Source organism: Alosa alosa, chromosome 10 (genome assembly GCF_017589495.1).
Source record: "Alosa alosa isolate M-15738 ecotype Scorff River chromosome 10, AALO_Geno_1.1, whole genome shotgun sequence".
NCBI lineage: Eukaryota > Metazoa > Chordata > Actinopteri > Clupeiformes > Clupeidae > Alosa > Alosa alosa.
The window spans coordinates 11,082,395-11,144,148 of record NC_063198.1 but is presented as its reverse complement, the minus strand read 5'-3'; the positions used below and the strand labels follow the sequence as shown (position 1 = coordinate 11,144,148).

The 61,754-nt window shown below is 46.7% G+C and overlaps 2 protein-coding genes across 2 annotated transcripts in view; one reads left to right on the top strand and one right to left on the bottom strand.

The window, feature by feature from the left end:
* slc25a26 (solute carrier family 25 member 26) overlaps window positions 1–456 on the top strand; it is a 47,874-nt gene extending 47,418 nt beyond the window's left edge. The window contains exon 10 of the mRNA XM_048253930.1: window positions 1–456. This exon is cut by the window's left edge and continues 32 nt beyond it. Within this exon, the coding sequence (XP_048109887.1) occupies window positions 1–68 (68 nt within the window). The 3' untranslated portion in view covers window positions 69–456.
* A 1,465-nt stretch (window positions 457–1,921) lies between these two features.
* lrig1 (leucine-rich repeats and immunoglobulin-like domains 1) lies at window positions 1,922–37,929 on the bottom strand. The gene is made up of 18 exons (XM_048253929.1): window positions 36,723–37,929; window positions 26,737–26,808; window positions 26,071–26,145; window positions 20,956–21,093; window positions 20,353–20,496; window positions 18,540–18,683; window positions 18,237–18,380; window positions 16,858–17,001; window positions 13,852–13,932; window positions 11,092–11,163; window positions 10,531–10,602; window positions 9,888–10,051; window positions 8,996–9,382; window positions 7,598–7,879; window positions 5,555–5,998; window positions 5,096–5,227; window positions 4,503–4,820; window positions 1,922–3,953 (listed from the first exon to the last, which is right to left on the bottom strand). The coding sequence occupies exons 1-18, from the start codon at window positions 36,923–36,925 to the stop codon at window positions 3,766–3,768; spliced, it is 3,204 nt and encodes a 1,067-aa protein (XP_048109886.1). The 5' UTR covers window positions 36,926–37,929; the 3' UTR covers window positions 1,922–3,765.
* Between the last annotated feature and the right edge of the window lie 23,825 nt (window positions 37,930–61,754).

The window sequence follows — 61,754 nt, the reverse complement described above, 5'->3', positions numbered from 1 at the left end:
CCATCAGTCTGGGCGGCTTCATCTTCCTGGGGGCGTACGAGAAGGTGCGACGAACCCTGCTGTCATGACTGGGCCCTGGGGATGATCACAGTTGAGCCCCCCCCCCCCTTCCATCCCAAAGCCATTCTCCTGTGAGGATCCCAGCCAGTCCCAGTTTAAGCTGGTCAGCCGTTTGGGTTTGGGGTGGTGTGGTGTGTGTGCGTGGGGGGGTGTATTACTCGGGGCCAGGGGATAGATGGACACCTGGTGCCTGGAGAAGCAGCCCTCCTATCACATTACCGAGCGTATTGCATTCTTGGTCATCAGTGCAAAGCATATTAGGTTTAACTGCTTGAATTCCAGTTATTTAACGGCACAGATCATTTTCACATGGATACCTCAAATGACAGTCCTGTTCTGAGTATGCTGATTTGTGTGTATGGTTCTAAATTCAGCAATAAAATGCTGTTTTTTTTACTTGGTCTCACTTCCATTAATTGCATAGAGGCATTTACACCAGCTTAATTAGTGTGTGTGTGTGTGTGTGTGTGTGTGTGTGTTGGGGCGTGTGTGTGTGTGTGTGTGTGTGTGTTTTGCGTGTATGCTGCGTGTGTGTGAAAGAGAAAATTTTGAATGTTGAATGAAAATGTTGAATAGCGTTACCACAATCAATCAAGGCCAATGGAAAGTGCCAGTGCAGTATTGGAGAACTTGACTGTACAAAGCACAAACATGACCCTAGATACAAAAAAGCTTGCTTCCACACAGAACAGTAGATAAAAAAAGATGATGGACCATCTGTTTACAAGATCTTGCGCTCGGCAGAGGCAATAGGGAACGGGAAAGCACTGGCGTGGCAAGACTATGAAGGATAAATGTCAAAGCAATAGCGAGATTGGAAATGCATGCTGGGAACTGGGCAGGCGGTCATAACTCTTCCTGATGGACGCAGCGGATCTAGTGATCCAGCACAATCCCCGTTCCCTTCAGGTCACCTGAAACTCAAAAGGTGTCACATGTACATGTGTACTGTGCATTGCCTCTATGGTCTGATATCTGTTTAAATCATTCTTCCATCTTGATATTCTTGATCTTTTATCTTTAAACTTTTACCTACTCTTTTGCTTTATGTAAAACATACAGCCATTTTTAATTTGGCAATTGCAAATGAGTTAAAATGGGTATAGTTTTATACTTCAAAATTTAAAATGGAGGTATTGGCTGGAGTGCATTTCTCAAACACGGGGAAGCAGTTGCCCCAAATAGAAGTATAAAACAGAACAGAAGCAGAAACACTTCTCACTTAATATTTTACATAGACTACACCCTGAAAGTCAGTTTTGACTATCAAACTTGTCAGTCCAGTGTTTGGGTAGAACAAATGTTGCATAAAAGTGTAGTTTAATTTTATGTATGTAGTGTGTACATGCAACACAAGGTGATATGGAGGAGGAAGTCACCAAGCCCAGTCCATATAAGGGCAGAAGACTGTCCAGGCCTCCCGCAGGTGTGTGTGTTTGTCAGAGGCCTGTCACCATCTCTGTGTGGGAACAATGGCCTGTGTCAGCAGCATGCTGGAATCCGGTATGCACCGTCGACCTGAACGGCGACTTCAGCTCAACCTCATACACACACACACACACACACACACGGTAGCCCACAGAGCTCCAAGAGCAATGGAAGGAAGTGTGTGAAGACATTGAGCTGGTTTAAAGTATTATTTTACTGCTCAGTTTATTCGAGCAGTTGTGTCAATATAACATTGTGGGTAAAAATGTATTTCAGCATCATCTATGAACCTTATATGCAGACACACTTTGTGAATTTGTCTCAGCCACTGAATGAGTAAACTGATTATACATTTATTGGTCTCGCATTGCCACCATTTCATAAACTGATGAACCTTTTAAAAAAAAAAAAATCAAGACGCACAGTCATTGTGTAAAATAGCAAAATGTGACTTTAATAGACACTTGCCATGTTAGACACCTCAACGTCTTAGCTTTGTCAATGTACAACAGTTTGAGTGTTCATTTCAATAAATTAATCTGAGCACATTGTTTAAAAAAAGCCCACAATCCCAACAATGTCCATTCAAACAAATTATAGGCTGTTCAGCTCTACTTGGTTTGGTAGAAAGAAATTTTTAAGGTAACGCAAGGTTTTCACAGAATGAAGTTTTGCACTTTGCTGGCCGTTCCTCTTCGATGGGTGTGGATGTGGATCATGACAAATCTGAACAGACTTTGATGTAGTGTTGCAACCAGGTGTTAAGAAAGCTGGAGTAAGGTTTAGAGTTTACTGGCCATTGCCTGTGTGTGTGTATGTGTTGTTTGGTTTGGTGTGTGTTGTTGAGTGTGTGTGTGTGTGTGTGTGTGTGTGTGTGTGTGAGAGTGACACGGGGTGCTGCTTGGAGACCCCGAGACAGCAGTTCATGCAGCACTCTGAGCAGCCTCCTGTTCAAGTGAGTTCAGAGATGGACATTATCCCTTTTGTAGTTTGGCAACATTAGGCTTCTGTGAGAACTAGGCATCTTTGTTATGATTTTTAAAACAAACAAACAAACAAACAAACAAAAAAAACACTACTGTTGTTTTTGGAGGAGGTCCACATTCATGTCACTTACTTTCCAGAAGAAAAGAAAAAACAAAAGTAAATACACATCTACTTAAGTACCACAGGTATTGGGGTGAGAAAAAGCAGCTTGGTGATGTGGTCAGGACCTTAGTCAATGGAAGAGTCTTGATTTTTTTTTTTCTACATGTTTTGTTTGTTTGAGACACAAAATGTGAGCTTTGTGATGTGTGCCTTGGCAAAGCTGTTAGAAATCCATACATTCCTATAAGAGTACAATCACAATCTGCAACTTTTAAAGAAAAAGTCCTATAAATCATAGGGCAAAGTGCTTAAATCAATGGAACATTATTTCCTTGTATAAAGCCAACCGGTGTCTCCTCTCCAATGCCAAATAAATCATATCAAAACTCTTCGCTCAATCCATAAGAGCTACATGACTTAAGGCCACAGACCGACAGGTTGTCAGGTCAAAGATTTCACTGCAATGCACGTTGTGATATATGGCATGACAACCACTAAATGTACTGATGTACATCGAGCAAACGTTCAAATCTCTATTGCAGCTATGGTGGAATCTTGGTTTCTTTGTTCATGCATTATTAAGGCACCACAGATAACAGTGAGGAAGAAAAGCTGGAAAGGCTTGTTAACAAGAAAAAAAAAATACCATCACTCAGTTCTTATCATGCACAGAATAAATCCAAATACTCTTTGTAAAAGTTAGATATAATATATAATATATATTTATATGAAACCTCTTATGTACAGTCCATTGTCCAATGTTATATCACTCTCTTTTTTATACTGTACAGTTCTCCCTACATTTGCATGCTTCAAATGCAAGTCACTTTTCTCTTTTTCACTTAATAAATGGAAGCTCCCTTGGGAAGATTTAAGACTATGTACAGCTAAAACGCTCGCGCGGGACACAGCCCACACAAGCAAGCTTCACCTTTCAACCCTGAAACGTCCGCCTCCATCCTCCTCCTCCTCCTCCTCCTCCTCTTTTCCTCTCAGTTTAGTGAAACTGAGCGAGCTCTGCCCCCACCTCCTCCTCCTCCTCCTCCTCCTCCACCTTCTCCTGGCTGAGGTAGCAGCTCTCAGTGCAAAAATAAAAAAGACAAACGTCAAAAAAAGAAGGCGATGGCGGCATCGAGAGTCCAAAGTGTTTTTTTCGTGGGGTGAGAGGATTCTGGGGGGTGGGGGGTGCTAGTCGCTCGCCCGCCTGAGGGAGGTGTTCTCACTGGCGACGACTCGGGGCACGTGTCCGTTGGACAGTAGAGTCTGTGTGACCTCCGAGTCGCCGCGCTCGATGTCCACCGAAGTCAAGGGGGACAGCTTGATTGGCCGGATGAAGTTCTCGGACCCCGGCGTACCTAGCCTGGTGATGGTGGGATCTGGACAGGGAAAGAAGAGGACAGGAGATTGATGCCATGTCAGCATGGAAAAAAATACATGGTGTACGTGCGCACACACACACACACACACACACACACACTAATTCAGGCCTTTGGGCTATGTGAGCGCTTGCGGATTGAAAGTCTCTGCATTCCTGCAGTGAGCCAACTCAAACCATTCCGCTGTTAGCCGTGGGCGAGATAGAACCTGCCCCTCCTCAGGTGCTGATGACGGAGCCACAGCATTAAAATCGTATAAATATCGAAAAGAATGCACACCCTCCTAGGTGCTGGCAAGGAAAAATAAACTAAGAAAAACTCTTAATTATTTTATTTAATTCCAACGTTTCGGCCTGTCAGCCTTTGTCAAGGTTCCTAAGGAGCCACAGCATTACCCATGATTTATGAGCGCAATAGTTGGATCCCACCTTAACCAGGTAATATGAGACCATGTGTCAATATAGCTTCAAAACTGTGTGTGTGTGTGTGTGTGTGTGTGTGTGTGTGTGTGCAAGCAAATGCAGGAGTCATCTCTCCTGGCTGACACACCTTTGCTTTCCCCGAGCTTCTTGGGCGAGGCCACCCTGTCGTGGTTGCTGGGGAAGGCTTGCGGGTCCCGTCGGATCCCATTGGGTGTGCCGTTGCAATGGGGGGCTGAATGGGGCGCGTTGATGGTGATGGCGGCGGTGGTGGTGTTGGTGTTGTTGTGAAGGGGCGTCGGCGGGCTGCCCACCGGGACGCTGATGTACCCCGAGGGGTGGTGGGTCTGCTGGTACTCCAGGCCGACTGGGCCCATGCTCTGCAGCAGGTAGTCGGGGGGCTTGGAGTAGTTCTCCAGGCAGTCGGAACACACAGGATGGTCAAAGCCTACAAGGAGGGAGAGAGGAAAGAAGAGAGAGAGAGAGAGAGAGAGAGAGAGAGAGAGAGAGAGAGAGAGAGAGAGAGGAGAGGGAGGATAGAGCAGGACAAAGAGGAAAAACCTGTTCATTACCATGCTTATGGGTTCATTAATTACATTGGTACTAATAACCTGCTGACATACAAATGCTGTGTGTGTTTTCAGTGCTGAAAGCAATCACAGGTGTGGAGGAGTAGAGAGAAAGTTAACTCCGCAGGAGTGTGACAGAGGTGTGACGTCTCACCGTTACTGTCTATGTGGCCATTCGGCTGGGAGCCACTGCTGCTGTCCACACGGATGGACCCGTCCTGCCTCTCTGACAGTGTCCCCTGGGAGGACAGGTAGCTAGGGACATCAGGAGGGACGATGGTCTCGTCTGGGAAATGCAAAACGTATTCGGTCAGATTTATACAGCACTGAAACTTCGGTCTGACATGATCAGATCCACACAGTATTCACCACTTGCCCCATTTGTTTGGTTGGTGAAAGAAATGCTTCTCAATAGTGTTGACTGAGGAAGAAAATGTGTTTGACGTGTCTCTGTAAATGTTATGACAAATTAATAGGTCGTCTAGATAAACAGCTGACAAATCTGGTGCAGACTCACAAACAGTAACCAGGGTTTCAAACCGCCTGTTTTCAGCGAGTTTTCACGCCACACTGACCAGACAAATGCTGCGTACATCCCGGCTCTGTCCCATACCTGTGTTGGTGACGCTGCACTCCTCGCTCCTCTTCCTCGTTTGGTAGATGATGCACACCCACACCAGTGAGGTGGCCACCACACTTGTCACCACGGCGATGACTATGATGCCAGCAGCAATGGTTCCCGCGGCAGGGCCTGGCGGTGGCGCGCATGGCCCGGGCGCCTGGGGCCGCACGCTCAGCTGGCAGTGGGCGCGCTCCGTGCCCAGCATGTTGGACATGCGGCAGGTGTAGCGGCCGGCGTCGTCGGGCACGGCCTGCCGGATGACGAGCAGCTGGTTGCCCGCCGTGAAGTGGTGGCGCTCGCTGGGGCGCAGCGGCTCGTCGCCGCGGAGCCAGGTGATGCTGGGAGGCGGACTGCCCAGGGCCTTGCACTGCAGCGCCACCGTGTCGCCCACCACCACGCTCCGGTCCTCCATGTCCTCGTCCAGCCGTGGAGTCTCTGCAGGACAGAGACGGACAGGAGAGGCTTAGGATCCCATGTTATTAGAGAGGGATGTGATCGGATTCTATGTTCTGATGTTCTCTACATTTCTGCACTGTAGGTGCTTCGGCAACACCGTTTCTTTTTGAACGGCCATGGCCAATTAAAGGAACCATATGTAAGATTGTGGCCAAAACTGGTACTGCAATCACTTTCAAAATACTGAAGAGCGATGTATCCCCTCCCCCTCCCCCCTGACTCGAGGTTGCCAACCCTGATGGCGAGACACTACTGACTTCGTGATTAGTAGATAGGTGGAGGGTGGCGCATCAGGCCAAAACACAACATGACATGACAAAACACAACATCAACATCAGTTGAGGGCTGCAACTTCACTTTTTAAATGACAATATCCTGGCCGGACTACTGTTATCAGTGATATAAGTATTTGAAATGAACATGATTTCTTAATGTCTAGTGACATATCAGGGCCATTTTATGATTAATTGAAATATTTTTCTTACATACGGTTCCTTTAAGCATATTGAATTGAACTGAACTGGATTGCAAGGGAAGGAGGGAGAAAGGGAGGTATGGTCATGATCAGTTCAATTCTGCTGTGTTTTTAGGTGTTGCTTTTACTTTTATTGATTTAAAAAGCACATAAATCAACTTTGAGAACTAAGTAAACTGTGTTATTATTAAAAAATGTTCCACTAAGTTTACAGCATACAACACGGTGCACTACTAAGAGAGCCCTTCACACCTAACACCACTGATTCCCTATTCATGTTAGCAGCACCCAACGGCCACTTGCACCATCTAATGACCCCCTACTTCAGCTACTCTCATTAGCTCAGCAGCACCTGGCACCAACACGGCCAACAAGCAGACCTCTATGCAGCACAGAGAGGGCCGGCCATTTAAGCCAGCACAGGAAACAAGTCCTGTTTGTGTATGTGTCAGTGTGTTCTCAGTGTTTCTCAGCACTCCTCTCTGCTTCCTCATACACACACAAACAAATACTCCTCTGTGAGGCCCGCTAAACCCCAGCCCCCGCGTGACCCAACCTTTGACCCTTGCCCTACGACCTGTGGAGCAGCAGGCCACAGCTGTGGAAGGCCACCCCACATTCCTGTGCTGGGGGGGCCCCCGAGGTTAGCCAAATCCCCACAGCTTGGAGAGGGCAGCGCAAACATTACTGCTCTCCCCACAGACACAGCACAGAGGAGTAGCCCTCCTGATCATGGGAAGAGAAGCAGGAGATCCTCTGTTTAATAATAACCAGCATCTGACCTTGGCCAACGAAAAGGGAAGCCCTGGCAAGTATGACTGCATGGTAACAAGATGGCATCAGCTTTGCCAGCGAGAGTCCAGAGGGAGGGAAGCTGGGCCGGACATTTTGCCAGGACCAAAGCCAGTTTAGGGTGACTACAATACGTCTAGAGAGCTGCCCTGGTATAGTGAGAGGGTGGTGGACTAGAGGGGTTTGAGATGAAGGGGACATGGCCAGGGTATGAACTCCCAATGCAAATGGGTAAGGGCAGACCGTGGGTGTAAGTGACGCTAATGTCCAGGCTGGTGCCCGGGTGACCAGACGGGGGTGGTTGTTCTTACCCAGCACGGTGAGGGTGGCGTTGGCCGAGGCGGTGCCAGCCGAGTTGCGGGCAGTGCAGCTGTAGACGCCGGCGTCCTCGGGCTTGACATCGGTGATGAAGAAGACGTCGTCGTCGGGCATCACGTGCATGCGACGCTCGCGGGCAGCCGGGAAGTCGGTGCCGCCATCCTTCTGCCAGGCCATCTGGGGGGCCGGGTGGCCCTCGGCCGCACACTCCAGCCTGGCCATGTTTCCGACCCGCACCGTCAGGTCCTCTGGAGTCTTGGCGAACGAGGGCAACACTAAAAAAAAAATTAAAAAAAAGAGAATGAGAAAGGAAAGAAGGAGAGAGGGATTGAGCATGAGAGGACAGAAAGAAAAAGCGTGGTGTTCCTTAGTGAAACGAGGCATGTCTGCTCGTGAGACTTGCTCAAACGCTTTCAGGTCTCTACCTTCACAATTGGGCACGCTCACAGATGCAGCATTCAACGTTTGAAGGCACTGCCTAACTCAATTACATTAGAGGAAATGGACTTGATTTGGGGACAAGCATGAAGCCAAACCAAATAAAGGCAAAGTCAAATAAAATAATAATAAAATAAATACACAAAATGCCTTCGGGTGAATCGCGGCCCATCTGCTAGACAAACCAATAGGATGTGTAATTCAGGAGCTCTGACGAGGGAGGGGGAGAGCAATGCCGAGAAATCAATTTGTTCCAAATTCCAGCTGAAAGACAGAGATCAGTGTGTGGTGGTGGTGGTGGGGGGTTGCTCACTTAATTCTACCCTCTAGCTGAAACTGTTCAGCTCCAAAAATGTCCTCCTCTAGAAATATGACCTCTATAATACCCCATTTCATTACTCTACTGTATCTCCCTGATTATGAGTGTGTATTATAATGATGGAATGCAGCGCAACCATAACATGACAGGCAATGTCAATCAGTGTAAAATGACTGCACACATTCAAAAATAACACCACTAACAAAGCTGTGTCAATCAGCAATCAATTTTCTGGAAGATGCCAGCACATACTATTTGCTGTCAGATTACAATGTCCATATTAACTGTTAAATAATAATCTAAAACTTCTAACCAAACAACAATATAAAGCCAAATATCTTGAAGTCTAAGCCTAATCTGAGGACTACACCATGGTGGACACCGGGCATACTACATCATTGTGGACACTGGACATACTACATCATTGTGGGCATACTACACCATGGTGGACACTGGGCATACTACATCATTGTGGGCATACTACACCATGGTGGACACTGGGCATACTACATCATTGTGGGCATACTACACCATGGTGGACACTGGGCATACTACATCATTGTGGGCATACTACACCATGGTGGACACTGGGCATACTACATCATTGTGGGCATATGAACGAGGCTGGCCTCACCATTCACTGTGAGCTGGGCCTTCTGGGAGTAGGACGAGCCAAAGTGGTTGGTGATGACGCACTGGTAGCGTCCCTCGTGGGCGAAGGTGACGTGGCGCAGGTGCAGCACGGTGGTGTACTCCATCACGTTGCTGTGGGACAGCGCTGGGGCCACAGAGGCTGAGGAGGAGGAGGAGGAGGCGGCGGCGGCGACATCGGTGGCGTGGGCGCGCACGTGGGCGAAGTTCTCCAGCTCGGCGTGGCGGAGCGGCTCCTGGTTCTTGCGCCAGGCGAAGGACATGGGCGAGCTGCTGCTGCTGGCCGCCGTGCAGCTCAGCCGCACGTCCTGGCCCAGCACCGACACCGTGCTGACCGGCTGCACCGTGATCTGGGGCTTCGGCAAGTCATCTGCACAGGTCACACACAAAAATATACTTTAAAGTCCATTCATGAACTACAACACCTTAGAAATGTTAACTAATGCAGAACCCAAACCCACAAATGTATAAATACTTGCATCAATATCCATCATGATCAATACTACATGAATACCTATCATAGTGACTTATCGCAGTCCATCCTTGAACTACAACATAACCCTAAACTTATGAGTGCTTACAAAAGCCACTGACTGAATATACGCAGCAAATATGCAGTGGCTTTCGTAATAGCACCCATGTAATGGTCACTACTTGTGATGAAAATAGCCTTCCCGATTGAAATGTGGGGTGTACACACACACACACACACACACAGCATGGGACTGACACTCAGCACCCCTGAGTTGCATAACTACTAAGATACATTAAAAGCTTTCTAATGCACTTGTGGTTTTCAGCGGGCAAATCCCTCTAATGCTGTGTGTGTGTGTGTGTGTGCGCGCGCTGGGACAGCTGGGGGGAGTGGTACTGACCGCACACAAAGCTCTCGGCGGGTGCCTCGAAGATGCTGGTGCCCTTCAAGCTCTCAGGGTGGGCACATGTGGCACTGATGCCTGCCTTGAGCCCTCGAGCCGTCAGCCAGACGGGCAGCCAGTGCAGCTGGCAGTCACAGAGGAAGCTGTCGCTCTCAAGACGCCTGCACAGAGACAGATAGAGGTAGATGGAGACAGAGACAGAGACAGAGACAGAGACAGAGACAGAGAGAGAGAGAGAGAGAGAGAGAGAGAGAGAGAGAGAGAAAGAGAGAGAGAGAGAAAGAAAGAGAGAAAAGAGAGAGAGAGAGAGAGAGGAGGGGAAAAGATGAGAATGACACGCCACTTCAATTTTTCATCCTGACTGTTTGCCCTGGTGGAAGTGGCTCATCAGGTTCTCCGAGTTCTCTATGTGAGCATGTTTGTGTGAGCATGTTCTGTGCGTATGAGGTATCTATGTGTGCAAGAGAGCATTCTATATGCATGACTGTGTGTGTATGAACGGTCAAGGAAAACACGTAGGTGTGCGTGGGTGTGCGTTCTGTACGCATGAGTGTATCTATGTGCGTGCAAGAGAGCATTCTATATGCATGACTGTGTGTGTATGAAACGGTCAAGGAAAACACGTAGGCATGACACTCACAGGCTCTGAAGGTTCCCCATCATGGCAAAGGCCTCCTTCTGGATGGAGCGGATGGCGTTCTCTCCCAGGTTCCTAGGGCAGATGACGGGACATTCAGCTGGCCTTTCTGCAGGACACACACTAACTTTCTCGGCCCAGCTGAGAGGGACTATTTACCAGGGGGTTACTGTCAATAGGCTGGAAAAAAACCTAAACTATGTTACACTTTATAACATACTCCCCAGTAATCTAATGGGGGTCCACTTAAGGGAGGGGGGGCTGCTTCAATCACGCCGCTGCTGGGAAAACTGACCATATGCTAAACAACTCCTGCTCCATCTGTACTGGGAAGTCGGAGATAGTGTGTGTGTGTGTGTGTGTGTGTGTGTGTGTGTGTGTGTGGGGTAAAAGGCCAAAGTTGAAGCTGGCTCTAACGAGAGCTTGGGAAGGCAGCTGGGCCCTGCTAAACTGCCTAGTCCTCTCCGCTTACAAAGACGCTATTAAATTGCTCGCAGCCCTCTCAGGCAGCCACTTTTGGCAGCGGCGGCGAGGGGCGGCCACGGTGCATGCGGGCATACTCACAGGTGCTGCAGAGCCTTGAGGCCGGAGAAGGCTTTCTCGGCCACCGACTTGATCTTGTTTCCAAACAGAGTTCTGCAATTTCCAAACAGAGGAGAGAGAGAAGATAAAAAAAAAAACAGAAATGAAGAGAGAAGTAGAAGTATGGGGGAAAACAGAGAGAGGGAGAGAGGGAGAGAAAATTAGTTGGGCAGAATCTGATAAGAGCATGGATTGGAGGTATTGGAAATCCGAACTGTGTAGAGATTAGGTGAGTGTAGGATCCAGGGTCCTACACACACACACACACACACACACACACACACACACACACTCTTCAAAGCCCACTTTTATCTTTATTAGAATTTAATAGCGATGACAGGGTGGAGTTGAGAGCCAGAGGTCACATGAAAAGGAGGTCCCTTGCGCTGGAAGACAACGCGCCTTGTAAAGTAATAAAAGTAGCCTTGTCAGGAGCGGGTTCAAACAGAGAACAACCAGTTTGCTCCATTCTGGGACTCTAATCCCATCTTCAAAAGACCCCCCCCCCCGCCCTTCCTTTCCTCTTGTCTGCTCTCCCCACTTTCCCTTTCTTTTGCACCCCCCCTTTCTCTCTCTCTCTCCCTCGTTCTCTCCTTCATGCCTGTGCATGAAAGGTAGAAACAGGCGTGTGATTCACAGGGGTGACCCCTGCATCGCTAAACTCCACATGGAGGAGGCGGGAGGCTGAATGGGAAGGTGGGAGGGAGCCGTAGACCCCCATTCCCTCCGTCCCTTAGGAAGCTCCTGATTCCGCTCCCTTCCTGTTCAAAAAGGATTATGGGGGGGGGGACTTGAGAACAATCTCTCAAGTCCCAGTTCAAACATCAAGCAACACAAGTGCCTCTACTCAGTGCTTAGAAAAACATTGCCATTGACCAATTGCAAAAGAAATCATGCGATAGTTTTAACTGGCAATGAAAAGTGCTAAACAGGATAAAAAAGTGCTAAATGCGATGAAAACTGCTAGGTGACAGCATCTCAAGCCTGTCAACTGTAGCAGGGAAACACAAACTTATAGAAGTCAGCCTCAGGTGTCTGGCACGCTTGTCAAAGCCTGGGCCCTCGTTTCCTCCACCCTGACTGACTCAGTGGTACGTGTCAGTGCCTGGGACGGTGACACACTTCCTCTCAGATGCTCCTTTTGATAAGCCAAACACCAAAGCTGCTAGAAATTTCCACAGAAATGCACTGACTTTCATATCAGTCAATAACCAGCTTACTCATAGTGGCGGTGGTGTGTGTGTGTGTGGTGGGGGGTGGCTGTCAAGTCAATCTTTAGTGATTTTTTGATGTGTGAGTGTGTGTGTAATTGATTCATGTGTGCGTGTCAGTGTGTGTGGGAAGAGGGGGTAAAAGACAAGCCTTCAGAGACAGAGAATGGACCCATCAACCCACAACAGAGACATCACCTCTGCCCATCTCTCAGTGTGACACACTCCAGCCATCACCACAGCAACCCCCAGCCCCCCCCCAAACACACACACACTCACCCCCCGCTTAGCCATTCATGGAGCACATCGTTTGATCTCATTTCGCCTATTTCTCACATCTGCATCCAACTTGAGTGTGTATCAGTGAGTGTGTTTGTGTTTATGTGTGTGTGTGTTTATGTGTATTGCATTTAGGAGCGTGCCTATGTGCATTTGTGTTGGGGGAGGTTGTCTGAAACCTACAGGCCAGAACCTGTGTGTACATCCGTCTCGGAGATGACGCAGAGGGAAGCTGGTAAAGGATGTGGTTGCCAATCTGCATCCATGCCGCCTTCTCAGGCACACTCGCCTCCATGGGAAATGGCTCTGCAACCATTTTACATAGGCAGACACACACACACACACAAAGCAAGCGGCAACTCCGCTTTGATGTCTGTGCCCTTTTCTCTGGCGTTCCCAGGAGTGGTTGAATGGGCTTTCCGGAGTGCGGGTCGGTGGGATTCCGGCCGGGCCGGGCATTCCTGGACCGCCCTGCACCTTCTCCCACTGCCCCCTCTCCTCCCCCTGCTCTTCACAACCCCCAAACACACACACACACACACACACACACACACACACACACACACACACACACACACACACACACTGGACAAAAGGGGTAAGGTGGGGGGCCTCGCGGGGCGTTTGATGTGGTTGGCCAACACTGCCTCCCAATTTCACACTCTCTTGGTGTTAAAGCAGAGAGCTTGAGCCAACACCCCCGGCCATTAAAAAAAATCTCATTGCTGATCTACTGATCCTGGGACAAGCGCTGATTCTACAGGAAGTGCACACAAGCAGGCTTAACCTGCAACAACAAGAGCCTATGACCATCACTGCAATCACAGCGCAGTTATAGGCTAGAAACTAGAGTGATCCATGTGTTGAACTATGCATTATAAGTGTGATGTGCATAGCATCAAAAGTCAAAGACATAAAGAAAATATCAAAAATAAACTTAGAAACTTGATAAACTTATATATATATAAAAAAAATGGTTTCTTTGCTTGCTCTGATAGGGGGAACTAAAGGTGAATTTGTCTGCAGCCAAGACAGGCACTCCTCTATTAGCAGAGCAGTGAGTTGAAAGGGAACAATGCTACACAGGGGGACCGGCACAATAGCACAGCAATGGCCAGCCAAGGAGTTCAAAGGGACACTGATGGAGGGAAGAGGAGGAGGAGAAGAAGAGGGAGGGAGGGAGGGAGAGAGTGAGAGAGAGAGAAAAAAAGAGATTTGGGGGAGGGGGGGGAAGATGAAGTAAGACACTCACAGCTTGTGGAGGCTGTCCAATCCAGTGAAGGCCCCATTGGTGTCCTCTATAGTGCCCGAGATGTCGTTGTGGTCCAGCTCCCTGTGGAGACGGAGACAAAAGAGGAGAGAGGAGTCAGGGGTGAGGCGGAGGGGAACATGGCAGGGTTGGGCTGGGCTGGGCTGGAGCTGGGCACTCTGAGGCCCTGGCAGATGAAGCCGGGGTGGGGGTGCGGATGGAGATGGAGGCAGGACAGGCTACCTCCACCCTCTTTACCCATCCACCCAGCCGACCCCTACATCCACTGCACCTGGCCAACAAAGCCGAGCCTCTGCAGCTTCACTGCTTGCCGTGCCCAGCCCAGCTCGGCACATTCTTTCCTTTGGTGGATTAATGGGGGTTGGGGTGGAGGTGGAGGTGGAGAGGAATGCTCCCAGACAAATGTGAGACTGACGCACAGACACAGACAATAAACGGGCCAGGCTGGCACTCTGGTACGGTATAGTCAGCATTCACTTTCAGAGCACTGCTAAGATCCATCACTCAGAGACAGAGACAGAGAGAGAGAGAGAGAGAGAGAGAGAGAGAGAGAGAGAGAGAGAGAGAGAGAGAGAGAGAGAGAGAGAAAGAAAGAAAGAAAGAAAGAAAGAGAAAGAGAACATAGGGACAGAAGAAGGGAGGGAGAGAGAGAGAGGAGTTGATAGATAGATGGCGAGGAGAACAGGGAGAGTTTGGGGCATATTCCTGGCATTGTCAGACCGGCAGGCTATAACTCCCAGCTCCATTTGAGGCAGGACCAAGTTTCCACACATGACGAATGCAAGTTCACTCATTTGCCCCAGAAACTCTCGCCTCTTCAAGCTATTATTACACACACACACACACACACACACACACACAGTTAAATAGATTTTTATTCCATTACGACAAGGCCAATCAAACTGTGAGAACAAACAAACACCGTCTTTCAACTAACATGTTCAAATAATCTCATCTACATGGAGCTTTGTTTTACTCCCATTAAGCAAGCTTCTTTCAAACACTCCCAAGTTCTTTGAGTTAGATGGCAGTTCCTCTCTCCCTTCTCTCCTCCACTAGGTTCTTTTCCTCTCCACCCCGTACCCTACAGCCCCTCCTGCAGCCCCCCCCTCTCTGCTCCTCCATGGACTGAGCCCCTGGCTGCCAATCTCCTATTCTTTCTGGCTGGCTGGCCATGAATGGGCGCTGGCTCGTTATGGTGTTGGAGCTGGAACTGGATGGTGGAGGCTGACAATGGCGTGATGGTGGTGTGGATAGAGGCAGAGAGGTGAGAGGGGGAGAGAGAGAGAGAGAGAGAGAGAGAGAGAGAGAGAGAGAGAGAGAGAGAGAGAGAGAGAGAGAGAGAGAGAGAGAGAGAGAGAGAGAGAGAGAGAGAGAGAGAGATTTGACTAAGTTGTGTGGGGAGGAGTGAGGTTGGGGGGGGGGGGTGGTTTGGGTGGACACAGGCTGACCACTTTAGCACCTTCACAGCCGCCCGCGCAACCCTGTGTGCGCGCCCCTGCGTACCCACCCCACTGGCCCAGCAGCGCGCTCCAATTAAAGCTCCCCCATGCTTCCCTTTCAGCAGGTGCTGCAGCCAAGCGCCTCCCCACTGATTCGATTAGAGCTGGCTCATGGCAGGCCATTGCAGGGAGAGGGGTGAGAAAGACAGAGCCAAAGCAGGGGGGGGATTGAAGGATGAGTGAGAGGAGAAGGGGAAGGGATTATCAAATGAGGAAAAAAAGGCCAAGCTTCAATCAAATGGAAATTAAGACACAGACAAGAGAGGAGAGGGAGAAAAGCCACTGGCAACATATTCAGATTCAGATCTTTCATATCATTCCATAAAGAGTCCTTATACTCATCCTAACGGATGTTAATAGTAACTGAAAGTTGTACTGAAAATAAAATAGACTGGAAAAATAGACTTTAGGTCACGCAAGTTGCCCTGGTATGAAACCGAGACAGACAAATAGGCCGTGCTCTTTTTGCACACTCGACAGGCTCACGTCACACAACTTTTATGTGACTTTGTCTGTCCGGTCATTGAATGCCTGCTGGACAGAAGAGTACGGGAGAGTCAAACAGAGTCTCACAAACTCACACATCAGTGCCCGTCCCGCTACGGAGAAACCAAGTCAAGACAAACGGGGAAAGCCAGTGAAAGGAGGGCCCGAAAGAGAGAGACATGAAAAAGCAGGAGAGATTGAAAGACAGAAAAAAAGAACAGAAAATAAAGAAGGAAAAAAAGTAAGAACCGGCAAAAGAAAGAAATAAAGAGAGGTTTGTATACACTTCAACCCATCACCCCTACTGGGAGAGAGAGACTTGGTGGAGCAACTAAAAGCCCAATTCTTTCTTGCTTTGCCACCCTCGGCCACCCCTCCCCTCTCTCTCTAACTCAGGAGGCGTGAGGAGAATTAACCCTCCCACCCCACCATACCATACCCCAACCCCCCCCTCCCCGTTCCCAGCGTTGGAGATACACAGGGGAAAGGGGCATAGCACCCCTGCCCCCCATCCACTGCTTTTCACTCTGTGCTTTAAAAGAGGCGGCTTCTCCTGGGAGGCCTTGGACAGGGAACACATGTGCATCTCCAGACGGTGGGAACCAAGCACCAAACAAAGAGCCAAAGCAAAAGAAAGAAGAAAAAAAAGAAAGAAAGTAAAGAGAAAGGAAGAAAGAGGGAAAGAGTGACAGAGAACGAAAAAAGGAAAGAGGGCAGCAAATAAAGAGTTTTCTCAACAACAACAAAAAGAAAGAAAGGAAACTACTCTGGCTTTGACAATGATTAATTAAGAGGATTCCATGTCTAGTTTTTGAAGAGAAGAGAAAAGAAAGGAGCACTGAGCTGAATTGGGCTCAGTTTTGGCAGATTGCTTTACATGTCGCTGTCACTCTGAAACATTAGGTGGTGGTGGTGATGGTGGTGGTGGGGGCTTGAGGAGGAAGAGGGGGGGGTGGAACTGTTGTAAGGGGGTGAATAGGTTGCAGTCAGGAGGACTTACAGGTTGCGTAGAGACTTGAGGCCCCTGAAGGCTCCCTCGCTGATGTGGCTGATGCCGTTGTGTCCCAGGCGGAGTGTGTGCAGATCGCCCAGCATGGCCAGGCTGTCCTCGTCGAGCCGCGTGAGATTGTTATAGGACAGATTCCTGTGGTAGGAACACACACACACACACACACACACACACACACAAAATTCAGGAATTCAGACATCTTGCTCTATTGGTATCTTTCTGCACTTGCCCTTGATCCCTACCACTAGACACTACCGCTGAAATGTGTGTGTGATTCAGCCTTATGAAACCAGTGCATCCCTCCGTTCATTTACACAGACCTGGACTGATCGCTGTGTCGCCTCCCTCTGTTAAAAGCTAGCATAGTGGCTATTAGGCAGCATTGTCATTATCAGGCCTTCCTCTTTTTAGTGAAGGTCAAAGCATTCATCTGGCATGTGCAACAGCATCTAATGTCAACTAATTGCTTTCCTGCTCGCTCCGGACAGCCTGACGGTCACCACCAGTTCGGCTGACAAGGTGAGAAGCGGTGGTGGTGGTGGGGGGAAAGTCCTATTAATAATTCTCAGATGTGCTCGCCGGGTCAAAGGCGCTCTTGTGTTTGGTAGGCACGCTCGGCTGCCCGGTGGAGAGAGAGACAGCTGGACGCACCGTCAGGTCGTCTCCACCCGGAATGCAATAATGACCATGTTATAAAAGGAGTGTACCAAAAAAAAAAAAAAAGAAAATAAAGTAGTGTGGGGGGAAAAAGCACCTGCTCTTGGCTAAAAACACACAACTCCTACTGATACCACATTCACACTTCATTAGGCCCTCGCTAATAAAAATGATAGCGTCCAGCCACTAAGTGCACTAATATTGGGGGGAAGAGACATGCACTAAGTACAGTTTACATTAATGGACAATGCACGTCAGCAACAGAAGTGAGAGATATGGGGGACACTTAAGGTGCCCATTTTACCTCTCCCTCTATTCTGAGGGAAGAGATTACAGCTCACTGACCTCACTCAACTTTACTTTTCTCATGCTTCCCCTCATAAATCTGAAGGCAAATCTTCCCACTGGCTGTCTGGCCAGTCTACTGCATTATTTATGACAGGTGGTAATCTTAGGGAATGGTGATCAGTGCTCTATGTGTGTGTGTGTGTGTGTGTGTGTTCCTGTGCTTGTGCAGGGGTATTGAGGGGCGGATGGGGTGAGTGGTAATGACAGGGAGTGGTGATCAACAGTGTGTGTGTGTGTGTGTGTGTGTGTGTGTGTGTGTGTGTGTGCGCCGCATCCCGGGGCAGGTCGGGTCAGTAGTAATCTTAGTGTGTGTGTGTGTGTGTGTGTGTGTGTGTGTGTGTGTGTGTGTGTAGGGGGTGACTCACAGCTCACGCAGCTTCTGGCAGAACCTCCAGCCGTCCGGGTTGACGAGGCCGATGGAGTTGTTGGCCAGGTAGAGCTGCTGCAGGGAGGTCAGGCCGTACAGAGAGCCGCTGTTCACCTCCTTCAGACTGTTGAAGTCCAGGTGACTGGAGAGCACAGGGAGTCCAACACACACACACACACACACACACACACACACACACACAGGAGAGAGGAGGGAGAAGTGTGTGAGTCAGGCAAAGTGAGAGAGACCAAGAGTGTGTTGTTGTTGAGTGTGGACGTGTCGGGGAGAGTCGGATACTCACAGCACCCTCATCTTGGCCAGCCCCCAGAATGCTCCGTCGGTCAGCTTGCTGATGTTGTTTCTCTGCAGCTTGAGCACCTCCAGGCGGGACAGACCCTGAAAGGTCAGGCCCTCGATCAGCCGCAGGCGGTTCCTGCTCAGCTCCCTACCACACACACACACACACACACACACACACACAGAGAGAGAGAACAAAGAGAAATCATACCACTGACTTCCACGTCCTGTACACGCACTGCTGAACACACAGGCAGCAGGCTTAGCACCAGGTGCAACAGGCACCGCTATGCTTAACATTCAAGCAATGAAGCCTTGTGGCTGCTTGTGTTCCAAAACCTGCTGCAAAAACCTGCTTGTGTTCACCTCCTGGCATTCAGAGAACTCATAAGTATCACAGGCAAACTGAGAACACACAAACACACACACAAAGTGAAAACACCAGGTCCTCCAAAGTCATCAATCACTCAACACTGAAGGCTCAGCCTCATGGGTGAAACTTCATCTGACATAAGGGGACACCTGAGAGGGCAGACCCTCATAACAAACAAAAAACCTTAAAAACACATTCAGCGGTCACGCTGGGAGGTGTTACACTCCCGTCTGAATGTCACATTAAACAGGGCTGGTGCTTGTCATCACGTATTGACACTGGCCACGGCTTTGAGGCACCGGATCTACGCACCAGGTGGCCAGTGCAGGTGTGTGCGGGCGGGGTGTGTGCCGATGATGTCAGCGCAGCGCCCTTGCCCCCTGAGAGCACCTGAACACCAAACGCACCGCGGCCAGTCGGCCGTGTTGCCCACGAGCACCCGGAGATAGGGTGTCGTTCCGGCCACCTGCGGAACAATGGCGTGAACGCACGAGTGGCAGGAACATGGGAAAGGGTGCCCACATTCACAATGGAGTAGGTTCCCCTTACACTGGCTACGGAGAGGGGGAGAGGAGAGAGGGAAGAGAGAGAAGGGAGAGAAGAGAAAGGAGAGAGAAGGGAGAGGAGAGGGAGAGGGGGGAGAGGAGAGGGAGAGGGGGAGAGAGAGGAGAGAGGGGAGAGAGGAGAGAGGAGAGGGGAAAGGAGAGAGAGAGGGAGCAGAGAGGAGAGAGAGAAGAGGGGAGAGAGTGGGACTGCATCTGGTGCTTGGATGGATTTTAGAGGGTAGGGAAGGGGGGTGAGAAAAGCAGAATAATGAGAATAAGAGGATCAGAAAACGGATAATGAGGACAAGATGGAAAATATGAGACAGAACTAGAAAGAGAATATGAGAGAGAGAGAGAGAAAGAGAGAGAGCAACTAGGAAAGGAAAGGAAAGAGAAGGCGAGTGAACAGGCAAGAAAATGTGATACAAAAAAAAAGTAAACCTTTAAGTTGTTTGGATGCCCAGGTTTTATTTGAGTAAATGTAAATGTCATAATTATGTGCTTAGATGTGTTCTCCAGCCCAGACAAAAGCACATTGCACTTTGCTTCAGGGTTGTGCAAAATTCCAGAATTGAATTGAAACTGGCTCTTAAATTCCAATTCAATTCTTGAATTTCACTTGCATTTCAATTGAGGTAGCAAACAGGAAGCAAAATTGCTATTTGAATTTTGCACAACCCTGCTTTGCTGGCCGTTCCTCTTCGATGGGTGTGGATGTGGATCATGACAAATCTGAACAGACTTTGATGTAGTGTTGCAACCAGGTGTTAAGAAAGCTGGAGTAAGGTTTAGAGTTTACTGGCCATTGCCTGTGTGTGTGTGTAGTGTTTCTGAGTGTGTGTGTGTGTGTGTGTGTGTGTGTGTGTGTGTGTGTGTGTGTGTGTGTGTGAGTGACTCACAGCTGGGTGAGGCGAGTGAGCTGGAAGGCCTTGACGGGGATGTGTGTGAGGCGGTTGCGGCTGAGGCGGAGGACCTGCAGACTGCTGGAGAGCTGGTCGAAAGCCCCGGCCTCCAGGTGCACGATCTTATTACTGCTCAGGTACCTGGGACACACAAGGGCCACGATTAGACACCGGGCCAACAGAGGAGGCTAGACTAACAGGGCTGATCAAGTCAAACACATGACTTAAGAAAATAAGTTCTGAACTGGTGATGGTTACTAAGTAGCTCTGTTGCACAGTGATTTGTGATTTACAGTCCTATAGCATACATGCAGACATGCACCTTTGAGACCTTCTTGTGATCATTTCTATGTCATAAATGGCTTTGCACTCTCCAATTTCATTCAAGAATGTATTTACATTTTTCGTTTAATCATTTAGCTGAAGCTTTTACCCAAAGCGACTTCAAGCAACAATCGAGGTACAATAAAGTTACAGTGCCACTGGGATACTGTTTAGTGCAGCAAAAAGTACTACTCGCATAGAATAGAATAACAAGCGAAGTCAAGGGAAGGAGAAGAGGGATAGTGTGTGTGTGTGTGTGTGTGTGTGTGTGCTTACAGGTCTCGGATCTGTAGCCCCGCGGGAAAGCAGTGGGCTCTCAGCTCGGTGATGTCATTACTGCTCAGGTCCAGCGTCTCCAGAGCGGTGAGCTCCATGAGCTTCCGGCCGTCCACTTGGCCGATCTTGTTGTGCTGCCTGAGACACAGAGGAGAGAGAGAGAGAGAGAGAGAGACACACCTGTTAGCTTCAGCCACACACACACACACACATATATACACGCACACACGCACACACACACACATACATATATACTTAGAACGCGACGCATCGCGACGACGCGACAACGCACACACACACAGACGCACGACGCAAGAATTCAAATTATTTACGCAATTTGTTGACAAGGATGTGGTGTAGGTGGGGGACTGATTAACACTGGAGAGCATCTCCTCCAAATGACACCCAGAATGTTGCAACAGGAGCGTTAAGTGGAACAGGAATAAGGAATAAGGCCTGAACCGATTCTCATCAGACTGGACTCTCGGGGGAGTCCAGAGAAGCCCCAGTGTTTCTGGCCCAGCATTCCCCCTGTCCAAAAAGCCCCCTTCCTGGAGGGGGCTTGAGAAACAGAAGGGGCCGCCTGTGAGAATCAACTCTGTTGCTTTTGCCCTGCGCTCGGCAAGAGCAAGAATGAGGGGTCACTCCCACCACAGCTGCGCTTTATTTGGCCTCTGGTTCAGCTGGACAGCCACAGAACCAGGGGGAAAGGAAAAGAGAGAGAAAGAGAGAGAGAAAGAAAATAAGAGAGAAAGAAAGAAAGAAAGAAAGAAAGAAAGAAAGAAAGAAAGAGGGGAGGGGGGAAGACTGACTGACAGGGAGGGAGTGAGAGGAGCACGACTGTCTATTTTCTACTCCGTCAGGAAATTCCACGGCTCTCTCACACACACACACACACACACACACATAAACCACTTCAATTCCACACACACACACACACACACACACACACACACACACACACACACACTATTTACCTATGGACAACAGACACAAGTGCACACAATGACAGCGGGCTGGACGAGACAATAAACAGACGGACAAAGCCAGACTGCACTGATGACTAAAACAATATCCGGCTGCGGCTCCACACTTCTCACCCGCACCGGCGTGAGAAGTGCGGGGACAGGCAGAGGGGTCATCACACGTCCGTTCCAGGCCTTCGCTTTGATGTGTAGTGACGCCACAGGCGAAAAACCTGCGCCCAACAACGCGCACCTCAAGCTGAGCCGCGCCCGCTTTTTTCTCCCCCTCTCTCTGCGATTGCTGTATTTGGGTGTGACGTGGTGTTCCCACCACTGTGCTGTCCCTCCCTCAACAATCCTCCAGCCAGACAGACAGACAGCATCGACCTTCACCCAGACGTGTCGGTTTTGACACACTGTTAACACTGGCTCAATCCATACCACACTCCCACTCCTACCCCCTTCTGTCTGTCTGAAAGCTGTGCAGTAAACACACGGCCCATAGGGGGATTCTCTCACTCTCCCTCTCCCCTGCCCTGCCCTGCCCTGCATCAGTGTCTGCTGGCAGGTGTTTCTCTGCTCTGCTCTGCTAAGGGAAACTCGGATGGGCCCCTTTCCCAGCGATTGAGTCGGGGGCGGACCGTCCAGTGCCGTCCCAGAGCTCGCGCACAGGCAGCCAGCTAGCCCTGGCCAAGCCCCGCCAGTCATCCAGCTAAAAACCCGTCGCCCGGCCAGACAGATGGACCGCACTTCAGGGTGGGAACTCGCAGAGGGAGAGAGGGAGGGAGGAAGGGAGGGAGTGAGGGAGACAGGGCAGGGGCGGTGGGGAGGTGTGGAGGGCGCGTTCCTTCCCCCACCTGAATAAACAGAGGGGGTAAAATAGTTAAGGATGAGCCCAGGGCTTAGGGCCCCGGAGGAAGTTCCTGTGAAGCGGAGGCCCCCGCTGCACGGCCGGACAAAGGCGCTGGAGGTCGCGATGAGCCCCGGCACGGAGCGCCAGGGTCAACAGCTGCTGACCTCCAGTGGGAAACAACGCAGCGCTGACGTTCGCTGGGGCTGCTTTCCCTTAGAAGATGTCCGCTGGGTTAAACAGCCCTCTCTCTCCCCCTCCCTCTCCCTCTCTCGCTTTTCTGCTGACTCTCTGTACTCTCCCTTCTTTCTTTATCCCTCTCTCTCCCTCCCTCCCTTCGCTTCTCTCGCTTTTCCTCTGACTCTGTACTCTCCCTTCCTTCTTTCTTTATCTTCCTTTTCTGACTCTATTCCTGTTCTCCTCCCATGAGCAGAGCAAGCCGACAGACAGACAAACATGGGAGGCGAGCTGGGAGCTGGGATGTAGACAAAAGGCTCAGTCGAGTCGGCTCCAGCTCATGTGATGAGCCGTGTTTGTGTGTCACTGTGTCTATACTTGAGTGAGTGAGTGTGTGTGTGTGTGTGTGTGTGTGTGTGTGTGTGTGTGTGTGTGTGTGTGTGTATGTGTGTGACTAGACTGTGGGAGCTGTGTGACCACACTTGATCCGTCCGCACTGATTAATCCCAGCCAAAGCCCTGCGGTGGCCGGATTAGCAGGTTAGCTGCCTCGGGTGCCTCTGATTGGCTTATCTGCCTGATGAACTCCACAAGTGAGCAGATGAGAGGAGCGCAAGGGCAGCGCGACCACAGAGATGCAGCAGAGCAGAGGGGGAGTGTATGTGTACCCAGTCTAGAGAGAGAGAGAGAAAGCGAAAAAAGGAGGGACTTGGGAGTGAAAGAAAGAAAGAAAGAAAGGAAGGAAGAAAGAGACAGCAAAAGAGAGAGAGAGAGAGAAAGAAAAAGAGAGAGAAAGAAAGAAAGGAAGAAAGGGACAGCAAGAGAGAGAGAGAGAGAGAGAGAGAGAGAGAGAGAGAGAGAGAGAGAGAGAAAGAGAGAGAGAGAGAAAGAAAGAAAGAAAGGAAGAAAGGAAGGAAGAAAGAGACAGCAAAAGAGAGAGAGAGAGAGAAAGAAAAAGAGAGAGAAAGAAAGAAAGGAAGAAAGGGACAGCAAGAGAGAGAGAGAGAGAGAGAGAGAGAGAGAGAGAGAAAGAGAGAGAGAGAGAAAGAAAGAAAGAAAGGAAAGAAAGAAACAAAGAGACACACACACACACACACAAGTAGGGTGGGCTAGGGACAGGGAGAATAGATGCCCAGTGCCGCAAGACCGGACGGGGTCCCAGCCAAGCCCAACACACACACACACACACACACCACGGGCTGGCCTGCCAAAAGCCACCCGGCTCTATTCATTCAGTCTAAACGGACTGATCACAGGAAGTGGGCAGGACAACGGGCCACGCTCATGCTGAACTTACTGAGGCACATCGAATCAGATTAGAGGACTCAACATTTCTTGCTAGACAGCTCCTGTCCAAATCTGCGTCCAATTAGCCCCTCTGCTCAATTTGAGGGAAAATATCTTGGTCACCGGTGTATGTGTCAGTGCTCATGTGTTTTCTGTATATTTGTTCAACACAGTGTGTGTGTGTGTGTGTGTGTGTGTGTGTGTGTGTGTGTGTGTGTGTGTGGTTTCTTTTGGGCTTTGCTCCCTGACCCCGGTGGAGCGGTGTGCCGTGCTGTGCTGTGACTCAGGTGCTGGTGACGGCCTGTGCTGTGCTGACTGAGCTGCTCTTGCTGGCTGCGTGATCGCAGGCCCTGCTGCAGTCCGACGGCATTCCAGCTGGTGAACCTACAGAAGGAATCCGGCCAGCCGGCACACGGCGCTGCCAGCGAGATCCGGGATGGAGGGGGGAGGTCGTGGCGAAGGTGGGTGTTACAGTCACGGCTACTCACAGGTGGAAACCGAGAACTCCTCTACCCCCACCACCCCCCTATCTGTAACTATGGCGATGTCCGTACAGCCAATCCCCTCTTGCAAACCCCCCCCCCCCCACCTCCCTCTTCCAGCCAATTCCTGTCTGGCAGCTTTTACAGTATGGAGGGTGATTGACAGCCGCAGCTGTGGGCTTCAACTGCTTTCAGCTGTGTGGCTTTTGGATGGTATGCCTTCCCAGGGTGCACTGCGAGGCCGACCTAGTTCCGTAGCAACAGGCATCAAACCAGGCCAAAAAAAGAACCCACCACTACTCCTACCACCGCCACCACTCCACGCTTGCACAATGCTGGGGCAAACGTACCGAGTTTACTGCCCCTCCACCTCACAGCGCTCCAGACAATTGCACTCAGGCTGGAAACACTGGGCTGCCTTTGGAGGAGGAAGAGGAGGGGGAGGAGGAGGAGGAGAGGGATCCCCACACCCACCTCCTCCTCGTCTCAGAGCCCACCGTGCGAGTGTAAACCTATAGCGTGAGCTGGAAAATCATTAGATGGCTATAGGGTCCGTGTGATGGAGTGGTGGCAGATGGAGACCCAGGGCCTTGGGGAAACTGATCCAGATCGTGTGCGCGTCACGCGGGAGACGTGGGTCGATGCAGGGAAAACCTGCGCTGCTGCTAAACCACCACCCCCCACCAGGGTGCAAGGATACGGGAGTGGGAGTGGGTGTGGGTGTGAGGGTAGCGGGGGTAGTAATGACTTCACTTGCAGAGCTGTTTTGGGGGTACACTACAGCTGTTAAGGGGGTGAGAGGAGAGCAATAGAGTTTTATACTCCAGTTGGGCCCATTGGGATTGTTTGTGTGTGTGGGGCTATTCAGGGAGCAGAGGGCTCACAGCTGTGAGACAGACACACAGAGAGAGACAGAGAGAGAGAGAGAGAGAGAGAGAGAGAGAGAGAGAGAGAGAGAGAGAGAGAGAGAGAGAGAGAGAGAGAGAGAGAGAGAGAGAGAGAGAGAGATGTGCTCTCCCCAAATAGGGCCGTAAATCACCAGTGGCATGCCAGCCGAGGCGATCCCAGCAGGCCGAGTTTCACAGCCCTGGCCTGGGGGTGAGGGACACGCTAGGACTCCCTCCTCATCAAGAGGCCCCTCAGTCAGCACCCAGGGCTTTCCATTCACCACCACAACAACAACAACACCACAAGGACATGCCTCCTCCTCCTCCAAAGCCTGCAGTGGTCTGGTCGCACCGCTGCATCACGCATGATGTCCAATATTAAAAAAACAAATTCCGGGAGCACTTCTACAGAAGTGGCAGTGCTGTGCTTGTGTGAGATGACGGGTGTTGATCTAGGCTGCTACTTACAGGTAGAGGACTGCGATTCTGGAAGAGGCCAGCCTGAAGGAGGGGATGGCGGTGAGCTCGTTGTGGTCCAGGCGCCTGCAGGGGTAAACACACAGGCGTGAAGACATTAGAGACTTTGAGTATTACAACAGGGCGCTTGATGGTCTTTTGGGTCCCCACCATCGACTTCAAGGCACCCAACCCTAACTCTAACCCTAATGCCTTCCAGGCAGCGCTGCCTTGAAGTTGACGTTGGGGGCCCAAAAGACCATATAACCAACAGGACGATATATTACAGTCATTCAATCAAGCATTATGTAAGGGTGCCTGGGCTGACATCAGATCTGCATGACATGAGCTGGCCTATTGAGAGAAGAGAATAGGTTGAAATCCATAAGAGAGTGTGTGTGTGTGTGTGTCTGTCTGTCTACAATAATAGGCACTATGCTATGGTACAGCCTCTGTCTAAATCTAGAAAACAGCCATTCAGAAAACCGGCATTACGAGACTACACTAGCTTTGTGGTAATGGTTGGATGAGTTTGTTTGGCTTTCTCGAGTCGAGCTGGCATGATGTGGTTCGGCCCAACCCGAGCGGACAGACGAACGCCCATGACGCTGATGGTGACTGTTCACGGCAGTGTAGTGCTCGTGATTGATCCGGGAATGGGACGGCCATCTTACTCACACTTCTCGCAGTTTTGGGAGGCTGGAGAGGATGTCCGTATCGACTGCTGTCAGCTTGTTGTGGCTCAGGTTTCTGTAGGAGGAGATGGAGGAGGGGAGAAGGAGAGAAAGAAAGAAAGAAAGAAAGAAAGAAAGAAAGAAAGAGACAGGAAATGAGTCAAAATCGTAGTGTTAGTCATCGGTACTTCATGACTTCAATCAGTGACACCACATTAATATTCCATTTTGATAAAATGGCTTCTCTGTAGCGTCCTAACAGAAATAAACCCGCATGCATTCGACCATTACGACACGACCCCCCCCCCCCAACCCCTTTCAAGTCCCTGGCCTATTTCACGACCGCTGCTCCGAACATGTGATTTTGGCCAGGTTCCGTGCCAAGATTCAAAAACGCTGCGGTCGATGTGATGGGTCTCCTGCTGTCGTTTTGGCACAGGCGTGAGCATCGGGGGCCCCGTCCTGTTGAAACTCTGGAGATTGATGGCGACACAGTCTCTCCACATGTGTCAGGCCACGTAGATGGATCTCCCTCCCTCTCCTCAACAGCTGTCAAGAACCTCTTGGACGATCTTAATAGGATTGGGACTCATTTATTAGCGATTAGGACAATCTTATTAGTAATTAGGAAGAGCTGGCCAAGCCTTTTGTGGTTTAAGACGCTTACAGCCACTGCAGGTTTAATGACTGCACGCATGGGTGTGATTGGAAGGTGTTTCCTTTTTTTCCAAGTACAGAGTGGTAAATGCATGCCTGGTGTACAGAGGTGCTGCTCAATTGATAAGACACTACACACTACAACAGCTTTAATTCTGTCTGCTATGATGACTTTGTAGTGGTCTTGGCATTCGTGTTTTGTTGCCAAAATATTGATATTTTTTTTTTAAAATTGATTTTTTTTTTTAATTGATTAATTGAAATTTATTTAAGAATTTTTATTCGAGGCATGTCTGATCACTGATGGGTCCTCCTTTAGCAGGAGCCCGGCTGCACGCAGTTCTCTAGTTGGAGCGCTGTGCTCCGAGACCTCGATGTGCAAAGTGTCTGGGACACGCAAGCTTCCTGACATACCACATTCCTCCTCATTCCGTGTGACTAACGACAACGGAGCAGCTCACAAGAATAACAAAAGCCCTGAATGAGGCTGATGAATAAAAGGGCAATTTCTTTTAGTTGTATACTAGCTAATGACAAAATCATCTCCCAGCAGTGGAGTTAAGTGTAGGCCTCGCGAGCTGCTAAACCGTCAGCCTTACAGCCTGCACTGCAGTCCACCGTGTGTGTGGTGAGTGTGACGAGATAATAGTGGAGTGTGATCCGCCCCGCAGGCAGTGCTTTGACAAGGCGCTACTCTGTGATCACACACACACACACACACACACACACACACACACACACACACACACACACACACACACACACACACACACACACACACACACACACACACACACACACACACACACACACTCTCTCTCTCTCTCAGCCACCATTGTGCCGGCAATGGCTAAATTGCTATCCTCTGTCACAGAAGGCAATTACCTAATTATACCGGAGCAAAGTGAAAAATTGCCGGGTTTCCTCAAGTCGGCTCAGTTGCGCCAGGGGGCAGGAATAGCGCTGAGGCCGCAGAGTCGGCGCTCTAATCTACCGCAGCCCTCGCCAACGCCACCGTAACAAGCTGCGGCCAGCCCAGGAGCCCGCGGACAGCGACACACACACACACACACACACACACCACACACCCCACACACACACACACACACAATTTGTTTCCTCCTGCTCAAACAGAAAACTCCTCCATAGCTTCCCTCTCAGCCAGGTAAAGCAAACTAACTCAACACTGAAAACAAGAGAGGGCCTTATTGAACACTTTTCACACTGGCTTTCAAATTCCCCTGCCATTTCCTCCATTCCTTCACCTTGATACAAGCTTCCTTTTTTTTGCCACATGCCAGGTTGTAGATGAAAGGGCAGAGAGGGCCGATAGGACAGCTACCACGTGCTCGCCCTTATCGTGCCAGCCTGATTCCTGCCGCGACAAGATCTGCTGCTGGCCCTGCTGGCCTTACTCAACATGACCTACACTGGACTGCTGGAAGCCTGAAAGAGACTGAATGAACCGGGGGTCTGGGTGCATGTCTGGAGAGGGCGTGTGTGTGTGTGTGTGTGTGTGTGTGTGTGTGTGTGCTTGTATCTTGTATCTCCCTTGAGTGTCAGGGTCTTTGATTGGCCGCCAGGGGAGGAGAGTGTTTACACAACTCTGAATTCTTTCCCCTCTTTCATTGCTCTGTATTTCGGCTTCAATCTTATCAGATAACTTTCACACCTACTGTATGACCCCGCAGCAATAAGCGGCCTCTTTCCTTCTCGTGAGTGTCACACACACACACACACACACCCTAGGACTGTCTCTCTCTCTCTCTCTCACACACAAACACACCCTAGGACTGTCTCTCTCTCTCTCACACACACACACACACCCTAGGACTGTCTCTCTCACAAACACGCACACACACACACACACCCTAGGACTGTCTCTCTCTCACACACACACACACACACACACACACACACACACATGACACTGCAAGGCTATTCTTCCTGGTTTTTAAATTTTGTGCTCCAGGACTAAAAGAAACTAAGAAAGATCTCAACAAAAGAAAGAGGTAAAGTTTGGAAGAGCTTATAGTCCATCTCCTTCACACTTTCTATTATTTTGTATTTACTGTTATGTATTAACTGCCCCCTTTTTATCATTATGCATTTAATGCCATGTACATTTCCACACACACACACCTAATACTGAAGTACAGGACAAGCCTCCTCCTTCAAACTGGTTCAACTGGCCAGCAGGGTATAGAACTAAGATTTGGGGGCTCACTGATCACTCTATAGGAATAAAACCATTCAGAGACCCACCCCTCTATTACCCAACTAAGCACGCACCTCCCCTCCCTCCATGTCCTTCTTGGCCTCCAGGTCAAGGCCTGCCTGCTGGGGGAGATGTGAGGACGACTCATTTTGTTAAGTGTGTATTGGGCCTGTGTGTATGCCGGAGAAAGAAACTCCCGTTTAAGACTTCCACTGTTCATTCACACCCCCGACCTCAACCCTAGTCCTCCCCTCCCCCATACATACATACATACATACATACATACACCCCAGACAAAAGGGCGAATGGCCAACGACTTCCTACCTCAGGAAACAGGAGCGGAGGGCATTCGCACTTCGCAAATGCGAAGGTCAAACTCATTTAGGAAGCGATGACTGAGTGCAGGGAAGGAAGAGAGAGAGAGAGAGAGAGAGCACACACGGGACAGAAATCAAAACACGCCGAGAAAAACAAAGCGCCGCGCAGCCACTGGCTCATTCCACAAAATAAATGAACGCGCACAGAGTTCAAAGTGGTCCACACAAGCACACAGGTCAGAAAACGTGGGCATTTCCTGGACTCCTTCCCTAACTGCTAGCACCTTTTGTGGGTGATTGCTGATCAAGCTTTGTTGATTAAGAATTCAAGCCATATATTTTCCAAGGATAAGATTAATTTATCAGAGATAGCAGGCCTGTCTGCCCTGAGGAATTAGCCTTGTTGACTCCATGCTAGCATAGCTTAGCCAGCACACTCACTTCAGTGGATACATTTCCCAGCCGCTCCTCCATTACAATGTGTGCTTTCTCCCTCCTTGTTCCTTCCTTCTTTTTAAAACACCATTCATTATCTGCCATCTAGAAAATTGGCAGAGTGATGTCATTTCTCTCACTTAACAGCGGCAGCTTTATGATTCAGACAGTGAGAGAAAGAGAGAGTGAGAGAGAGTGAGAGAGAGTGAAAGAGAATGAGAGAGGGGGAGGGAGCAGGAGGGAGAAGGAGGGAGAGAGAGAGAGAGAGAGAGAGAGAGAGAGAGATATCGCCCGAGACGCTCCTTATCTGCCTATCTTTATCACTGATGAGAGGAGTGTGAACTTCGGTCTTTGGAAGTGTGAAGTGATGTCAATGATGGTCTTTTATGATCCAGCTGGAAAGACAGAGGATCTTTAGTGCCTCCCGCCCTCTCTCTCTCTCTCTCTCTCTCTCTCTCACACACACACACACACCAACACACAAACCCACTCCATTCGCAGAGCCCAATAAACTAGTCAAAGAATAACCTTCTGTCAAAGCTGGCCGTCCAGACAGGGGCTAGACAGAGACTAGTACCACGCAAGCCTGATTTTTTTCTCACTTCTCTCTCACACACACTCACTCACTCTTTCACCTCTACCGCCTGTCTTCCTGTCATAAAGCACTGTTTACAGCCCGGCAAAGCCACGGATAGGCCAACCGGGAGAAACAGCGTGCTACACTTTTCTTCTGCCTTTAGAAAAGAATAAAAACACATGGCATAAATCCTGGAAGGCGAAATGGAGAGATGGTGAGAGTTTTTTGGCCAAGAAAAAACACTATATCTGATAAAAGATGTTTTTGATACCCATATACACAAATGTGGCACAATCTCCCCTGATCAGCACATTTCAGGCAAGAGGGTAGATAACAAAGCTAGCATTGTGCACACACACACACACACACACACTTCAGGGCACTCTCATCTAAAGTTTGATTACCAGAGTCTTGCACCTCCAACAATAATAGAACACATTCAAATGGAAAAAGACAAAAAGTCTTTTAGAGTGCCTGCATAAAAGTAAAAAGTAAGATAAAAGGAATCCTTGAAGGCCAAGGCTGTACTTTCAGCAGCGAAATCAAGTGTGCTGTGTAAACCAGCTAGGTCCAAACACACAAGAGAAGGAGTTAGGGAAGGGGGTCCACACACACACAAACAGTGGCCTGAGGCACAGCATGAACCCAGGCCCACCGACGCCAGCCAAGGGTCCGTCAGGGAAGGGAGCGCAGAACACACACACGCAGACATCTACGCAGTTCAGTGACTACTAATCACCCGCACACACACACACACACACACACACAGACAGAGTACTTGAGGAGCACTGCAATTATTGTACAGTGTTCTTCCTGCAAACATAATAAACCTTGGGAGAAGGAAGTCTGCTGTCTAATGATCACTCATTTTCTTCACTTTGAAGTAGTTCAGATTCATTTGTCATAAGCAAGGCAGAACAATAGCAATTCAGATAGCCTGCCAAAGTTATTATCTCAGATTAACCAGCTAGTTGATTTTCTATGGCGCTCTATGAAAAGATTTGTGTAATTACGAGTATTTATTCAGTGTGTAAGAGGGAGTGTGTACTCGAACATCTGTTTATATGTCTGGGGAGCGGTGTCTACAATTCAGCATTCGCCCATAGTCAGGTTTATGTGTCTATGTGCACACTTTTGTGGATGTATACAAACCAAATCTCCTCAGACCTACATATGTGTGTAGGTGTGTGTGTGTGTGCGCACACACACACACACATGTATCATTAACCCCAAGATGGCCGCCCAGTCTGCTGCGCGTTGGTCAGCGAGACAGGGCCAGAGGCCTGTTGGGGAAGTTGGACCTGGGCCTCTCCTGTCTGCCGTGAGCCCCGAGTGGTGCGTGTGTGTGTGTGTGTGTGTGTGTGTGTGTGTTTAGGGGGAGCCACATGGCTTGTTGAGACCTCCCTCTCCTGCTCCCCCCTTTCTCTTACTTGTTCTTTTCTTTCGCTATAATTTCTTTCCCAGATCGCCAAACTCTTTCCAGATGTAAAGAATTCACAGATGATTCATCCATCAAATCCACTTGTAGACACTCACTTAAACAACAAAAAAATGGTTTTTGAGGGGTGGGAGCAAGAGAGGTACTCTCAGATATGTCTGGCACAAAAAGTGATAACTGTTGCAATGTATGCACACTCATGTCCACCTTTAAGAGATGCCTGCCAGCATTTTCACACACTGAGATGAACTTAAGGCGAGCACAAGTTAAGAAAGAGAAAGAAAGTGAGAGAGAGAGAGAGAGAGAGAGAGACAGAGAACAAGTGAGAGAAAAAAAAGATTTTTAAGATTGAAAGAACACAAAAGATGGCACACAATAGAAGTGGCAGTTTCAAAACAACAATAACAAAACTAAGTGCTCACACCTTCCATCTGTTTTCTTTCTCAAATCTCCAGCTAATCCTCTCTGCCACACATGTGCACGGCACAAACAATGGTCTCCATGTGGGCCCCGACACTTGAAACAGCTGCTCTTAAATCAGATCGCTTCAAAGCGCGAGCTTGGGAGCTGTACGTGCCTTCATCTAGCAGAGCTGTGGAACTGCAGGCATTTTGTCAAGAAGGTCTCAGTGGAAATTTGCTCCTGGGTGGAGAAATGGAGGAGTGGAAGAGGAGGAGGCCTTGCGTTTGGGAGTGAGAGATATGCCTCATGCCCAGCCGCTGGGGATCGGGCGAGACAGTGACCAGGCCAGCCCAGGCCAGTAGTGCCCTTCTCTCGCTGCCCTCGCCGCCGTGGCACTTAAAAAGCCAGGCGGGCCCTCAAGCGCAAGTAAGTAAACAAACACACTCTGACCTTGGAAACGGTTGGTGATATTATCTAAAGAGTGGCCCATTAATGCACTAACGGTTAAAAGCACATGCGTGCACATTCAACCAAAAGCGCACACAAACACAGATTTGTCAGGGCACAGAGCTTACGTCTACAGAACACTGGCATTGACAAAACCCCTCTTGGGCTATAAACAGAGGCAGGGCCCCAGTTTTAACACTTCCCACACAGGTGTTCGTGAACAACTGCCCCCACCACCACACACACACACACACACACACACACACATTTATATAGACCCCCATACAAACAAACAACAGCAGTCCTCCATAACAGGTCCATTTCCTTCCCCTTTCCTTGGCAAAAAAAGACATTTGATGAGCTAACAAACACCTCTGAATCAGAGTTCAGGGGCAGGGACACAGCCCTGGGCAATTACACGCTGGCCACAGGCTCTTACGCCATGCCGTAACTGCCAAGGGAGGACTGAACAAAAACAGCAACAGATCCTCACATTCAGTGAGGCAGTAGTGTTCAGGTGTAAGTCCGGAGGCAGTGGTGTGGGAAGACAAAAAAAAAAAAAGAAAAAAAAACATTTCACAAAGATTCGGTAAAGAGGACTGGAAGTCTACTTGATGTCAACGGGCCGGAAAAAGAGCCGGGATGTTGACGAGAGACACAGAAAACGAGTGCGTAACTCGCAGTGCGTGTCGGCCAACGTTTTTTCTGCCTGCATGAGCTCCATGCAAACTCTGGGAGTCAAATAAGCATTCCCCGTCTCGCGTCAGCCGAGCGATCTGGCAACCTCTTTAGGTCAGAGCCTCGCTGTTCAGAACTCTGCCTCGTCTCCCTACGCCAATTATCTGTCACCTTTCTGGACACGGGGTTGAATCCACATGGCTCCCTTCCTTCCACCCCATCCCTGAGCAGGACCATCGCTTACTTGCTTCCTAGCGAGGCTCACCAGGGGCTGGGGAACCACTGGGGAGTTGTAACAACACAGGGTGACTGGGAGGGGAGAGCTGTTTGGACAACTGGAAGGTATTACAATCCTGAGTTTTTGCATGACTATGTTTTCTCTTTCCTGATGGATCTACTGTGGATGAGCACCCATGATGCACCTCTTCATCTTGTTCTCTACACCCCTATGCCAGCACTGTGGCTTTACTACGGTGAGAGCTGTCAGCACTGTGTTAGGCTATATTATAGCTATATTAGAATTCTAAAGACTATAAGGGAAGTACTTTTAACCTCTCAATCCCTCATACACAACCTTATGCTCAATTCACCCCATTCAACACATTCAAACTTTCCCAGGAATGAATGTTTGGTCTTGTCAGGTAGCTCAAAGAAGGTTTCTACTAACCCTTTAGCATAGGTTTGTAGGAGGAAAATGTGTAGGACCCATAGCCTTTACAGGGAACAGGCTGACAGCACTCAGAAACATGTAGTAAATGGGACAATTTTGTACCCAGGCAAGCTGCACAGACAAGCCACACTGAGAAAAACACAAGTGTCTGACACTTAATCCTTAACCTCCCCTGGTTGGGAGTCTTAAGACACAGACATGGATGCTATGCACCTAGGCAATCCTGAACATCATGAAGGATTTATTACTTAGCTTGTACAAATGAATATTATGCATAACTGATTTAAAAACAGCAAAATGGCTATCTGACAGCTAGAGGAGGAGGTAAATCACACTCTAAAAACGAAAGCTTTTGGAAGGAATTAAAACAAACCTCACAGAAATTCCCATTTTGAGGTTGTGCAACGCATTAGCCAAATAAACTAATTGTTGACCATCAGATAAAAATTCTCAAACGGTGTTATACATCGGTAGTTGTATCATAGTGCATTTTGCTTTAAACTTTAACTTCATTACTATCCGTCTTGGCACTTGGAGTCAGTTATCATGCTCTATTTACACATAAGGCCTTGTGAAAACAATTTGCATTATGGATACCTGATTTAAGCATTACCTACAGGCTCTTCCTCATGAAGACACTTTGAGTGCAATTTGCATATTTAGTCCATCAACATAACAATGAAATGAATTAGGCTTCTAAGCAACACCAGTGAGGAGCACTTCCTTGTTTAACCAACATCCTGACAGCCATCCACTGATCCCTTTTCAAAAATTTTGTTTGAGCTGTTTTCATATAAAACATCATTCTAAGTGGTGAGGAAATATGTGTTGAAGACACTACCAGGCTGCAAAATTGCTGGTTTGCAACTAGGTATCTACACAGAATGGTTATTTGTGTGTTCAGGTTGTCCTCATCATCTCTGGAAAGCAGATTTTTTTTACCACTACCAGATAGAACATAAAATAGAGATGACAGCCACTTTCATTTTATTTCAGGAACAATTCAGTGTTAGAGGTGAGAACTCTTAAATTAATTGGTTTTCATGCTTCCGATTAACTCATGCACACAACTTTTCTACAATATCCACCGGAAATAATTAAATTAGAAGTATTTTAGGGCAACCTCACAAGGCAAGCTTAAGCTATTAAAATACATTGTGTTGTCCACTGCTTTGTCTGTATTTCCAAGTTTACATTGCTGCAAGTTGACACTTGAGAGATCATAACCATTGCCAGCAGAGATGGTTATATAATTGTGTCAACTTGAAAATTAGGGCTTATCTTACCCCATGGAAATGTACACTGACTTATCTAAGCGCGGGATGCTTACCTGATATTTATATCGTTGCCTAAATGACTATCAGTTTGATTTTGCCAGCTATAGTCGTATTGACTCATTTCCACTAAAAGGACAACATATAATATACAACATATAGGCCCATACAACCTGAAGTTAAGGTAAACGATATCAATCGGTAAATTCTGATGTGTCCCTCTATACAAGTTCAAGATAACTACCTCTGTATTATAGAATAACGCACTTTGTAGCACATGGTTTTATTTAAATAAAAAAACCAAGCCTGACGTGGCCAATTAGCTGTCTCAAATGAAACTTTTTTTAAGTGAAAGATTGACTACATAGGCAGTAGCCTAGTCCATATGGCAAAAGACAAGCCTACATAGAGGTTTCAAACTGTGAATGAAACAAAGTAGACTAGAATCAAGTGTCCCATCATCCACAAGGCCGTTCTTTAGTCAGTCATAAAGGCTAAAGTTTCTACCACTGTAGCCTTTAGCCTGAACTTGCTCCTTGCATTGGCTACAATTAGCCCAATCGTAGACATAGGCTACTAAACGGCCAGCTTTACTTCACTTTCTTACAATGTGCATCAAATACTTATGTTTGCTAACATACAACTGTAATGTCACTTATTCCACAGCGGCACCATCGGTTCAAGAGGTCCCTGGAAATGTGTTTGCGTTTATAAATGCTGTTCCCTGCCCGTCATGTTATTTTTAAGAAATCCAAAAAGATAAAAACATGCATTCCCACATTCGAAATGTTCCACGTTCATACAGTAATGTTTTCGAGACATCTGATAAACGACTATCACAGGATACCCCAGTTGTTGTTGTTGTTATGCTACTTACATAGAAATAGTCCCAGCTGGCAGGTCCTGAGGAATATCAGTCAAATCCAAGTTGCTACAGTCCACAGAATCTCCGGTGCATGTACAGTTTTGGGCACATGGTATATCAGCACTCAATCCGTAATTTAGTAACAGTTCCAAGGACAACATTAAATAAAATACATAATATGAAACAGATCCGATCTGACCCAGGGAGGCCGCCATTTTGTATCCAGTTCTAATCGCGCGTTGTCTTGATCGCTCTCCTCAAATCCACAAATTGGGAAATCTGATGTAGATTACAGATGATCTTTTCAAAGATGATACTTTACATTCATCATGGTGTGAATACTAACCAAGTAAATGTGATAACAGGAGCGCAATTGCGAGCCATTGAAGCTACATTTGATTTCTTGTAGCTGAGCGTAAGATAGCCTAATTGTCTTCCCGTGCTCTGTATGGCTAACTAAAAATCAAAGGTGAATCACGAATTACAAGGCAATTCAAGAAACTTGTCCAGCGGCCAAAACTAAAGGCAACTTGCCGGCAGTTGTCCATAAAAGGTTGAAAAGGGTCTCCTTGTAGGTTAGACGGTTAGTTTTGGCATGCCTTGCTATAAGGCTGGCTGAAACAGTCTAAATGCTGTAGTGTTTATTATGCTATAACAACGGATGAAAGTCGATAAGTCTCTTGTTATTTCACGAACAGCCTCTTCAGAAGTGGAAAATGCACACACCGCGTAGAGTTTAACATTTTCCAAGAACTTCCAATCACCATGTTCAGGTTGCACGACAATGTAGCATCGAAACAAACGCCAACGCTTGAAACAAAGTTTCTTCCAGAGTCGCCAAAATCCAAGGGATACAAACTTGCTACAAAGTGGTTGTGGATATCGTTACCAAGTTTCCCGTCAGCGCAAGCACGGCGCTGGCAGAGTGGTCTCTAAAACAATTTTCATCATCGATGTAAGGTTAACAGCAAAACCCAAAGACCTCTTCAATAAGCGTCGACTACGTCCAACTTTCCACACACATTTCATCGAGTGAAGTTGCAGAAGTCCCGTAGCTGCTTATCAAATGCAGTATATAGTCAGGAAATCTCGGTGATCCGGTTATTAACGAATTCAAGCTCCCACTTCAAATCAGACCCACCATGAGAGTTTTTCCCTTCTTCTGTTCCTACTTTCCTTTTTTTCTCAGCGTTCCACCGTCCCACGTTGGATGCATCACAACCCATTGGAACCTCCCATTTCGACTGCAATTGGCTATCCCAGTATCAGGAACTAGAAATCCCAGGATCTGACTGGCCGTCGTGGAAGTCTCAGGCGCCATAAAGTTCGACTTCCAGCTGTCATTCACAACTGGTTAACTCCGCCCACGTTTCCCACCCCGGGTGTGAAACCACACCACCACCTTTCACTCTGGCCGCATTTTAAAGTTACAATGTGGAAGGTTAAACGATTGTTTTTGCAGCGGTTCAGCTGTTTATTTTATTGCTACTTATGGAATAGTGATGATACTTTTTAGCGAAGTCTGATTACACTTGTGAAAAACAAGTAATAGGCCTAGTCCTACCCCTTCCTTATTCTGCTAAATTATCCTACTCGACAGTTTTGATAAGGTTAGAAGAAGTGTCAAAGTATAGGCTTAGTCCACATATTTAAAAACTAGAAATGATATTAGAGGAGGTCTATGTTACATATAATTTGTTTTTCATTTATTTTATAGCATCCAGCATGTTTTTTGTATGTTACATGTATGTGTTATTTATGAGGTTTTATTATTCATATGAATTAGGTGGCATTTCTGATACATTCTCCACCGCAAAACTGTGACATATGGAAAGCAAATGAAGGCATAATTGTTTCATGGAATTAACTAAATTGACTGTGTCTACTACTTCACAGTAATTCACTTGATGCACATGAGCTTCTTCAACAATGGGAACTGGAATGCACCACGGGAATACAAACGCTGTCACTTTGGGCGTGTGTCTTTGCATTTTATGCTCTTTAACTGAAAAGGCATTTGGATCAGGCATTTTGCTGGGCTATTTTGAGATCACTTTTGACATGTCTTCTCGGCTGATTTATCTGGAAGTGGGCCTGCTGTAAATAATTTGGTGTACAAATACCTTTTGTGTGACATAAAGGTCAAATCCCCAGGTGAACTTAAGATCAGTAGTGCCACGTATAGAAACACAGGCTATGGAAAATTATATTTTCAATGCAAGGTATGTTGAGCTATTAAGAAAACTGGGTTGGCATGGACACGACAGCATGTCTTAGAACTCCTATAAACTCTATAGCCATTTCTTTTGATTTAGATGGACTTGAGTGTCACAACACCACTTCAGATCTTTAATTCATCTAAAAACTAACTAAACAATAGATTTACCCATATGTTTCTCATAAAACACATGTGAGTAATGTCTATTTTGATCCATATTACTTGTGCAGATGCACTCTATGTCAACAGCAAGCACAATTTTAAAGTGTTTGGGGGCAAAAAGTGAGGGATTTATGGTTCAGTTTGAGAGGGTGACAGCCCATTAAAGAGATTCACCATGTGAAGAAAATATTTGCAGCTTTTGCTGCCTCAGCTGGGCCTTTACTTTACCAACCAGCCCTCCCACCCAACCCCACATGCGTCCTTAGTGGCATCTGTGCTGTGCAGAGTTTGACTGATAGGAAATGTGTGTTGAGAGCGTGCTGGAATGGCGATAATGAGAGCAACAGATGAGCGCATCTGCCTGTGCAACGGTCGGCTTCTAAGCCAGAGCCACAGCCTTCTCACATATGTGCACGCTGGAGTTGGATGAAAGGGGTTTGGGCTCGCTGTCAGGAAAGGTGCAAGACATGAAGACTTTGGATTTGGTATTGGTGGGGAGAAAGGGAGAGTGGAGGGAAGAGAGAGAGAGAGAGAGAGAGAGAGAGAGAGAGAGAGAGAGAGAGGGAGGGAGGGAGGGGATGTATAGTTGGTGTAAGAAGCACACTTTTCACACTGGGGGATTATTCCAGGTTTGAAGGGGAATAACAGGGGCCCGGTCGAAGGGGGCTCGGGGCCCTGGGCGATTTATCATGCTCGTCGTGCTGGAATCTTCAAAGATAACGAGCCATCTGCTCGAACCATTCATCAACTATAAAATGGAGAGGCGTGAAACGAGGCCAGCTCATCGTTCTCGCACTCCGATGGCTAACGGCTGTGCGAGAGCGTGGAAATACCTTGCTAATGGGAAGCAGAGCTGATCGGACATTTCCACCTATAGTGGGTCACTGGCTAAATGGTGCAACCTGTACAGGAAAAGACAGAAAAGCTGGACAGAAGTGAATAGGTGTTTTGATCCAAAGACCCAAAAGTCATGACAATCAATCAATCAATAAATTAATCCACAGAAATGGATGGCTGATTAATGTACGATGAAGTGATCATATTGTATTGATTGTAATGATCTCTAATGATTGATTCTAATGATGCTTTTTGCAGAATAATCAGTGAAGATGAATCTTCTTGTCTGCAAAGTAAAGTGTGTCTGAAAACAATTGGTGTTATTGTTTGACTGCTATGTGAGCAGGTGGAGTGAGTGAGTAACCAAGCATGAAGCAAGTCATTTGCAACTTTAGGCCTCCAGGTTTGCACAACATCTTTCCAGGTGTCCAAACAAGCCTGTCTGATTTTTTTTCTCTTTTTATTGTGCAAGTGTGTGTCTGTGTGTGTGCCCGTCTGTGTGTGTCTGTGTGTGTGTGTGTGTGTGTGTGTGTGTGTGTGTGTGTGTGTGTGTGTGTGTGTGTGTGTGTGTGTGTGTGTGTGTGTGTGTGTACTAACATTTACATTTCTCACCACTATTTGTTTAATAAAGTGAGTGACTCTCGCCTGGCTCTGCCAAGTTTCTCTCATTTTCTCAGGCTGAGTACACCGTGGCCGGACTGACAGTGATGACAGACACACTCTTCCCCGACCTGTCCCAGTGAGGGCAGAGTTGGTGCTCATCTCTCTCTCTCTCTCTCTCAGTGTACTGCAATCATACCTTTTCCTCAACATCAGCACTTGTGAACACACTCATTGTTGAATACGGGTTGTGTCAACAGTTTGTTTTCATTTCTTTACAGGGCGGGTGTTTGTCTGAATTTGTTATGTCCTCAGTCCAAACCCCAAAGGCAAAGTAAAATACAGGGTGTTGGAGTAGTCCGTCCTCGACTGGATGTATTTGGGCTGGGGAGGGAGATAGTTTAATCAGGTGGCTTTTTTGTTTATTTGGTTGTGAAGCCGTGCTATGGAACAATGTCATAAAAGAAGCCATGGCCTGGAACAGTTTTTGTTCTGCTCCAGGAAAGGAATGTGTCTCAGTGAACCTTAATGAAAGGTGACTTCAGTGTGGCTGCGCTGAGGAGGTGAACCTGCTTTTGTTGGGCAGCATTCTTTGTTCTGTGTTTTTAGGTTGAATGCATCTGTGCCAACTCTTTCCTATTCTCTCTCTCTCTCCTCTGTCTCTCTTTCTTTCTTCAATGCTTCAACAGTTTCCGCATTATCTTCAAAAGGGTTAAGTAATTTATTCAATCTATTTCAGATTAAATAAAAACAAACAATGTTGCTTCAATGTGTTTTAAACAATGTGTTTTTCCACAGATAATTAATTGCACTAATAGACCATCATAATTTATTATGCTTTTGATAGATATATAGTCACTAAGTGTCGGCAACCTCATCGTATAAGGTTGTAGTTAACAATCACCTGGTAATTGTTAATGCTAACAAGACGTATAATTACCCAATTTATTAGGTCACTGCACCTACCAAAGGGTAGTGAGGCTGTACATCCAAACTATGTTTTCTCTTGCATGCATCTGCTTCACAGAACAATTAATTATCAAGTACATCACAATTTATTTGTCAGCTGCAACAAATCTTAACCCAAATGCTGATGCCAACAAACTTTTTTTTTTTTACATTAACCAGGCAGCTGGTTAAGAGAATTTCCCCACGTATGCAAATCGGATTACTTCTCCCAACAAGATCTTTCAGTGCCAGTCAGGGCTGGAAAATTGAATTTTTTAAAAGTTGCGTCACCCTCATTTCCTTCCATGGGCAAGCCTGTGAGGACGCTCTGTGGCCTCCTTGTGTTTACGGGCAATTCGTCAGCATCATTACTTTATCTAAAGTGCATGATTAGCTGTGGAGAAATGCCAATTAGGCCACAGTAGGAGGGTGTGTGTGTTTGTATGTGTGTGTGGTAAGGGGGCTGTGTAGGGGTGATCACCCACACTGAATGGCATTCATCTAAGAGCTGTTGGAAGCTGCACTAGTGGTGTTAAGTGCAATAAAAGAAAACCAGTCCTATACCCTCAAATCACACTGTGCAGCCGACCCTGTAAACTAATGGAAACCCTGTAAATACTTTATCCCATTCACACACACACACAGATAACTGCACTGCATGTTAAACCACTTGCATGTTGGGGGTTATAAATGAGAAATATCCTACAGTGTAACAGATCTGCCTTGCTTGTCATGTTCATGTATGTGGTTGTAGAAAACATTTTGACAAAATTATGGCCCAATCAATCAATCCCAATGTTGCCAACTATTCCTTAAAAATAACTGATGCAAATGGTGAATAATAAAGCCAAATCACTTGTTTTTGTAGGCTAGTGTGAGAACCTTTGGTAGCATTAAAATGTAGAAGAAGAAGAAGAAGAAGAAGAAGAAGAAGAAGAAGAAGAAGATCACTAAGAGGAAGATGAAAAAGAACGAGTGAAAGCAAAGAGGAGGGACCCATCTCATTCTATTCTGCTACTGACTTGGTCCTCTGAAAAGTGGAGCTCCCTGAAAAGAGTGCTGGCAGCATTGACGGAGGCCCCAGCTCAGTGTGCTCATGCAGAGCCCTCTAAGTCCCTTCACCTGAGGTAGCACCCGGCCCAGCTGCAGCTGCTGGGCCTTTTTCCCAATCCTCAATAGGGCGCCTCTGAATGGGATGGATGGGGTGAATAGGGGGTCAGCCCTCTGAATAGCTGAGAGGGGAAGAGAGGAGGGGGTGCGTAGCCCAAAAACAACCCGTGCCCCCACAGAGAGCACCAATCATCGGCTTGGTTATGATAAGAAGTCCGGGGCTTCGTTTAATCGCTGATAATAGAAATTAGCATGGTGTAATGAACTCGGCCGGAAAGTCCATTATTTAGGCAGTTCAAAGGGAAGAGGAGTGACAACTCTGGTCGCTGGATTCCTGTGGACTCTTCAGCCACGAATAGGCTGAGCCAGGCCTGCCTGCCTGAGTATGTAAAAAAGCCTTTATTTGTTTTATAACTTGCATCTTTGGGACTTCACACAATTCAGAAGATGTCACACGGGGCAGCCGTGGCCTACTGGTTAGCGCTTCGGACTTGTAACCGGAGGGTTGCTGGTTCGAACCCCGACTAGTAGGCACGGCTGAAGTGCCCTTGAGCAAGGCACCTAACCCCTCACTGCTCCCCGAGCGCCGCTGTTGTTGCAGGCAGCTCACTGCGCCGGGATTAGTGTGCGCTTCACCTCACTGTGTGTTCACTGCGTGCTGAGTGTGTTTCACGGATTGGGATAAATGCAGAGACCAAATTTCCCTCACGGGATCAAAAGAGTATATATACTTATACTTATACTTATACTTATACACATCCGAATGGAGAGAGTCTGTGAGTTTTGATTGTGGTGTTGGTGCCACCCTTTGGGGTAAATGTAGTGTTTATATGTGTGTTGACTGAGATCCATCTGAAACTCATGTTCGCATTCAAAATAATCTGAGGCATTTTAATGAAACGCATATTGGAGTGATTCAGAGTCATTGTTTCAAAAGAGTGGGATGACAAAAACAAAACATATACACAAAAATGTCATTGTTTCTCAAAGAAAAATATATACACAATACAAAAACACCTCGAGAAGGTATTCAGCCCACATTTGAAAAATCCATACCTCAATAAAAGATAACAAACAAAAAGTTCTTTCCCTGTGAATTTTCCTTTAGGTTGTTATCATTACAGGGGGCTTGGGGCGTTGACATTAAAGAAGGTCTTGGCAGCCACAATTGACCACAATCACCAGCGGAGGCCAATTTGTTCCATCGGAATGCTTTGGTGGGCGCTAAGCATCGGTTCCTGATTGCTTGACACCACCCAATCTACCATCCTCAACACACACACACACACACACACACACACATACACACACACACACACACACAATCATAAGAACACAAGAAACACACACACACACAAGAACACAACAAACACACACACACACACACTCATCACATCTTAGCCTGCGGGGACATAGTTACCCATCTAAGACAAGATACCACCACAGACAGCCCCCACCTCCTCCTCTAAGCTCCAGTTTGGGTTTGGAATGGGCCCCACGCCCAGTCCTCATACTGGCCCTGTGTTAAACTGTCTCCAAAGGGCCGCGATTCCACCACTAAAGTGCCACAGCTGCTCAGCTTATGGCTATGAGCCCCCTGGCCACTGCTGCAGTTAATGGGATAATGGTTGCCACCTTATGCACACTTCAGACCCACACTGCTGTGGTGGGGGCAATGAGTGAAGGGCAGATGGCTGTGGGAATGATGCTGTGCTGTGCTTTTTTTGTAAATGGGAGGGGGTTAAAGTGTAAAAGTTGACATTGGGTAGTCCTTGAGTGGATTGGGGGAGGGGGTACGTTTGAAGGTACTGATTATATAGTTCCTCTCGAATTGTTGAACGTTTGAATGGAAACAGAATTTCTCTCAACCCTAAAGTAGAACACACAGGTATAGTTTTTATGAATCAATAAAAATGTTCCCCACCATTAAATGCAATCACCACAATCAGTGAGCACTCAGCCATGCCAGGCTGCGAGGCCTGGGCATTGCTTACAATTGCCAAACAATAACATTCTTAATGTATGCTCATCACACCCACCCACCCACACCCAACACCATTCAAAAATGTTATGCAGGGATAAGTTAATATACCGTATCTTAAACAATTTCACATATTTCACTTTTTTCATCCACAATATTTCTTTTTTTACTGGAGCCTTAAAAAACATTTCCCTATTCATTCCCCTATTTAGTGGTGCTCAAAAGCACAGTCCAAGTCCAACACAGGCTCTTGAGCTCCATACAGAGGCTGGTACAGCAGGCCCATTCAGTTCCCATCGGCCAGGGGAGTGTGGGCCAGCCAGCGGACAAGAGGGAGAGGGAGCAAGCCCAGCTGGGAGCACTCCACACACAGACCTGGGCCTTTCTGCACACTGCTGAATACAGAGAGTCAAAGAAGAAGAAAAAGCTTTCCCAGGGACATCCATCTCCAGAGTGACACGCTGACGGAGGGCTTGTGAAGCTGCTCAGTGCACTTCATTAACACAGACTAGGGATTGTTGTTTGCGTTAACTATTTACAGGGGTCCTTCTGTTGTAAAACACACACAAAAAAGTAAAACATTTTTTTTTGCATATGAAATTGTAAACTCACTTAAACATTTGTTTATTAGTCAAGTTGCTGATAACACCTCTATCACTGTTGACACCTTAATAAGATTTAGCTTGGCTCATTGTAGAAATTGAAAGCAAATTGTATTTCAATAGCACCATAGTGCATAATTAGTAGCCTGGGAATACCAATATGAACCTTTGGCAAATTTGGAATTTGCTCTGCAGGTCCGTCTGGTCAAGAGGCCATTGAAGCCCATTTCTAATGTCCCTAAAACAAGGGCACGTGAATACAATTTTAGGCTACAATAGTAGCCTAAAAGTTGTCGGTTCAATTCCCGGCTTCCACCGTTGTGCCCTTGAGCAAGGCACTTAACCCCAAGTTGCTCCGGGGATAATGTAATCCCTTGTATTTGACATATGTAAGTCACTTTGGTCAAAAGGTGTCTGCTAAATGTAATGTAATGTAATGTAATGTAATGTAACAATTGGGCATGGAAGTGTATTTCTTTGGAATTGAGTAAACAACTGAACTGCATTAAAAACCTTCGTTTACAAGATTGCAGCACTTCTGAAACAATTTGGTAAGAGTTTAATACACCTATTTAACCCTCCTGTTGTACTTGTTTTCATGTTTACTAGTTTTGTGTTCCCAGTCAAAAATGGCTGCTGCCTTATAACTTGTAATAAATCCATAGTAATATATAGTAAACAATAGGTATGTGCCTGGACTCAATTTTATACACTGACTATTTTCTCACCCATTCATTTCTAATGGCCGGTCATTTTTGACTGGGAACACATGGGTGTTTTAAAATAAAATAAAATAAAACACCCACATTGTTATGAATATGATCAAATAAATGAACAATATTTTTGAGAGGAAAAAAAATTGTAAATTTAAACACAACAGGAGAGTTTAATTGACTTTAATTTCACTGCTAGTTATGCCCCTGCTGGAAGTCATAAGTCAATGAACCTTTTCCAGACCCACTCTCAATTCCAGTTGAGAAGGTCTTCGTGCTAACCAGGGTACATAATTAGAGCAGCACAGCATGAGACCTCTATCAGTAGGCCTATGTATGTGTATCCTTTGAGATCTGAATCAAGATGGGTGGAGATTGAGTAGCTCTGGCAAAAAGTTGATTTGGACTGCAGTTAACCTGATCCTTTCAAGTATATGGTCATTTATTCTGACAAGTAATGGTCATTGAAACACAAGTAGAGTATTGCCATTCCCATTGCTCAGCTAATTATTCATCTCACAGACAGATGGGAGCACATTGTATGTCGATGGTAAACATCTTGAGTAAGTAGGAATATGGCAGCCATTTTGTCTCTACCGTGAAAGTGTTTCACAAGGGTATCCGATGGACCATCCATGTCTTGCGTTCCCAGGGCCGCTGTGCTGCATTGGTTGAGGTTCTTTAGTGACGGGCTTTGGAGTCTGGTTAACAGCCAGAGTTTGACAGAACAGATGCTCCGCAGTTCCGCATGTCTAACTCCAAACAGACTCTCGCTGTTGTAAGGTCCGACAACACAGATGAGGGAGACATTAGTTGCTAACAAACTCTTTACTAAACGAGCAGCATGGATGAAATAGCCTCATAGTGATGACATAAGTCAGTGTCATCCTCCCTAGCTGCATTATATAAAACATCCTGTATCACAATTGTGAGATAAAAGCTAACTAATTGTGCATGCAACTTTATCACAGGTCCCAATACACTACACCAATATTCACTGCCTAGGCCTCTCACACCAGCGGGACTGTCCAGCCCTGTGCAGTTAGCGTGACGTGACGTGACATGACGTGGCGTGGCATGGCATGCCTGATCCATATCCTCTGCAGGGGTCTCTCACACAAAACCCTTTCTCACAACATGTCAAGTCTATCTTCCATATGGTTTTAGCATTACTATTTTACTATTACCTTTAGCATAGTACTAATTCAATGAGAATAATGACTTTGTCACTAATAGGAATATAAATAAAACTATCTATTAAAACTATTTTTGAGAGCTGTACACTAGATAAACATATGAGAGTTTAATTGGATATCACTAAAGTCCTTTTAGGCAAGTCCCTCCACTCGATGGCCATATAGCAACGCTTTTTGGGAACTCATCGGGCATCCTACTCAGCAGAAATGCGCGTGTGCAAGGCTTCACGACACCAATCTTGCTCCAGCGGCAGGTTCACAACACATGATTGGCAAGATGTCTTCACAACACACCATATGGTTGGCTCAATGTATTCACAACACACCACATGATTGGCTCAATGTATTCACATGTCGACGTTTTGCTGAGGGAGGGGTGGGATATGTGTAGACATTGGCCATATTACAAACTAACCCCATGCATTTCTATGGAGGATTTTTTGAGTGCTGTGTCTCCTCATTAGAAAGTCTCTGATATCACTCACTTGATCCCCGTAACACAATTCCACATTGCAAGTCGTTTATACCATAGGTTCCGGCCCGGGGGCCAATTGCGGCCCGCGTAAACATTTCTGGCGGCCCGCGATAACATCTGATAACTAAAACTGTACAACTGCACTGTGTGCTTTGAAAAGAATGAATCTCTGTTTAGTGGTGTTTCGTGACCGTCAGGTTTTCCTGTGGTGCTATAAGGCCTATGCTGATAAGAAGCAAGGCACACTGAGATTTAGTTTGTTCTAAATAAGTTTGTACTTGAAATGGACTGCAACCAGAACTGTTATATCCCAAATTTGTCTGTTGAGGGAAGAGAACCCCAGGGATTGTGCATTGCAATTTTTCTTAGGATTTTCACAAGTTTTGCCAGGTTTAGCCTCAGTTATGAATTAAAATGTGTTTAATGCAATAAATATAAACTGTAGAGATGCAACCTGGCCATTAAAATGATTATACAAATAGGAATTTTTTTCCAGGTTTTTTTTTCTTTATCTCCCCTTTGGCCCTCACCAATCAAAACTTTGAGAACCCCTGATTTATACAAACCTGCATGTGTGTTTGTACAGTATGTGGGATTTTGGATGGACTCTCTGTCCATGTAGTCCACGTTTGGCTGGCAGATGTCCTGTCTCTCTCTTTCTCGGAGCAGAACCAACAGGAAATGCCTGACTAATTGTGAAGATTAGTGAAGCTTCTGCCAGCTGTTGGAGAAGGCCGTGTTAGGAAGGAAGGTGAGGAGGCACGTTCTCCTCCTGCTGTGCAGCCTTTTAACTCCTCACTTCCAAGTACAGTACGCGGTAATGGGGAGAGGAAGAGAACCATTTTCAGGTGGTCCATGAATCTGTCAATAGGCCTCCAGGTTAACAGGAGGGTCTCTTGTGTGTTTCCCAGATGAAAATGGTGCCGTGGGGGGGGGGTGGGGGTGGGGGCGGGTGTTGTTAGTGTTTCAGTAAAAGTTCAGTGTTGTGTGGTCATCTACAGTTTGTTTTTCTGTTTCATTTAATTTAATTGTATATCTCTCTCTCTCTCACACACACACACACACACCCTCTCTCTGTGTTTGTGTGTGTGTGTGTGTGTGTGTGTGTGTGTGTGTGTGTGTGTGTGTGTGTGTGTGTGTGTGTCTGTCTGTCTGCATGTTTATAGATTATGACGCTCAAACACAAGCATCCAGCGCAGAATGGCTTTGCCAGAACTAGAGCGGGTCATATCAATGGTTTTACACAAGTCCATACTGGGTACCTCTGCAAAAGAGATAAGAAAGCTCACATCTGGATTCAGAGATATTTAAGAGGGCATGCTCTGTCTTATAAAAAGGGCAGTAAAATGGCAGAAATAAAATATTTTTTTTCTTTGTTTCTGTATTGACTGAGAGATTGGCTGTAGCAGATGTTATTGGTAACATAGCATACAAGACATTTTCTGAGAAGAGCAATAAGTGTGTTTCTCACATTAGTACCAATTCATTATAGTAAAATGCAGAGCATCATTTTACCAGGGCTATGAATGAACACCATCTACCAAAGTTTATTGTACAATTTATCATGTTGCCGTTGAATATTAGGTTGTATAGTTCATTATGAGAGCAATCATTAATCAAACAGGAAACCAAATTCAAACACACCACACCTTAGTAAATAAAATGGCCATATTTCACAGTGACCGATAAGAACGTTAAGAGCACATACAGTACATTCCATATTTGTTTTGTCTTTTGAACATTTTTTTTGTTAAATATTTCCCAGTTTGTCCACTTTCTTCATCTTAGGCTTACAGTGTATCTTGTCCTGCCGAGGTAGAGACAGACGTGGCCAGAACACTGTGGTCCATTCAGGGCAAACCAAAATTTGGGGCAGATGATGCGCAATCAGTAGCCATTAGTCAAGTCAAGTCAAGTCAAGTTTATTTATATAGCGCATTTCATACACAGAGGTCATTCAATGTGCTTTACATAAACAAAACCAAACAATAATAACAAATAAAAGCATAGAAGGGCAATATAGTCAAAGAATAGTTAAAAGGTAAAGATCATAATAAAAGAAAAACATAAAACACAAGGTAAAATCATTTAAAAATAATGAATAATTAGTAAGCAAAACAAAGGCAAAAGTAAAAAAAAAAAGTAATAAAAGACAAGGTAGAATAATTATCAAGGCAGATTCAGAATTTGTATCTCGCACAGTTAGCAGAAAGCATCTGAGAACAGTTTGGTCTTAAGTCTAGATTTAAAACTGGCTACAGTTGGGGCCTTTTTGATGTCATCCGAAAGTTGGTTCCACAGCTGAGCCGATAGCAGCAAAAAAAGCTGCTTCACCATGTTTAGTTTTAACTGTAGGTTTTACTAGCAGGTTTTTCACCTGGGACCTGAGAGGACGAGAAGGTGTGTACTGCTGAAGCATGTCTGACAAGTATTTAGGTCCTGCTCCATTTACTGATTCATAAACAAGTAATAGTGCTTTAAAGTCAATTCTGTGACTTACTGGAAGCCAGTGCAAGGACTTAAGAATTAGAGTAATGTGGTCAGTTCTTTTAGTTTTTGTTAGAATCCTAGCTGCTGCATTTTGTATCACCTGAAGCTGTTTAATAGTCTTTTTAGGAAGGCCTGTGAACAGTCCATTGCAGTAATCAACCCTGCTGGAGATAAATGCATTAATGAGTTTTTCTAAGTCATGTTTTGACATCACCCCTTTGAGTTTGGCAATATTTTTGAGGTGGTAAAAGGCTGATTTAGTTATCGCTTTCATGTGGCTGTTGAAATTTAGATCACTGTCAATTAATACACCAAGATTTTTAACAGTATCCTTTGCCTTCAACCCTTTTGTGTCAAGGAGAGTGGCAACCCTAAGTCTTTCCTCCTTTTTACCAAATTAGTCTAGTCGTGATTTCATGAACCCAGAAATGTTGAGTACCCTAAAGTTTTATTGCAGAAATGTCATCTATAGGCCTAGTGGGTAGAATTCAACTTGGTTGCCTAAAGTTGCACTTTGCATAATTAGCATAAATAGGCAATTAAGGCGAGGCAGTACAGGTGAATAGGGTAAAAAATTTAAATAATAGATATCACCATGTCTAGATGTCTTACCCTCCCCACAGGGATAGGAGGCAGTGTCACATCCCATGAGAAGGGCAAGACATCTGCGCTGAAAGTACTCCTAGGAAATACCATTCCTGGTCTTAATACAGTGTTTGGGGAACCTGATGCCACTCATAGTGACCTAAAAGATACTGGGACCGAGTTCTTCGATGAACAACACTCGCTACCAGATTTACAGTCGCAGCAAAAAGCCTCCTAAGCTTAAAAAGCTTCCTCCAACAGATGCCAACCTGATGATGCACATACTGCGTGCTCATCTTCAGGTCATGTTGTGGAAGTCTGCAGGTCAGAGAGAGCCTCAGTTGCAGTCAGTCAGTTGTACTGACTATTTCAAGTGTGAAGGGGGTGAGGTCCGCTGCTGCAACCCATTCACAATACATTCAGATAAAGATCAAGAAGATGATGAGACTGAAGGGAATGAGGAAAGAAATTATGAAGATGGTGAAGGCTATTGAGTGGGATTGTGTGGTTGTCGTTAAATATGTGTGTGTGTGTGTGTGTGTGTGTGTGTGTGTGTGTGTGTGTGTGTGTGTGCGTGTGCATGCGCGCACGCGTTGCATGTTCTATATAGTTCTTGTATATAGTTATTGTGCATTTGTGTACGTGTGCATGCTAGATATAGTTATTTTGCATATTGTTTACTATTGGGCCTATGGGGATCACGACTAGACTAAATATAATTACTTCAGTTTTTTCTTTGTTCAGTTGAAGAAAATTTTGAGACATCCAGGTCTTGATTTGTTCTATACACTGACACATAGATTCAAGAGGACCATAGTCGTTTGGTGATAGAGCTAAGTAAATTTGTGTGTCATCTGCATAGCTATGATATGAAATCAAATTATTTTGAATGATTTGTCCAAGTGGGAGCATATAGAGGTTGAATAATAGTGGCCCCAAGATCGACCCCTGGGGAACACCATGAGTAAATTAGTAATATTATGTATTTTTACTCATTTACTCTCAAACGGCTGCATTTATGTATAATTATCTGCGTTACGGAACGAGGACTGATTACCGAGGACATCTGTGTAGGTGAGGTTGGGGGTGAGGGTAGTCTGGGGGAGAGGAACCGTGCAGACATCCATTTCTCTCTCTGATTTCCCTTTCTGAAACGGTTCCGTTTTAAACAAACAAGCGATGCCTCAACACATGTTTATTCGCACATGGGTAATTTGCACCGAACCATTACCACAATTGCAATTGCCATTATGCCCAGAAAAAAAAACAAGAAGAGCAACAAAACCACACATGGTTGGTCTGCAAACGTGTATAAACTTAATTAGCGGATATTTGCTGTATTTCTTCTGATGGCAGCCCCTTGCCAGAGACCTTCCAGTGAACGTGAAAAGGAGGCTTGTTTGTGGTAGATAGGTGTTCTCAAAAACATATTCTCGAGAAAATCTGCTTAACTTGGTCCAAACAACCTGACACTACAGGTGCAAGGTGTCTATTTCATTTCTATACAATGCACCAAGCGAGTGGTCGAATTTTCTTCTCTCTTTTCATTGTTCTTGCCCCCTTGCCCTGTTTTACAGCTGCATAGTTTCCTTTTCTCCCAGTCAGATGTACAAAACAAATACCTGCTCTCACTCTGTGGAAAAAAGAAAGCAATAGATTGAGTGTTGTTGTGATGTGTGTGTGGTGAGTGAGTGAGGGGTGGTGTGTGGTAGACATTCTTGACATTGGATCCTGGGCGGCTTTTCTCTCCCGGCCCATAGTGCTATGTGTTGTGAGAAGCCTCGCTCCTCCCCAGCTCACCTGTTGAGCCCCCGACAAACAAAACAAATCGCTGCCATCGCGCTTGCAGTTGACCTCTCCCCTCTCAATTCAGCGGGCCTGCCGAGTTGCTATGTTTGTAAATTCTCCGGTTCAGCAGCAAGCGCGCTGGGAGCACAGCCATCTACCACCTGTGGGTCATTCTCTCACAGATCAAGTTTAGCAGGAATTCAACAGGTCTTTACCATAGACTGTAAAAAGGTCTTTACATTTGTTGTGGAACTTTTGCTTGTTTCAAGGTTACTCGGGCCATCGTTTAGGATGTATTCACACACCTCTGTTTGCAGTCATTCACCCGTTTGAACCCTGATTCCACAGTGTATGTGTGTGTGTGTGTGTGTGTGTGTGAGTGTGTTTGTATTGGTATTCATAGGCTATGAAAGAAATGAAAAGACCATGAAAAGGATGTATGACAATGGAATTCCTTACATTATACTATATATCTCGGCATGTTCCAAACATTACAAAGTTACACAAATCACAAGGCATATGTAGTACTCTTTTGTATTATTCCATTTGTTTATACCAAATTCCTTCCCTCGGAACAGTGCTTTAATGGGCTCTAGAATCCATGATATGTGGTCTGTCTAAGTAAAGGAAGATATTCCACTGCTCTGTTATTCCAGTATAACAGTTTGTATATTTCATGTTTTGTCAAGTTCTCGAGATACTACGCAACATGCATAATCCTAAACACAAACACAGACCATCCGGAAAAACACTTGTGTGAGGGGGAGGACAGAGAAGAAGGGGGGGGTTGCAGTAGAGAAACGGGAGGTGGGGAAGCATGATGACAGAGGAGGGTGGAAAGGTGAGGAGGTGGGTGTTAGACGTTAGCTACTCATAAGAAAGAAGACAAGGAAAGAAGACAAGGCCTTCAAGTTTGGGCAGGCACATATATATACTTTTATATCCTTGGCATGCTGATAGTTTTTTGGGACACAATAATTTCACAAGACCATAACTCATAGCTGAGGAGTAGAGACCGGAGAATTGCATACACCAAAGCATGGGCTTGTAACAAGACTAGGAAAGCACATGGTAGGGGTTGCTCTCTCCTCTTTGACCCTGAGCCCACTTCCTTGGCCTGCTCCTCAATGAACTGTGTAATTACAAACACATCCGGCCTCAAGGTGCACGGCACGACGCAATCAAACGTGTGCTGTTCATCAGGCTACCTCCGCTGACTATCTAATGAAAAATATTTTCCACACACGCACATACAAACACACACACACACACATGCACATACAAACACACACACACACACACACACACACACACACACACACACACACACACACACACACACACAACACACACAAACACACACACACACACACACACACACACACACACACACACACACACACACACACACACACACACACACACACACACACACACACACACACACACACACACAAAAAAAGACAGAGATTAACAGCCAGCATGTTATCTTCCCTTGCACAAAGACAGCAGACTTGTTTTTCTCTAATAAAACAGATTACTCACAATAACACTACTCTCTCAAGCTATCTACAAGGCCTGTTGGGGTAAACCAAAAAACGAAAACACAGAACTGGCAAATCTGTGCAGTTTAAATAAAACACACGAGAGAGAGAGAGAGAGAGAGAGAGAGAGAGAGAGAGAGAGAGAGAGAGAGAGAGAGATGTCAGCGATGTTTTTCTCTCGTCCTCCACCGTCCACAGAGAGGGTCCGTCTGCCTCCCATCCATCGCCCATGTGCTGCTCCGCTCACAGTAAACACATCACACGATCCTTACTCCACTGTTTACCTCTGAGTCCACGCCAAAGGCTCCTCACTCTCAAACACTGCTAAGCGTTTTCAGCCAGAAGGAGCCTCGTGTGCCTGGACACTAAAACATTGACTTTCCAGTAAGAGAACACATTCTTTTACTCTGCACAGTACATTGCACTGCGTACATACACGCAATCACCAACAGCAATGAACATGCACACACACACACACACACACACACACACACACACACACACACACACACACACACACACACTCACACACACACACACACTCACACACACACACCACATACATTCACATATGCTGAGTATAAAGAATTCCACATTGTTATGCACTCTTTCATGATCCTTTGTTGTCACCCAAAACATTGTCATGCCCAGGCGACCAAACTCCGTTAAAAAAGGCTCTGTCTTCTGTCTATTTGTGTCACACACATGGCCGAGCAAACAGTGCTCATGAGGCTGAAGCTCATACAGATCTGATATGCCCCCTCCCAGACTCTTGGCCTGGCCTGCCGGTGCAGTGCAAACACTCGGCAGCACCTGGTTGCATGTGTATGCATGAGTAATGCGCCTGGTCTGGGGGGGGGGGGGGGGGCATGATGAAACAGGATATGATTAGCTGAAGTGCTTGGGTGCTTCAAACACTCCAACTTGCCCCGGTTGACGCTTGTGGATTTACAAAAAGAAAGAGAGAGTGAGGGAGAGAGAGAAAGAGAGAGAGAGAGAGAGAGAGTGAGGGAGAGAGAGTTGATCGGTTAACTTCAACATGGCATGCATTGTTCTTCATGCTGTTCTCCAGATCACAAAAGGGAGCAGGAGAACATGTTGATATGGGGTGAGAAGTCTCCATGGGATGCCCCCCCCCCCCTCCCTTTGGAACTTTTAAATCTGTTTGGCTGGTGTATTTTGAGAGTGTATTTGGAGTACACAGAGTAAATAAATATTTAATGACAACGCCACCTCTCTCACTCTCTCTCTCTTCCTCTCTCCACTGCTATGGGTAGCACAAGCAGATCATCTTCTGACCTTCAGACACCAAGGACCAGATGAATAATTAAAAATGAAATTGTCAGTCATCCTGTTTTGGTCCAGCTGGAATAGACAGACAACACAACCTGGAGGGGAGGGGAGAGAGGAGAGGCAGGGTGAGAGAGAGGAGTGATCGCTTGGTCCAAAATCAGATTAAAACCTGGCATGCTTCCATTGGCATCAAGATGCATTTCGTTTTACAGACATTCTCTCAGATATTCCCTATTTCCTGACACAGTTTCTTCCTCTTGTTGCTCATTCTAACACACCCCTCTTAGGTCACTCCACCAGTGTGGTGGGACTGAACTTGATTTGGAAACCAAATACTTTGAAGTCCAAGTCAAGCCTTTTTTTGTTTGTTTATTTATTTAACGTTAGTAGATGTGAGACTATAGGGTTACTAAACTAATTATATAAAGATAATTTGGCCTCCATTGCTTTGTTTGGGTGTGCTGCCTGATTAGCCACTTAGCTGTTAAAAGCCACAATTTGAATGGATGCAGATGGATTAATCAATGTGTGTGTGCTCCTCGAGTGTCGCTTGTGCTCAGGGAGTGATTCTGTGTCTGACACCCCCAAGAGAGATGAGCAGCAGTGTGGAGGAGGAGGTGGTGGGAATTAGATCGACAGATAAGGCAAATTTGTCTGAAAAACAGGGGGAAGAGAAAAAGGGAAAGGAAGAAAAAAGAGGAAGAGGTGAGGAGAGAGAGAGAGAGAGAGAGGCCTCGTCAGTGATTCCTGAGCCTTTGGGTAGATACAGCCCTCGCAGGAGAACGTTATAACCTTCTCGCATTGAGGGTGTCACATATGATACTTCCTCAGGCCAAGCCCAGGAGCCAAACACCATCTGATCTGCCCCCTGCCCCTGCCGGACGATAGTCACCACAGCCCCTCTCCCCTTCCCATCCCCAAGCCCCTGGTATCGCTGATCTCATCTTCCAACTGATCGGCACTTCTCCTTTGTTTGCCTGCTGGCATTTAAAGCAGACTGCCGAAATAAGCAGACACTAAAACAAACAAAAACACTTTTTTCACCCTTATACGCAATAAGTCAAACTGATTTGCTGACGTGACTGTATAAGTGCTCCAATCAATACTGTATTTACAGATCTGGTTTCCATTGGCTATCACTGGGCTTTGTACACAACCCACATTAAGAGGAAAGCCCTACAGATAGTTCAGGACACCTCACACTACCTCACACGTTTGAAAGACTCCCTTCAGGAAGAAGATACAGAGTACCTATATCAAGCAGAAACATTTTCAAGAAATCTTTTATACCATCATCCATTATTTTGCTAAATCAATTAAATCTATGAGTTCTATAATTTATAACCCCTGCCCTGAACCTTTGATATCTTGGACTAACATATTATTTATTATGTATTGCTTTTATTGAGACCAACCTTTTTGCACATTTCCACGTCATGCTATGTGTCTGACAACTTGAAGCTCTTGTATGTTGTACCTGCTGTGTAGTCTTGTTTGTGTGTGCTATATGTTGTACCTGCTGTGTAGTCTTGTTTGTGTGTGCTATATGTTGTACCTGCTGTGTAGTCTTGTTTGTGTGTGCTATATGTTGTACCTGCTGTGTAGTCTTGTTTGTGTGTGCTATATGTTGTACCTGCTGTGTAGTCTTGTTTGTGTGTGCTATATGTTGTACTTGCTGTGTAGTCTTGTTTGTGTGTGCTATATGTTTGTGGGGCCAAAGATGAATTTCCACAGCAGTGGACAATAAAGGCTTCTATTCTATTTTTTACAAAGGGTAACTAGTGAGTTATCCACACAAAGTTCACTAAATCATGACAAAATGTCACTGCTAAAGGTCTCACTTGTTCTTGGATGTCCATTTTGGATGAGAATCTCTATTACATATCTGACAAACATCGCCATTTCCTCGCACAGAACAGGAGTTGGCTTCTATCGGAAACAGATGTGCGTCGAATGGATTCCAATGAAGTCTAATCAAGTGCGACAGCCAGGATAATGTTTAATCAAAGACAAAGGCACTTTTGTGTGTGGAAACTCGGAGAGAAACACCTCGGCATTTGTTATTAGGACTCCACCCAGCCCTGCTCTGTGAGTGTGCAAGCCCATGCACACACACACACACACACACACACACACACACACACACACACACACACACACACACACACACACACACACACACACACACACACACACAGATCTCTGTTTTTTTGGTAGAGTAAGTATATTTAGACATGCTTGCCTGTGCCCAGCTCAAACAGCCTGTTCACAAGCCTCCTGAGCTTATGATGCTATAACCTGGACAAGAGTGCACCATGGAGGATTGTGTACCTTTAGACATGCCTGTTGAGCTCTCCAGGCCGGACCTTCTATGAGGGCCCTGGGAGACGTTTTTGTTGGGATCTTGGATTGTTCAAAGGTGTCATAAGTGAAAAAACAGCCTTTAAGACGAGTTGCGATAGTCCTGCCCAATTTCGCACAATTGCTTTACCAGGAATGGGGAGCTTTGATACAGAATCCCTCTGTCCAAATACAGTGTCCTGACGGTGTACAGAAGAACATTGTAACAGCGTCCAACCACAATATCCAAAAACATTTTGAGTTTGCTTAAACTGTTTTATGTGGTTGCAATCATTTGCCATATTGTTTTGTCCTCTGTGGAATTCTTCGGAAGTTTGACAGAATCCATTCCTTCAGTAAAGTTCCAAGGGCACAAGTTAACTGGACTAAGATAAATCGTACAACAAATAGCTTGTCTAACAAAAGATTTTCTATAGCTGTTCATCTAGCATTGGGAAGTATAGGCCAAATAACTTTCTCTTGCAAGAAGACTAAAGAATGGGCTGTATACCATCCTGTACTTTTGCTTGGCTTCAAAAAAGAAGTAAGAATTCCATTCTTTTATTTGAGCTTGCCCAAACATTTACCATAATAGAGCGATAACCAAATCTAAAAATCACACTAAAAATATGCTGTAATTTAATTAACACATGTGAGGGTTGCAGTAACCCAATCAGTTATTTGTGAGGAACCAAGTATGCAATCACATCCGTGCACTGATCCGAACACCTGCTTCACTTTTTCTTCTGCCGGGAGTTCGGGTGCTTGTATCAACCGGTCGGCCTGTCAGACCCACTCAAATCTGCTGATGCACTCGACTTTGCCTGGAGAAAATAGCTGACTCTATTTGCATTTCCCCTTCTGCCAAGAACCGGTGTGGCGGGCCTCGGGGCCAGCAAAACCCCCTCACCACACACACACACACACACAGAAACACACACACACACACACACACTGCCTCACCTCTACAGGGGTTTCAGATTCCTCTGTGCCGCAGGAGAAACGCTTATTTCACAATTAAACTGAGCCGTCCGTATCAGCTCAGCTCCCCGGCCCCCCAGGGACCATTCTCTGGCGAGGTGGTGACAAATTGCTCTTTGAACTTGAGGATGAGGGTTATTGTGGACCCTTCTGAGGAGAGTGTTGTTTACCAATCAGTGCTTCTTAGCAACGGAGTGGGATGGGGAGCTCCAATTAGAGAACCTGTTTTCACTTTGAGTCAGATACAGGCTTCAGCAAAAGGCGCTTCATTGAACAGTTTAGGTAATGTATTAAATGTATCGGTATGTATTTTTTCATTTACTTGCATAGATTACTGCTTCCCATATTTTATTGTTTATAATAAATTATTTTACATTTTATGGGACTCTACGTTCGCGAATTTTATAAACAAGATATGTCTTGTATAAAACACTTGACTTAAGGAATGTTAGTTAAGACTGCTTGCGGTGAACTTTTCCCTAGTTTCACCTGGCAGCAGTAGTATGGTCTGCAGCCTTGGCTGGGCCCTTGGGATCTGACTTTAAACAGAACAGACCCACGATAAAGCAACTGACATTGCAGTGTATGTGTGTGTGTGTGTGTGTCTATGTGTGGGTGGGGGGTTGGTCCAAAGAAGGCCTTCTGGAAAGACAGCTGTTATACCTCTTGTCCCTCAGTGGGATTATTTTTTATAATTAGAGCTAATGTTCAGACCCGACTCTCTTCCTCTCACTCACTCTCTCTCTCTTTCTCTCTCTCTCTTCCCGCTTGCCTGGGCTTTACAGTGTCCCGTATCCACCTGCTTGGCTTTTGTGAGTGTTGGTTAATTTGCCAGTCCCGCCAGTGCTAAGATGACACTGTTTGAATAAACACACATGAAAGCAGATCCAGTGCAGTGCTGGGGGCTAGGGGGGGCGGGGAGAATGGACGTCTGTGGGGGGTGTTTGGGTCTGGAGAGGGGCAGGATAAAAGCCTTTATTGCCGGCAGCAGGACGGGGAGCTGGCTGGGTCTCGGAACAGCACTTGCTTGCAGGAGGCCACGCTATCGGGGAGACAGGAAGTGGACTAAGCACCTGCGAATCTCATTCTGGCTCCTGGCTCCCCGGTCCACTGGTCCCCCCCCCCCCCGATAGCATTTGAGAGTTCTCAGCCCCGCTCCATCGGTGACCTGCGGCTCGGGTGCTGCGGGTGCCAGCGGCATGGTCTCTACTGGCCACTTGGACGTGCACTGGACTCTCATAGAGCCTCATAATCCAAACCCCAGACTCCACATCCACTCCTTGGCCAAAAGCCATTGACACTATCCCCCCCATCTACAACCTCCCACCCCTCCGACAAACTCTCCACTTAAAACCCCTAGCCCCCTCAGTCCTCTCCCTCCGTGCAGTCGCCGTGACAACCCTAAAGGCTTTACCAGATGTGTCTGGGGCCTCTTGTCAAGTAACTACCTCCTCCCCCCTTTCCAAACACACATGTGCGTGTACACATACACAATGACCCCCACGATGTGCTCACAAACAACTTTTAAAGCAAAGCTATGCCCCCACCTGCCACCAGAGCCGAGACCAGAAGCGAGCCTCTGGGTCTTGCCTGCCTACTGTCCACACAACCTGGTTACATCATCCTCAGGGTGCCCAGGGAGTTAGACACTGTGGCCAAGGTTGGCACACAAAGCATATCCAATTTCTGTTTTGTAACCAGAGCACCTCTTTTGCTCAAGTAATTAGGTGAGCAATTGAGAGAGAACCAAAAGAGAGAGAGAGAGAGAGAAAGAGAGAGAGAGAGAGAGAGAGAGAGAGAGAGAGAGAAAGAGCTGGCTGTCTGTCTGTCTGTCCCTGGAGGAAACCTCAAATCAAGACTGTGCTTATCCTCTTTAACAATTCATGGTGTCTCAATGTAGAATACTGAAATTATTTATCCTGCTGGGCAGGTCCAAGAGAAGAGGGGTGCTTTGTCATTTGGAAGGAACACACCAAGGCTCTTTGTAGACTGGATCAGATGGGGCATGTCTTGTGTCAGGCTGTTTGTGTAGGCCTCAGCCCTTCCAAAGGGTAGAGTTGAAAAGCACTAATCTCCCCAGTTCCTTGCTCTACCCTTCCCCTGCTGCCCAACCTTTGCAGTGTTTGCTTTGGCAGTCGCGGGGGCATCCGTCATGCGACCTGCCACTGCAGGGCGTGTTCATGCCTTAGCTGCCATACAGAGGACAAGCTTGTGTCCCCCACCCCCTTGCCCGACACACACACACACACCGCACACACACTCCACATTTACACACATCTACACAAACATGAACAGGTCCTCCCCTAAATCAGTGACAATGTTGCTGTCTGCCCTCGTTAGGATTAAAGGCTGTCACTACTGGGTGGGTGGGCTATGAGAGAGAGAGACAGGTGTTTGTTTTTAATAGTGCCACATGGGAAGTGCAAGTCCCCCCACCCCCGGACTCCTGTCCCGAGCAACCTGCCAGAAGTCCCTCTGAGGAACCGAACCAGCGACGTTTCTCTTTACAAAGGCCCCTTGGGGACAGAAGAAAGAACAAAAAACACTCACTGAAGCTATTTCATCACTGTTTATTTGATAAGCGTATGTTAGGGCATGCTGGACATATTTTGGCCTGTCTGGTTTTTCCCTGGCATTTTTTATCCAAATAAATGAAACGGCGCCGACATACTCGTTAAATGAATGGAGTGCGTCGGTTGGGAATGTTTTGGTGCAGGTGCTTGGGTTAAAACTAGGGCACGGGTGAACGGGGGCCAAGGGGGTTGGCTCTCCTGTGGGCCCGGGGTGGGGGGCAATGCTGCCCCGGGGCAGGTGGCATTCACTGTGTGGCTCCATTCAGTGCCCGTGGCATCCCGTCACACCTGCGCCAAAGGCCCTTTGTGCTGCTGTGCCCACGTGTGCGGTGAGGTAAGCATCGGCGGCATTGTCCACCGTGAGTGCAAGTAGGCCAGCGCGTAAAGGGAGAGAACCTGCCTTTGTCCTGCCGGGGTTCTGTGTAACGGCCTGATAACATCTTGTGTGTCCACCTCCTTTACCCTCCACCCTCCCTCTTAGCAAGAGGTCCGGTCTTGCTAACAACAATAATGTCCTGCTATAAACACCCTGCCCCTTTCAAGCGCAGATGGATATGCCCGTTGAAGAGGTTAGGCCTCTGCCCCGCTGATCAAAAAGGCAGCAGGGG

Bases quoted from the DNA above. Each gene is read 5' to 3' on its own strand.
- lrig1 (XM_048253929.1), bottom strand. From the start codon at position 36,925: ATGGCGGCCTCCCTGGGTCAGATCGGATCTGTTTCATATTATGTATTT. The intron at 17,002-18,236 runs GTGAGTCACCCC...TTCCTACCACAG, and splicing joins TGCCAGAAGCTGCGTGAGCT to GAATCTGTCCTATAACAATC. The intron at 5,999-7,597 runs GTAAGAACAACC...TCTGTCCTGCAG, and splicing joins CGCCACCCTCACCGTGCTGG to AGACTCCACGGCTGGACGAG.